Raw genomic sequence first — 58954 nt, 5'->3', positions numbered from 1 at the left:
GATTTAGGGAATCACCTTTCAGTCTAATGATGACTTCATATTGCTTAAACTCACGATTACCCTTTTTATTAGCATTCAGTATATATGATTTGTGATGAGATCACATTATTTCTTACAAAACCAGTTATTTTAACCTGATGAAAATCTTGATGAACTGTAAGGATGGGTCATTGTAATATTTTGGTAATTGAAATTTCATGTCAAATTTCCTGGCCAGCTGCCACATGAAGTGTTGTTTACCTTATTGCACCTTAACAGATAGTAGATCCTATGCTGTCATAGGTGACCTTCTTCTGTTGTTTAAAATTCAGTGGACACTGACAGGACTTTGAAAAGCCAGTGAGCATGCACAGATCCCTTCATCTGCAACAAGATAGTAAAGTTTGTCAGATGCTTTGGTGTCCTTCAGAGTGACAGAGCTGTCTGACTTCTTCTACGACAGGTGATTTGTTTCTACCTTCAGATGTATACTAGAGGCCTCTGCTGACTTAAATACAAGCCTCCTGTTTCCATCCAAGGTCAGGATTTGGGCTGAGCCGTGACATGCTACGGCCAGCGTGACTGTCCTGGCCAAGGACCTCCTGCAGCTTCAGCTTCAGAAACTCATCATTCAGACAACTTAACTCTGCAAATAAGTTCAGCAGGATGGTGAACTGTAGTATTTGCAACAGAAGCTACTCACACATTTTGTACGGCATGCAAAGGATTTTCCCATTTCAAACATATGTTTGTGTTCCCACCAGGAGGGGAATCCACAGCTGTGGGCTGGTAAAAGACTTCAGCTGTCACTTGCTTTATAAGGTCACTGTTATAAATAATTTGGAAGGAAAAAGTAGGTTAAGAACACTTCTTAAAATATTGATTTTAAGTCATAGCTATTGTGGTTTTATTATGTGTTAATTTGGGAAAGGAGCAGGTTTGAATACTCCAAGGCAAACAAGAGAAGATAATCTATGTTTTATGCATATGAACTGTAAACTGTAAAACATACCCTGCACCATTAAGAAGGGCAATCTTCCCGTGGGGTTTGCACTACTTACAGGCTTATACTGAGCAGTTTTTCTTGTTTTCACACATGTGAAATGAAATGCCTCACAGTTTTGAGTTTGCCTGTGCCTTCTTTTGATGGGGTGAGTGGATGTGCATGGTTTTATATGTCGAGGGTGTACAAAAAACATTCGGAAAGCAGGGCATTGAAATCCTCCATAATTTTCTCCAATGTCTGGGCTCGTGCCTTAGAAACACAGGTGCGCTTCTGTGATTTTTTTCTTCCCATCACCTCCTTCTTTGCAGCACTGTCTTTTCTTCCCTGATCTTTCTGGGAGCTTTTGATCATTCATCTTACCCAGTCGCCATAGTGTGTCAGCACTGCCATGGGATGGAGCAACTCTGTGGGCTGGCATGACAAACTGCTTCCCAAATTTACAGTGATAATAAGAGGGAAAAGAAACTTTCCTGAACATTTGAAAGCATTTTCTGTGAAATCTTGCAAGTGACATGCAGCAGGTCACACAGCAGTTAGTTCAGGACTGTTGTGTGGCTGCAGGTCCAGCAACCTCCAAGAAGTTTGTTGGAGATTGTTGTAAAGTCTTAATGTGAGAGCAATATAATGGATGTTGCAAAGCGTGCTAGGAGAAAAGGGAGAAGCCACTGATGTGCAAGACAAAGAGTAAAGCTATGTGAGGCATATGCAAGGACAGAAGCATGAAAGGATGATGTGTTGAATGGAAAGAATACAGAGGCCTGAACTGGAGAAACAGAAACAGGTCTCAGGGCATGGGTGGGGCAGACTGGGGTAAATGAGGACAAAATGAGAAAAGAAGCACAGAAACAGAAACATACCAGTCAAACCGTGTGAAAGAAAAAAGCAGAAGGTAGGCCAGTGCCAGAAGACAGCCTGTTGGGAAGCTAATGGGTAACAGCAGCAAAGGCATTGGGGCAGATGAGGTGAGAAGAGTGGGAGAGCCTGCAAGCAGCAGGACAGGCTGGCAGAGGGGATCCCCTCCATCCCTCAAGCAACAGGAAAACAACAGATTATGGTCTTCTGCTGGAACCAGAACCTTTCTTTGTTCAGTGGCTCAGAACTATTCCCTAAACCTGTAGCAGCCAGACATGCTGTGCCCAGCATGAGGAAAGCATTAGCTGTATTCTGTATAGGACCACGGAAAGGGTATCTCTGTCAATTAACAAATAAATTAGCAGGAAGGACAACCTTTCGTGCTCGGTAATCTACTTCAGCCATTTTAGCTTTAACTTTGGCGACAAAACATACTGTAATACCTAATCCACTGCCTCAATTTTGCAAATAGAGCTGTTTGGTATTGAGGGTAGCTGTTGTGCAAACTACAAGCCCAAGGGAATTGACTTGAGTTCAAACCAGTGTGGTGGGGGGATGGAAGGGAATTTTTAAAAAAGCAAGCAGAAAACCTGCATGTAACCCAGATTAAAAAGTGTCTGAGGCAATGGCACACAGGGCTGCTGTTCCTGGCTACTTCTCCTGTCAATTCATGGCTCATGGTGATTTGAAAGAGGAGCTGCAACTGAGCAAAACCAACAGGCAAGTTTTATAAGGTGACAAAGGTTTAGTTTTGCAATCTCACTGGCAATACAGCCTCAACTTGGCAAATCCTTTAAGTACGTGTTTAACTGGGAACAGGGGATTAATCCTGTTGATTGTAAGGAGGCTACCCACGCATGTAGAGTGTGGTGGTTATACCCTCAACTGAACTACACAGGGAAGTATGGCTCTAAATGAGGATGATTTACCAGAAACCCACTTTGGTCATGGGTTTTTTTATGCACCAAAGGTCTTTCAGACTTGATGTCCTTCTCCCCAATTTTTTAACGTGTAGGCTTCCCTCAAGAGCTGATCAGCTCTACCTACAACATTTCACACTTCAAGCAGTGAACCCCCATTCTCTCATAATTTCCATTGCCACTCCTTAGCGTGGTGTTTGTTTGGTTTTGTTGTTTTTGTTGGTGGTGGCATGAGTTGGCGTTTTGTTTTGGGTGTTCGCGGTTTTTTGGTTTGGTTTGGGTTTGTTTCAGCCAGCTCTCCCTCCAGGGCCCAGGGAGCCCCCAGCTTTTGGCAGCCCTGTGCCGCCATCCTGTGCCCGGCCTCGGCCCGGGTCTGCTGGTAGTGGCCCGTGCCGTCCCGTGTGTGCAACACCGTCTGTCCGGGCGGTGCCGTCGGTCCGGCTAGTGACGTTATCGCGGGTCCTCGGGCACGGAGCCCGTCCAGCATCATCGCTCACGCCCGCGATCGGCTGCGCTCCCCGGAGCCGCTGCTCAGCTGTCTGCCGTCGTATCCTCCCTGCAGGCTGCTTGCTCAAGCAGACGGGAAAGGGGCAGCTCGCGGGCCGCCCCCGGCTAAGGCTGCTCCCTTGTCCCCCCTCTGTCTGTTCCCGCAGCGCCCCGCTCCCCGCGAGGGTGCCGGGAATCCGTGGGCTGTCCCCCGCCCGCGCCGGAGCAGCCCTCCCGGGAGCTCCTTCTCTGGCGGGGCGGGGGGCGACCCTTTCCCCGTAGCCCAGCCCGGCCCGGAGCGGCGCGTCCCGCCCTCAGCCGCGCTCGCTCCCCCGCGCCGCCGCCCCCGTAAGTACCGGGCGGCGCGGCCCGTCGGGCGGCGCAGAGCGGCGGGGATGGGTCCCCGCGGCGGCCGCGGGCTGTACGTGGGGCGGAGGGCCGCCGCCCTGCTGGCCGCGCTGCTGCTGGCGCTGCTGGCCGCGCTGCTGGCGCTCGCCGCCCTCTACGGGCGCTGCCGGCAGGAGGCGCCGGCGCCGCCGCCCCCCTCGCCCCCAGCCCCCGGCCTCGCCGCCCCTCCGGGACCCGCTCCCGCTGGCGGCTCCGGCCGCCGCCTGCCTCGCCACCTCCTGCCGCTCCATTACGACCTGGAGCTGTGGCCGCGGGTGCGGCCCGGCCAGGCGGGGCCCTTCACCTTCAGCGGGCAGGTGAACATCACGGTGCGCTGCCGGCAGGACACGGACACGGCGGTGCTGCACAGCTCCGGGCTGCGGAGCCGCGGGGCCGCCGTGCGCGGTCCCTTGCCCGAGACGGGCGCCGCCGTGGAGGTGGCGGAGCTGCGGCAGGAGGCGGCGGGCGAGCTGGCGGTCCTGGAGCTGCGCGGCCGGCTGCGCGCCGGGCGCCGTTACGTGCTGCAGCTGGGCTTCGAGGGCCGGCTGGAGGAGGACCTCGACGGGCTCTTCCTCACCCGCTACACCGACCAGGAACGGAGCAGGTAGGCGGCGGCGGCCGCCCCGGGGACCCGGCGCTCCTCCGCCGAAGGTACCGGAGGTCCCCCGGCCCCGCGGCGGGGTCACCCGCGGCGTGGAGGCGTCGAACGCAGCTGCCGCGTCTCCGCAGACAGTATTTCGGGTGGTACCAGGGCTGGACGGAGCTTGCGGGAGCAGCTCGTTGCCTGGAGTGGCAGGAGAGTTGGATGGTTGCTTTGCACGGCGGGGCTGCCCGGGGCGGGATCAGCTGCTTTGCACAGTCGGCATCCTTTCCCCAGCTGTGCATCACGGGCTGTCAGAAACTCAGGTTAGTGCTCCACGATGGTCGGTTTTCTCTCCAGAGAGCACCAGCTAGGTTGCCTTGGCTTTTCTTCAGCAACCGACCTGATCCACGCCACCAGCTCGTGATGGCTTGCAAAGACCATGCTTAGATGGTTTGCAAAGACCTCTTTGTTTGTGGAGGCTGGTGAGGAGCTGCTGCTGTGGAGTTAGTCTGAGAGGGCTTCCTGAGGATCTGTCAAACAGGGGTCTGCCTTTGGCAGAGGAAAGAGTCTATCTCAACTGGTCAAACAACGTTTTCTGGACAATTTCAAGTCTTTCTATCTGTGCCTTTGACAGGCAGTGAGGGATCAGACGATACCTATGCCCAGTACCTGGGAGCCACAATCTGGCTCAGAGTCTTCGTCCTGGCCTCAAGCATGTCTGTGTAGCACAGGCAGCTCCTCACCTCCTCTGCCTGTACCTGTGGGGAGCATCCAAGATTTCAGATGTGGTTTTGGGTGTGAGTTTAGAGGTGTTGACCCCATGCAGTTTCAGAGGTATGGTGGAGTGGAATGGGTGGCAGCTTCATACGGCTGGACTTTGCAGGTGCTATTGCACATGAAGGTGTTAGGCTGTCATCAACCAATGATTTCCCTGGTGAGTGATATTAGGCTGCTTTCATTTTTATTTTATTTTGAACTGCAAAATCCGTACTGGAGCAGCGTGAGCTTATCAAGCAGTCAATCATCTAAAACCTATTTTCACTCTCAATGATTGCTTTTTTTTTTTTAATTGGAAATCTTCTCATGTTGAATTGCATTATAAACTTATGGATGTGAAACTTGCTAAAGAAAAGTGAAACTTCAGATTATGATTCAAATAGTTCCAGCAGAAGACAAGTTTCTCAAAATAGGTGTTTAAATGAAAGGCAGATAAATTGTTTATTTGAAAGTTATTTCATTTTTAACAATTAAGATATGGTGAATTGCTGAGGATTGGCAATCAATGAGTCAGCAGGAAAACTAGAGTTAAAATTCAAGTGTTCTTGGCTTCCAGCCTATCGATGAGACCACTAAAGTGAACTGTATCTTGGCAGTTCATAGACTTCTTGTGATACTCATGTGATACTCAGTTACCCACAAGTTACATGCAAGTCCCTGTATGAGTAGCCCTAATAAGAAACCACAAAATAAACTTAATAGTTTTTAATGACATGTAGGAGGACTGTGTGGTTTTTCTGCAACAATGAGTTGGCTTTTCAGCTGCCAGCTTTTGTGTAAATCTTTACCAATACCATTGTCTGCCACATCTGGAAAATTTAACTTATGCAGACTTTTTTTTTTTTTTTTAAGAGAAAAGAGATAAATTGGTTAGCCTTAGAGAAAAATGCAGTATGGTAATAAGTATTTTTAGGAAATATATTGTGTTTTTCTTCAGTTGCTCTTTCTTCATTCACTGATTATCATTCACAGGATTATTTGTGCAACTTTTGAGTTAAGGAAAATCTAGAACACTTTGCTCAATTTACATAATTAAAAAAATCCACCTAAGTAAGAAAAGAACAAACACTTAATTATTTAGTATTGTATCAGTGTGCTTTCTGATGCTGTATTGATTCAGTCAAGTCCTATCTAAGAAACACTGAATTAGACTATGACATTTTTTGTTTCAGACTGTGTAAAATTTAGAGGATCTGAGAAAAAGGTGTTGTCAGCTGTGCTGACACAGTAGAAAATAAGAAAAAAATGTTTTAAAATAATTAATGTGTATAGTTCTATTTCAAATTGTTTAAAGGATTTATGACAATTTTGTTCAATTTCATTCTTAGCTCATCGTGAAGCACTAATGAAATGTGAGACTGCAGTCTGGTTAAAGGGATGCCAACGCAGTTCAGACACTGAAATAAATCAAAGGAAATCTACTGATCGCAGATATAATGTATTGTTTTTGTTACTTGTTCCTGCCCACATTACTAATATTCTTGAATGGATTCTGCATATCTTTTCTGCTTTAAAAAGGCTTTTGCTGAATCGAGAGTATGCAACAGTATCTTGTTATTTTTTCCTTGACTAAGAACTGAACTATCGGTTTACCAGCCATTTCTTAATCTGATGGGTTCCAATTACACTGAAGGGGTTTTGCCTTCCTTTTTTTTGGAGGAGGTATATTATATTTTGAGGGATATAGGCTGTAAGCTCTAGGAAACTGCTAATGATGAAAAAAATTGTCTTCTAATGGATTATATAGATCAGGAGTGATTTAAAAACATTGAGTGTACTTCAGCTGTCAGTACAAAGCCTGTTACTATCCTGCAAGGAAACCACTGTCCCCAGCGGACTGTCATGTAGTTGTTCTAAAGTGACTTGTACCTGGATCTGGCAGAACTTTAAGGTCTGATTCCTGCATTGCCTTCTAAGTTCCGCATGAAACTTAAACAACCAGCTCTAACAGGCTATGTGCCTGTTTATCTGTGGTCATGAAGATTCCTGTGTTTCTCATATGCACTACAAGTCTTAGTGGATTTTGTAGTTTGTGCTTGTGCAACCGCTGGAGACCTCTTGTTTCAGAACAGTTTAAGCACAGAGGGGCAAGCTTTCGGTAGACAGCTAGACCCCAAAGAGAAGCAAAGTCCCTGAAATGTTTGTTCCACCTGAGCTTTGGCACTGGCTTTTTTCTTTGTCAGATATCTGCATTGCTCTGGGCAGGTTGGCAGAATTAGGTAGTTGACACAAAGTATTGTTCCTTGTCCTCTCCACGTTGGAGCTGGAGCACACTGGCAAGCTGGTGTGGAAAGGCAGTTCACAGGGACAGCTATTTTCAGAAGTGCTTAACCTCACCTCTGTGAAAAACTGGATAAACCAAAGCCCAAACTTCACTGAATTTCCAACATGGAAAGTGTTTGTTATCAGTTTGATCATTGATGGCTGCATGTGTTTTTACTGTTGTTGACTATTCGTACTACCCACCTGATCTGTTCTTACACATAAGAGAAAACTCTGCAAAACGGAAGCACTCGTTATGGATTGCTCACAGCCCGTGTCTGAAGTGTTTGCAGGAGCAAAGATAGTGAAAAAGGAGGATGCTCCCATTTCATCAGCACTAAGTGTTGGAAGGCTTTCCTGTTGAAATGGGGAATCTGTATTCTGCATATAGCTGGGAGGGTCAACGCCAGGATCTGAGTAGGCAGAAAGGTACAGAAACCACCTTTGCTCTTCTTCTTTAGCAGCACTGGCTCAAGCATATAATACAATGCAGGATGCTGGTTGTAACATCGTCCTGCATACAGGTCTTGCACTGCCGTGAATGAGCTCATGTAGGCTACTCCAGCATCCCCATGGGGTGTGCTGCAAAGTGCAGGCTGCATGCCACTGCTCATGTCAGTGTTTCAAAATCCTTTGAGAATTTTGCTTGGTAGCCGCTCTGCACATGTCCTATGCAACTTCCATAAAATACTTGACTGGATAGGGCTGGTATTAACAGGCATCCAAAAATGTAATCAAACACAATATTTGTCCTTACTTTTATCAGTTGCTTCTGCACCAGTTACTAGAATGAGGGCAAAGGGGATTAGAACAGCATTGATGCAGTTAATTGTGCCTCTGAGCAGAGGATCTGAAGTTCTTAGCTCTATTTTGCATGAATCTGTGGGTAAGACCATCAAAGGCACTGAACAGAAATCAGAGCAAATAACAGGTATGGCATTTTCTTGGGTTGCATGTTAGTACTGAGCACCGGTCACTTGAAAAGAGGACTGAGTGTTGGGGATGGTTGATGCACAGAACAGGATTCTGCTCACTGTAAAACTCCCTTACTTTAAGCCACCTCAGGGTTCGTTTTATTGCTTAATTCTTATATATTTTTGAAGTGGAAGAAATCAGATATAAAAGATGTTAACACAAAACCTCATTATGCTATCAATATTACAAATAATATTATTTTAATAAGACATTTTTAGAATAATAACCTTTTTTGCATCTACAGAAAACATTTCTTCTACAATGATGCTGGTTTTTAATCAGGTGAAACAGTGTCCACTGGGAATTCATATACTATATGACTCATTCTTTATTTTCCTTTTCATGTTTTTAGGCACTTGTGTAGAATAAATTGCCAAAAATTTAGGCTAAGAGATCCTATTATCTGTTTGTTTCTCATTATTTAGAAGTATTGTGGCTCTGATTTTGTTTCACCAGAGGAAGGAGGCATTACATGATACTTATGAAAAAAGAAAATGAAATCTGGGCACAAAACTGTAGGCTTAAGAAAGGAAATTATTTGTCTTCTTAGGCAATGTTAGGCTTTTTCAAAGATTAATTTCCTTTTGGGTAAATTTTTTCATGATTATGTTGCAGTGTGTAAAAAAGTTTGGTAGTACTTCTGTTCTTGCTAATTCCTTCACCTTTTTAAAAATAAAAAACAAGAAAAAAGCCCAAATAATGACTCATTCTGACAAATTATATGAGGTAATGTGTGTTTGAAACACCAGCTATTTGTGTAACATGCATGAAACATTCCCATTTTTCTTTTTTATTTGGAGACCTACTGAAAAATAACATTTAATCCATCCTCATATTTCTTTTGTATCATGATGCTTTTGCTGAATGTATGCTATTCTGTATTCTTGAACAAGAATTTCTTGTGGACAAATTTGCTTAGTATCTGCATCAGTTTCTGCTGGTACTGAGCCTCCTGAGTCAGTAATTGCACCGGTGCAGGGGAATTTGGGGTTGCTCAGTGTGTCCTAGAATGAGCGTGTGACTGATTGTACAACTGGATGCACAAAAGCATACTTTGCTGCTTGCGAGGAAGGAGATTGGAGTATTTTCAGTGATTGATTCCCTCAGTGAAGTGGCCTGTCACTTTTGCTGCTCCTGTGCAGCCCTGGCAGAGAGTTAAGTCCCTTTCTGTAGTTGGACAGGATAAAGGAGGGGAGGAGGTGGTACTTAGGTCTCAGGTGGAGCTTCACTCAGGGGAGTGGCACAGCACACACTTGACTCTGCAGTGAATCAGATCCATAAAGAAAATCTGCCTGCACTGACAGGCAAGAAGTTAAATACGTTGTGCAGCTCTCCCTCAAGCCATTCCTCATTTCAAAATAGATGTTGTGGTCCCAGTAGTCACTGTGCATCTACATGTGTTCAGCATGGTTTTTTTAAATGTCATAAGTTGTGTTATTGTACAGCATCAGATGTGTCTATTAAATGCAAAATGTACTGTGTTTTGAAAGTACAGTACTTTTACACAGCTGTCCTGCTGATATTAACTCAGTTGCACAGCATCAGCAATGAGGGTGACATAGTGTAGGAGAGCTGCTGATGCTTTCTGCACTGAGTTGATTAGGTCGGCTTTGAGCGGGGTTTGGTAGCACAGCTATTAAAATCGCGAGAGTCAAATATCTTTCAGAAGACAAGGAGTCCTGGAAGGCTGGCCTTCAGTGCTGGGTGGAAAGCATGGCTGAGTTTTGTCAATGGAATCAGGAAGCTAGTGGCTCTGTTCCTCAGGTTGAACTGCACACAGTGCAGTACGTCTTCTGCAAACTGATGTACGTATCAATGGATAGCTAAACTTTTCAGGTATGAGGAAAAGGGAATCTTAAAACACGCAACCTTAGGTTTTGGACATGGTTCAGTGCTACTGGTCACAATCAGGCACAGTCACGCTGTGCTTTTATGGTAGATCTGACTCATTACATAGTGTTACTTAATGTATGGATACTGTCCTGATGGTCTCTGGCCAGTTTAGGATGTTTCCATGCCAAGCGTAAGCCTTTGTGAACCTGGTGTGAATACACTGTTAGGGAACACCCCAACTACAGCTGGAAAATATTAGCCCTGAGATAGTTGCAAGGTTGCTGACACAAGAGATCACGGCATTTTTGTACGCCCGGCTGCTGGCAGCTGCTTTGCTTACAGCTATGGAGCTTTGTATGCACCTTTTTTCTAATTCCCAGTAAAGGTGTCCTGACTTGAACAGCTCAGATATAAAGCTCTTCCTTGAAACTTTGGCCTCGGGACAAGGTGATTTATCTTTTGATTCCGGCCAGTATGTGACAGAGATCTGCCCCAAGTGAGGCAAGGCTCCATAGCGTAAGGTAGAAAAATATGCTCTTAAAGGGCTTGCCAATGCACTGAGATGGACTGGTGCTGCTTTCACGGGAGTTCTTCTTTATGTGGTTTCATGGAAGTGTGCAAGTGTATGTGTGCATGATCACCTAATGGTTATTACAATTTTTTATTAAAATGTAGTGTTAAAATAAGAGTGCATGCATTAGAGGGAGAAATAGATGTGCAGAGAGATTCTAATTACAAAATTAATGTTGGGCATTGTATCACTTTCGAGCACTGGCTTGCTGGGTGCAAAACTTTAATCAACTCTGTCTTAATAAACAAACTAGAAGAGCTCAAATATTTTAAATATGATATTTGGAAAAGGTTTGTAAGGAAAAAAAACCCCAAAAACAAAACCAAAAAAACAACCAAACAAAAGGCCTAATTTTAAAAGACTGCTTTTCTCTAGAGGCATCCAATCTGAACAGTCCGTGGGCATGGGGCTTTAATCGTGGTTTTAAATACTAATCAAACCTTTTCCAAATTTGCATGTGATTTTTTTATTCTTCCTGATTTGGTGTTTCTGTGCACTATATAATGGTTTTGATCAGCTGTAGCATGCTGGATTAATCTTAACTTGTATTTTTAATACAGTATGTTGATTGCCTCCCAACTGGAACCAACATATGCTAGAACAGTTTATCCATGTTTTGATGAACCTGCCATGAAGGCCACATTTAATATCAGAATTGTCCATGACCCAAGCTATGTGGCTCTTTCCAACATGCCTGCTATTGGTAGGTAAACAGCAAGTAGACTTATGGGGTTTTTCCCCTTAAATTACTTTTTAAAAGGGTGTAATTTATCTGAACAGACTATACCAATAGTGTTCCGTTATCTGTGCACTAATGCCTTGAAAATGCACATAAAATCTGTACCTATGAGCTTAAAAATTTGGAGACATTTATTCATAATTAATGCTTCTGATGGCAGTAATTCCAAAGTTTTGTCAGTTGTGATGTCCTCTCCTCTGGTTGCTGGAGGCTGCAGAGGTTTGATTCCTGGAATTTACTGCTTCATCAGTGCGTCTGTTGTACTGTGTGACACCTTCCTAAAACAAAACATCAGCTCCAGTATCCAAAGCCTGTAATTGTGTTATTAAGGGATTCCTTTCATTCTAAGTAAATTTTAAGATGCATTTACAACATACAAAAAATTGTTTTACCAAGCAGAGACACTATAGCCTCCTGTGTAAATGCAGAATAAGAACGAGAGGACTGTGGGATGCATGTGGGATGCATGTGGGATATAAGATTCCAAACAAATTCTGTGAATTAGTATTCCTACTGAAATCAATTGGATCTCTTGACTCCTTCTTAATGTCTTTTTTGTTTTTCTGCAGTTCAGTGCCATGAGTTTTTATTTTTCGCCCAAATGATTTTTAGCCATAAAAAGGAAGGTTTATGGGATTTGCATAGAAACTAAGTAACTTGGGAGTTATAATAGATGGGATCTCTGTGAGCGTTGCTTGAAGCATTTTTTCCCCTGAGAATCTTGTCCATGTCTCTGTTATTTAGGAGGAAAGTATCTGATTAAGTATTTAGTAATTCTTGGGCACACATGACCTATGTCTGAATCATAACAGATCATACATTTTAGAGATATGTAGCATGGGATAAGTTGTCCACAGTTTGCCCACATCGTATTATAAATCTGATGTGGTTTGATATCCTTCCAAGACTTCAGTTAAGAAGCTCACAAGTGGATTTCTGGTGTTTGCATGGAAGGTCACGACTGATACGTGGCAGTAACAGGGATTCTGGCTGCCTGCCTTCTACCAGAAACATATGAAGTTAGTGCAGAAATACAACATGTTGAAGAGAGGTGTAAAAAAGAACGCAGAAACCACAAAGTTCCTTGTTTGTTATGGAAGAGCAATGGTTTGAATATTTCTTTGATATTTTTTCTAGATGTATCTGAAATGGCCGATGAAAATGGAAGCCTGTGGACTGTTACCACATTTAACACTTCACTGAAAATGTCAACTTACTTGACTGCTTTTGTGATCTGTGATTTTGATTATGTCACCAGAACTGAGCGGGGAAACGAGGTAAATATGAAGCTGCATAACACATTATAGCAGTTTACAACAGAACTTGGCTCTGTGGCGCATCGTGTGCTTTCAAAGATATCACAGACTTTTACTGTGTTTTCCATTCCAAAACTATTTGCTTATGTGGCAAGACTGCTAACATTTATCCTGTAGATATTTCTGCAGAGATATTTCCTTTAAGGCAATTAGTTTATTGTCCTGTCCTGGTCACTTCATACAATTCCACAAGTAGGTATGATCTCTGGATGTTAAAACTTTTGAGGCAGCGACTCTGCAGAAAGTACTAGTAGTAATTTAGGGTCTTCTTATCTTATTAGCTCTCTTAGTTGGAAAATATATCCATTTCCACTGCTGTGCCAAAACACTAAAGTTCAGTGCTTTGTTATTGAAGGCCCTTTGAGAAGGAGTGTCATGACATCAATGGGAGAGATACTGTGCTCCAAGCATTTTGTATTCTAGTGTTTTAACCTTTTACTCTGCAGTGGACACATATTTTAGCCTCCAGAAGTGACTGTTTTGTGTTCGAAGCTCCTACATCAGTGAGTATTCAGTTTTGCTTTTACACAACAGTGGACAAAGCTTGAGAGAAGCTGTAAAAAAATACACTCCATTGGCACCAGTTGTTTCACTTGCCTTCTTTTGTTGAAAATCAACAGGGAAAAAATGTAACAAGTTGTTCCAAAATAAATAGTAAACTCAAGCATAAAACCTTATGCTTGCTACCCTTAATAAATGAGAGCACGATGTTACCTTCATGGTTAGTTTGCTCTCATTCTACTGCAGAAAGGTGGGACAAGGTGTGAGGACAATGCAGAAGTGTCCTAGAAAGGCCAGTATTAGCTCATTGGACTTGGTATGTCATACTTGCATATATACCCTGTATCAAACATGTTGGATGCTTACAGCACTGACTGTGGTGCCTTCTTGTTGGGCTGATGTGTACTGACAGAAGCCAGCAAAGCAAAGCATTCAAACTAGCTTTTTTTCAGAGGGAAGAGGCACCACCACCCATCTTCTGTGAGACAGAGGGGCGAGGGTATTTCACCCCTTGGTTACAGACAGAGATGCTCAATTTATACCTCCAGAGTATTTGCTTGGGCATATTTGTTGTGTCTGTTTTGTCATTTCTGTTAAGTAATTTACAACCTGAAACACTGGTATTATAACCCAAAGTTTGTATTAAGATTAGGATTTTAAGTCTGCCCATTATGTTTATGTTTTGCAAAGTAAAGTGATCTGATATTGGACCCCTTCTGAAGCCTTGGCTGAAAAGAGGCTCAGAGGCTGAGGATAGTCTGTTGAGTGAATATGCTTTAATTTTTCGCTTTAAAATTAAATCCTGATGCTTCCTCAGCTGTACTGTTAGGCTTTGGCTGTTCAGCTCCTTGTGAGATGCAAGAAATGTGGGGGTTTTGAGCTGCTAGACACCTGAGGGGTCTCAAGTCCAGAGATACATGATGGAGACATAAACCTTTCCCCAGTCTACTTCATCACCTTGGGCAAGCAGCTGCTCTCTTCGGTACCATGACAATGCAAATGGGCACGGGAGGAGGAAGCTTTGCTTGCTGTTGCCATCTCTGTTACTCAGAGGTACAGATGTCAATTTGCTCAGGCGTCCTCTGCTTTCCGTAGCAGCAGTGGGAGGCCAGTGGTCTGTTGCAGCCTGTGAGAAAGCTGGAGAGATGTGTATGCATGGACAGCAAATGCTCTCTGAACATCCATTTCTCTTGAGAGCTGAAGGAAAGTTTGTCACCCAGACTTACTGGCTGGAATATGCTGGCTTAAGATATGCAGATCTAAATAGTTTTACAGCATTTCCTAGTTAATAAAAGAAAATCAGGAATATGTTTCTTCCAGCAGGGGATAGTTGGATTTAAGTCTTGGCCCTTTCAAAGTGCTGGAACTCTCCTAGATTTTAGGAGGATTAGGCCCTGTGCCACATTTTGTTTGGTTCCGCAAGACTTGTGTTGGCATTTTTTTTTCATTAAAAGCTTCATTGCATGATCTGGTGTGGACAGGCCCCATTTTCAAACAATGATTCTCAAAAGAGAAGCAAAGAAAATGAAAATATGAGGGTTGCCTAAAATAACACTTCCTTCTTTTATTGCAGATACGTATTTGGGCTCGGAAAGAGGCAGTTAAAAATGGGTATGTTGACTATGCTTTAAATATCACAGGCCCAATATTTTCATTTCTGGAAGACTTACTTAATGTCAGCTACCCTCTGCCAAAGACAGGTGAGATTACTTATTTTCTTAAATGCATCAGAAATGGCTGCCGATGGTATAACGTTCACAGAAGCAATGGGCTCTTTTACAGTAGTCTCTTTTTACAGCTTACCACACTGATGGAATAAAACCCCTAAGGTTTAACTCACTGAATTCGCCTTTCTGCATCATAGCTTTTATTAACCTGTAGCTCATCACTCTTTGCTTCACATCACTCTCGTTCTGTTAAAGCATCATTTCCTAATGATGGGGCAGATGGGGCTAAAAGGTGGTTAGAAAGGAGTTATTCAGTCACGTGGCTGTTTCTGGGGTGCACAGACCTGGTACAGGCAAGTCCCTAAGTCCTCCTAGCAAATCCTTGCTTGCGGTAACCCACGTCTCCCCAAAGCATTCCTTGCTTTCTTCAATATGGCCCTGTCTTACCTGTGAGCTGCCTGTATGTTCCTGCACATTCCTCCACAGAAAAACACTCATACAGGAAAACATTGCTTCTGCTTAAAATGGACTTCAGGTAAGTTGGTTACGTCAAGCTTCAGTCAAGAAAGAAGGGTGCCATCATGTGGTTCACTGCACAATTTGTCCGCTACTTGGACTTGGACTCCCAAGTGGGAACATGCTCTTCTATACAAGTTGATAGAATATTGAGAGCACAGAAGGCAATTCTTAGTTAAAATGAATTTTGACCTGCCCATGATCTTAGCGGATTGTAGGACTGTGGAGGAAGAATTTCCTTCCTTTCTTGACTAGATAATTTGGTGGTTCATCAAATCTGTATGGCAGAACTTGAAAGAAATAGATTTACATCTGTGTAAATGTGTTATCTCCCAGTGTATTTAGAATAACACTACACTTATGGAAAATGTAATATATGCAGTCATCACTTTTAAAATTCTGTTATCTTGGTAATCATACAAGCTACTTAAGGGCTGTAGACAATTCTGTTCAGCAGCAATGCCAATATGTTAATTAATTAGAACAAAAATATTACAAAACTGAAGTAGAAGAATGGCATCTTAGGCTTCCTGTTAGGTAAGATTTCAGTTTCACAGAATGCAGTAATACTGTTACAATCCCCACTGTAATGACATCTGGTACTGACCGCATTTCCCACTGACTTTCTTTGATGTTTTGCTTAAAAAAATCAATGCAATTAGGTCAACCAAGAACAGCTCCTTGTAAATGCTAGAGATTTCTATTGTGAACTCAAAATGTGAAGTGAAGAACAAACACATTTATTAGAAGTATTTAAATGTTTGTCTTCACCTTTTAAAAATGCAGTTATAAGTGAGTTCTCTTGCCCAAGGCTGGCTAGATGAATTAACTTTGCTGTAGGCCTGAGGCAATATGCCCTGCTGAGATACAGTCTAGCTTTGTTGGAGTTCAGCACCACGCACAGGTTAACAGGCTCATGGTCAGCTGGTTTGGAGTACAATCTTCTGTCTGGTTCCAAAATGCTCTATAAACCTTTTGCAAATTTTGCTCTTTGCTGCTGAGTTTAAACAGTATCTCTTTCTTTGAGATCCTTGATGTTCATCCATAGCCCTTCTCTGTTTTGTCCCGCTCTTGCTTTTGAACTGGAAAACTGCTCCCTGTGCATAAGGCAGAAGGGGAGTGCAGAGCAGCCATGCTATGGAAACTGAGACATGATGTTTCTAAGGCTCCTTTCAGATAAGAGCAGAAAGGATCCCCCTTCTCACAGAGCTGAATGAGCAAGATTGTGCGTGGGGTTTTTTTTTGTAGTTGCTAAGCTGAAGAAAGAGGTATGATCCTTCCCAAACACTTGAGAAACACATAGAGAGATCTCTGACAGCCATAAGTGAATGTATTGGTAGAATACAGTCATCATTTTTGTTCAAAACGTTTGTATGTACAAGATACAGTGCAGATCTGGGCTTCATGGGAATTTATTATGTGGCTCCCTGAAAGAGTGGCAGTCAGAGAGGAAAAGTATGACAAGAAGAAATTTTACAGGGCATTTGCAAGAGCATTGCCGTAATATAGCAAAGAACCAATAAAATGTATTATCCTTCAATTGCACACTGAACCAGTGTGAGCATTAAAATCATGTGAGCATTTTGCTTCCGAATTTCAAAGATACCTTTTTTTTTTCCTTCTCTATTTGAATCAATTTAGATCTGGTTGCACTGCCTGAGTTTGGAGCAGGTGCTATGGAAAACTGGGGGCTAATTACTTTCCAAGAATCATCATTGATGTACCTCCCAAGTGACGAATTCACAAGCAGAAAGGCAATGATTGCCATAATTGTGTCACATGAGCTAGGACACCAGGCATGTGGTAAAAAATTATGTACATTTTATTGTCTATGAGTGGTTTCCTTACAGTTGCTGATGATGCAGTCACTAATTAGTAGAAGAAATGTAGTGAATTAACAGTAGGGAGTGTGAGTACTAGAGGACTGAAAGATCATGTGTTCAGTTAATAAATCAATATTAAAAGCAGATACCATCATATTACAGATGGCATACTGACTGCACAAGACTCATTGACACAAAACCATAAATGGACTACTTATTTTTTTTCTTACTAGAAAATACTGTAGGATGTAGGGACGACACAGTTCTCTCTATATTCAACATACTTAGTACTTCAGTGGGAGAATTAATGGACTTCATAAGCATTATTCTGTAGTGGGAAAGCATATTATTGCGAAAGTAATGTATTTTTCTGTAAGAAACAGCCTATGGTATGACAGAGCAAAATCAATATGAACACACTTTGCACCGTAGCTGGACCTTTGTCCAGCTGTCACAGAGATTTTCAAATTTTTTCTTACTTGGTTTGGAATGATAATGCAGTTTCACTTTTTTCTTAACTATGTTTAATTTACTGTTGTTTGCTAGAGCAACAAGTGTTTGCACTTAGTTAACAAAATTAGTGAAAGAGTTTAACTTGGCTAGTGCACTTGTATGCCCTTCTGGCAAAGTCTGTAACTTTTCAGACCTTCAGATGAATGGAGTGTTTTTATTGCAGGCAAATAAAACAAATGTCAGTAATTTATTAAACTTTATTGTAAAACAAAGTTGTAGTTCAAGATTTCAAGAATTAACAAATAAAATAGAAATCTGCAATTGAATAGCTTTTTGTTAAATGTGAACTGCCAAATATGACTACATAGCAACTGTTGTGGAAGTTTTATTGCTTGCCAGGATAGGCATTTGCTGATTTTGGAAATTGTTGTTTCCCAAGTTCTGTTTATCAGCGCCCTAATTATTTCCTTTTGTTAAGAATGTGGAAAAATGTTTTTGTAATTGTTTGATGAATGTCCTACTTTTAATCATAGACCAATCTTTTAGATCTTTAAATTTTATTGGGAAGTGTTTAAAATTGGATAGAGTAGAAGAATGACATAAAACTCTGACATCTATAGTAACGGTATGAAATTGTAGGTGAAACAGTTAGAAATTAACTGCCCTGAACCTCTGACCTTTTCCAAGATGCATCTTTTTCTACTGAACTTTCACTATCTGAAGGAATATCTAGCATTTTATCCATTCGACATGTACACATTAAATAAAGTTACTTCAGCATAGGTATGTGTGCTGAACATGCAAAAGTGAAAACAGCAATTCGAAGAGATGTTAAGACATTTTTTTCTTTCTGTTTAAGTGGTTTGGAAATCTTGTTACAATGAACTGGTGGAATGATCTGTGGCTTAATGAGGGACTGACATCTTACTTTGAGTACCTGGGAGCAACCTTTGTTGAACCCAAGCTTTCACTGGTAAGTGCTAATGCTTATTGAATCATAGAATCATTTTCATGGGAAGAGACCCTCAAGAGCATCAAGTCCAACCATAACCTAAATCTAGCACTAAGCTATGTCCCTAAGAACCTCATCTACCTGTCTTTCAAACACCTCCAGGGATGGTGACTCAACCACTTCCCTGGGCAGCCTGTTCCACTGCTTCACAAGCCTTTCCATGAAGAAATTTTTCCTAATATCCAATCTGAACCTCCTCTGGTGCAACTAGAGGCCATTTCCTCTCATCCTGGAACTTGGCAAATGTGACGCCTGTCTACAAGAAGGACCTGAAGGAGGACCAGGGAATTATAGGCTTGCCAGTCTGACCTCAGTGCTGGGGGAGGTGATGGAGCAGGTCATCCTTAGTGCCATCATGAGGAAAACCAGGCGATCAGGCCCAGTCAGTATGGATTTATGAAATGCAGGCCCTCCTTGATCAACCTGATCTTCTTCTATGACAAGGTGACCTGCTTATTGGATGAGGGAAAGGCTGTGGATGTTGTGTACCTAGACTTTGGTATAGCCTTTGACACCACATCACATAGCATTCTCCTGGAGAAGCTGGCAGCTCATGGCCTGGATGGGTGTACTCTACGATGGATAAAGAACTGGCTGGATGGCCAGGCCCAAAGAGTTGTGGTGAATGGAGCCAAATCCAGTTGGTGGCCGGTCATGAGTGGTGTTCTCCAGGGCTCAGTATTGGGGCGAGTTCTGTTTAATCTCTTTATCAATGATCTGGACAAGGGGATTGAGTGCACACTCAGTAAGTTTGCAGATGACACCAAACTGGGTGGGACGGTTGATCTGCTGGAGGAAGGGCCTACAGAGGGATCTGGACCAGCTGGATCATTGGGCTGAGGCCAACTGTATGAAGTTCAACAAGGCCAAGTACCGAGTCCTGCACTTGGGTCACAACAACCCCAGGCAGCGCTACAGCCTTGGGGAAGAGTGGCTGGAAAGCTGCGTGGTGGAAAAGGATCTGGGGATGTTGGTCAACAGCTGGCTGAACATGAGCCAGCAGTGTGCCCAGGTGGCCAAAAAGGCCAACAGCATCCTGGCTTGTATCAGGAACAGTGTGGCCAGCAGGACTAGGGAAGTGATTGTGCCACTGTACTCGGCGCCGGTGAGGCTGCACCTCAAATACTTTGTTCAGTTTTGGGCTCTCATTACAAGAAAGACATTGAGATACTGAAGTAAGTAAGACAAAGTAGGAAAATTCCAGCATGCAGGAAGACAAGGAAGGTGCAGGAGATGTGATCTAATCAAGCCATGGCATTTGTAACTTAAGTCCCCTGGGAAAGCCCAGCTGGTCTGGATTCTTCTCTGGAGGGTTTCCATCTGCTGGGGGCTGTCATCAAACCCAGCTCTTCAACAGCTGGTGCACAGGACGGCTGGACAGCTGTGATTCTTCAGTGAGAAGGAGTTGGTGTTTTGCCCTAGATCTATCATTCAGCAAACACAGCTTTCTCTCCTGGCTTCTGTAGCTGATGGTTTGCCTCCCTGCTTGTCCAAGCTCTTTTCCAAGTACCCCCTACCCAGGTACCTTTACTGAGCAGTGAGTAAGTTGGGCCATTTTGAGTCCGTTTACCCCACTGGGTCCGTGGATATCTGGTGGTGGATAAGTCATATGTAATGCACATGGCTAATCAGACAGCAGGGTAAAACTCCTTCCTGTTCCACCCAAATGGAATAAACATAAATCCCACAGCATATCGGAGAATCCCATTCATCATTAAACTCTGAGACGAGAGAATAGGTGCTGCTAATTGTAGCCATGAGATGAGATGTGCTCACCTGTGTAATCATGGATGTCTGTGCACGGTGCCCTCAGCTTCTGAAAAAAGGATAAGCCTTTAGTCTGGGCAGGCCCGAAACTGCAGTGAATCCACTCTGCTTTTCATTTTGCTCAGATGAAATACCATTCATCACTTCCCTTCTTTAGTTCACCAAAGTACTTAATTACATGCTTGATTGGTAACTAATACAGGAATGTCAAACAAATTCTGTCAGAAGGTTTTTTAGGTCATGGGATATGCCAGCCCCCTGCTTCAAGCTTCAACAACAGCTCACTTTATTCTCTGTAAAGCTATATTTTAATATTATTGAAAAGCATAAAGGCACCAAATTTTAAATTAGAAAAAAGTCTTTGTCTCCTTTTTAATTTAAGCTTTTAGTTTAGAACGTTTCCCATGCTCTGTCACCCTCAAAGTGCTAAAGTATTTCCTGTGTTCAGGCAGAGCCTCCTGTCCCATGGCCTCTGATCCTGTCACTGGGCATCACTGGAAAGAACCTGGTTTCACTTTCTTTGTACCTTTCCTTTGGAGATCCCCTGAGCCTTCTCTTCTCCAGGCTGAACAGTCTCAGCTCTCTCAGCCTTTCCTTATGTGTGAGATACGCCAGTTCCTTCAACATCTTTTGCTGGAATCTCTCCAGTATGTCCATGTCTCCCTTGTTCTGGAGAGCCCAGAACTAGTAGTAGTACTCCAGATGTGGCCTCACCAGTGCTGACTAGCGGGAAGGATCACCTCCCTCAGCCTGCTGGCACAACTTCTCCTAAGGCAGCCCAGGTTACCATTAGCCTTCTTTGCTCTAAGAGCACGTTGTTGACTCATGCTTGATTTGGTGTCCAGCAGGACCTCCAGGTCCTTTTTTGCAAAGCTGCTTTCCAGCTGGGAAACCCTCAGCATGTACTCGTCTCTGGAGTTGTTCTTTCCCAGGTGCGGGACTTTGCACTTGCCCTGGCTGAACTTCAAGAGGTTCTTATCAGCCCATTTCTCCAGCCTGTCCAGGCCCCTCTGGTTGGCAGGATGACCATGTGGGGTAGCAGCCACTCCTCCAAGTTTTGTGTCATCTGCAAACCTGCTGAAGGTACACCCTACCTCATCGCCGAGATCGCTAATGAAGATGTTCAACAGAACTGGACCTAATATTTTCCCCTGGGGTACACTGCTAGTCACTGGCCTCCAACTAGACTTCACACCACCGATCACCACTCAATTACAAATTGAACCTCTAAGATTAAATTTACTGGCTGGTTACAGAGAGAGAAATAATTCAACAAATTTGATTGTATTAATTCAAAGCCTGTGCTCTTCTTGAAAAGTAGAAGTGCTCAAAGTGGCCTGCAGTGTTTTAGAAAAAAATGTATGTTTTTTTTTTTAATTTGGTTAGTTGGTTTTTGTTGGTTTGTTTGAGGGGTTTTGTTTCTTTTTGTTTTGGTTTGGTTTGGGGTTCTTTTGTTTTTCTTTACCTTTGTAACTATAGTATTTTCCATCCGGTCGTAGGAGAGGTACTCAGCTGGGGGAATGAATCATCATATAATAAAAAGAGAACTTCATTGATTTGCACCAAAGGATCTGTTTTCCCTCCATATTTGTCAGCGGGTGGCAGCAGAAATGCTGCATAGTTAAGCCTTGCTACTCTTAGTAGTTTTTAGGTTATTACTCAGTGTTGCAGCAGGAGAAACAGGATTTAGGAGAAAAATGCTGCCATATTAATGACATACAGACGTAAATGAGATACAAGTTTTCAATATTTGTTCATTTGCTGTTCAATATAGTTGACTTATTTTTTTGCTGAGGATTACACTGTCATTGTCTTTGCCAGGCTCAAGCCCCAATCATCTCAGATATAAAATTTTCACTGCCCTGATTAATAATGTTGTGTGTGGAAAATGTTATGATCGGATGTAAGGTCCCTTTTAGTTCATTGGAAAGTAGGATAGCGGGAAAAAGGATCGTTCTTTGTTTATTGACAGACTATTTCTGTTAGTGCTAATCCTATAATGACATTCTCTCCTGAGAATAATTATTTTCTCTTCAGCTCACGTAGATTTGTCTTTTTCTTGCAGGATAAAATCTTTTATGTTCATGTTGTACAACCTGTCTTAAGGGAAGACAATGAAATAGGAGTTCGATCACTGTCAGAGAGCGAAGACAAGATCAAAGAATCATTTGCTTTAATGTCTCTGTTTGACAGCATCACATACAACAAGGTTAAAAAATAAAAAATTCTTCCAGTTTCTTGTGTATTCTAAACCAACGGTAGGTTAAACTAAATAGGTTTGAGAGTAACAGTGGAATATTCTGTTGAATTACAATGCTTTTTTTAGGTAGTTTTATCTTTCAATATTGGTTTCTGCTGCACAGACAAATATATTTGATGTTGCAAATCTATTTGGCTATGAAAGAAACAGTGAAGACATATTAAAGCTCCTTGAAATATGAAGCACAGAAGTAGCCTGACTAACTTATCTGGAATAAAATTTGAAAAAATATTGCCATAATGGTTGCAATAATAATTCACATTTTCTCGTAACTTTTTTTTCTGCTCCAGGGGGCTTCTATTACCTGGATGCTTTCCTGTTTCCTGTCTGAGAAGTTGTTTATCAGAGCACTCACAGTAAGTTTGAAAAACTAACATCTTCCATCTTGATTTATGATCTTGAAAATTACAGTTGCACAAATTACTGTTTGTCTTACTGGTGCTTTTCATTTAACCCTCATGAATTCTGATGGTTCTGTTTGTTTCTATACAGTTGTATCTGGAAGAATTTTCCTTCTCAAACGCTAACCAAGATGATCTCTGGACCCACATACAGATGGTACTCATTTTGTCTCTAGTATTCTTGCTCTGGTATTTGGCACAGTTCAAATTTAGGGTATATAAAGTTTGTAGAGGACTGCACTGGAATTTGGCTATCCCTAGTGCAGTCTTTCCCTTGCATAACATTTGCTATGCTTGCTCTTTCGGCTCATGTCTTCACAAGTGTTTATTTGGCTGCTTTACTGCACCTGAGATCAGTGGAAACACGTACAAGGGGTAGAGAAATGAGATGGGAAATTAGGGCCAAGTGGAGTTTTGGGTTTCATGGAGGTTGCCTAAGCCTACATGAAATGGCATAGTCTATTATTCTGGAGCCTAATTTTTGCCAGGTCACTGTGTGTGATGCTCTGGGCTTGACGATCCAAGATGCTGATATGTCACAGACCCAGCAAAGTCTATACCCAGGGCAGTAACTCAGCATTTCACCCTTTGCTGATTTTGGCAGAAATCTGAATAAGATAACAGATGATAATAATAGGTTTATTTTTTAAAATTCCACTTTTCTATTCCTCTAAAAAAAGACTTGCATTGTGTTGCAGACTCAGTCGTAGGTTAAGAACAAGAGTGCCACAATTTCAGATATGCAAGGCTGTCTTCTGGCAGCTTTATTTGAGTGAAATTAACAGATTAAGTCTGTCATAGTCATACAGATGTGTAAGTATGTTAACACTAAAAGAGAATGGTTAGCAGTAAGGTTATAAGAATGAGAAATGTAATCTCAATATTTCATAATTCCTTAAAAGGCTTATGCTGTGTTTGTATTAATGTCAGTAATGGCCTTTTCACTTTGTTATATTGATTTTTTGCATGAATCAAAGGCCAGCAAACTGCTTATAAGGAGTTACATTTTCTCTAACATGTTAGAACAACCCCGAGAGTGTTAATGAAGCAATATCAGAAAGTACCCTGTTTATCGTAAGTAATAATAATGATAATTGCTGTCTCTCTTGCAGGTTGTAGATGCACAGGATGAAGTTCAGTTGCCAGCATCTGTAAAACAAATAATGGATTCCTGGACATGTCAAAACGGGTTTCCAGTTTTAACATTAAATCTAACCACTGGCACAATCAGTCAGGAACAATTTCTTAATAAAAAAAATGAAAACAGTACTGATTCTTACAAGTATGTTTGGCTTATGTTTTTGTTACATGTTTATGCCCTGGTTTCTTCCAGGAAGTTCTTCCATTAGGACATTATGTTTTGACCATCTGATTTTTAAAATTCATGTTTTTTCATGTCATGGACTGTCAAGTAAAATCTGTTTGACACTGGAGTTTGCACTCGTTCTGCCAGCCACCCGTTTTGCCAAAAGGTTGCTTTCCTCTGGACTAGTGACTTTTCCAGGCACATAATGGCTTTGTAAGGACAGGCATAGGCCATGAGAGGGTTGCAGGGCAGGAGTTTTTCCTGGAAATTGATTTCCTCATCCCTCAGTTGCACGGACTGGCAACCTGGATGAACCATGCTGTAGCTTCTTTCCAGTGCACATATTCCCAGTCTCTTCTGCTTGGCAAGGGCAAACGAGTTGCATTTAAGTACTTCTATAAATGACCCCTTCTCAGAAAATGCTGAGTACCTGACATGCAGCTCTAAGTTCCTGACAGTGAGCACTGCCAAGTACCTGGTGCTTTTGCAAGCTGTGCTACTTATTCAGATGCCTAAAAACAGTGGTAGAAGGATCTGTCTTTGGTCACCCACTCTGGAAACTCATGGCTAGAGTTTGAAATGTCATTAAATTCAGCAGCTCTCATGAGTGTTGAGATACATGGGCAGGGCCCATGAGGTGAGTTCTCACACAGGGAAGAAGCATAAAGGAGGGCAAAGCCCAAGGAGGTTTTCCCTGGATGCTATTGCTGGTCATACAAACAGCCAAAAGAGAAGTTTTGATGAGAACCACAGAGTTTCCTTTGCTTCCAAGCTCCAGGAAGTGCAGAGAATTTGTCCATTCAGTGTCTTTGGTGAGATCAGATAAGGAGTTTTAAGTTACAAATGTTGAGTCCTTTACTGCAGTCTCAGCAAGAGGCAATAGCATGTGAATTTAAGCAAATCCAGGAGAGATATTACAGAATTTTTCATTTTTGTGAGCAACTTTAGGGATTTGTAGCTTTCATCTGTTTTTGACAGAAGGTTTACATTCCCTCAGAAAGGAAATTACAGTTGTCGGAATTAGAATTGTATTGCTTGCCTGGAGCCTTTTTTTTAGTAGATACCTTCTGAGAAGGACTTTTGTGTTCTCCAGAAATAGGGTTAAGTGTAATAAGTGAGGAGAACAAAATTAATGCCTGAAGAAGGAAAGCCAGAGTACAAAGATACAGTGGTATTCAAATACTTCCCACTGAACAGTAGTCTAGATATGAGTGACTATTCAAATCCATGTTAAAACTCCCTTGTCTTTGCTGAACCTAAGTGATGATACAGCAAAAGTACCATCTGCTGAGGTTTTGTGTACCAGAGAGGAGAGGAGGTAGATGGAGATTCTTTCAAGAGCTCACTCATCTGCAATCTAGTTTAGCATCAGCTGTCAGATGTTGGGTTTTTGTATTTGTTTGGTTTAGTTCTCTTTTTTTAAGCATAAGAACTAATTATATTATGTCTTTGTATGTTTGTTTGTTTGTTTGTTAAGTAACACATGGATTATTCCTGTTTCTTGGATGAGAAATGGATCATCCCAACCCTTAATGTGGCTAGATAAAAGCAGCAGTAAGTAATGTATTTGTTCACACATGCTAAAAACAGCTGATAAAAACCCAGCTAACACTTCTATAAACAGAATTTGAATTGAATAGGGAGATAAAACTTAATTACAGAAATGCCTATATTTATTGTGCTAATTTTATGTTACAACAGCAATAAATTTTCAAATAGGTTAATATACTGGTTTTTTCTATGTCGCATCAAACTTCAGCATATTTTTTTAATAATATGGCAGAATGCATATTAGGAATAGAGATTTCCAGAATAATATCGATTTTTTCATTTTGAACACAAATCCAAACTCCTAGCTCTTCATGCTTCTGTATTATTCTTACCCCAGCAGATCCCACTGGTCTTAATGACAGTTTTTGAGTAAAGTAGGATCTCAGCTGTGGTATATCAGAAGATGATCAAGCTCAAGTAGTAGATATGAAGGCTGAAAAAGATTAAAACTGGCAGTGTAAAGTGACCCAGCATTGTCACACATGGATAACTGTAAAAAATGGAAAAATAATATTTTCAATACTGTGTGATTTAATTTGTTTATTCAAATTAAATACAAAAATTATCTTCCAAAAAGAGTAAAATTTTAAAAAGTTTTAAAGACTTATAATAGAAAAATGTATGTATGGGTGTCTCCATGGAATGAAAAATGCAGTTCTTTCTCATCTTGGTGCTTTCCAACAAACTGTGGCCTTTCAGTACTTAAAAGGGACTATAAGAAGGATGGGGATGGAATTTTTAGCAGGCCCTGTTATGACAGGACAAGGAGTGATGGTTTTACACTAAAGAATGGGAGATTCAGGCTAGACATCAGGAAGAAATTTTGTACAATGAGAATGGTGAAACACTGGCCCAGGTTGCCCAGAGAGGTGGTTGACGCCCAGTCTCTGGGGACATTCCAGGCCAGGCTGGACGGGGCTCTGAGCATCCTGATGTAGTTGAAGATGCCCCTGCTCATTGCAGGGGGGTTGGACTAGATGAGCTTTGAAGGTCCCTTCCAACCCAAACTATTCTATGATTCTATGATATTTTGAGAAAGAAGAAATGTAATAATTAAAATGGGGTGATTATTCTGTTTGGCAAGTCAACCCTGAACTCCATCAGGTTTTGAATCTGTTACAAGGAGATGCAGAGACTGATGTGTTTGTGGAATGCTTAAGAGCAAAACTACAATATCTTGTGTGTGCATCCCAGCTCTCCACCCTCTGTTTGCAGTGGTTAGAAGGTACTTTCCCACTTTTTGAGGCAGTAAGCTTGAGTGATCATTTCATAGTATATGGACAAGTAAATAAGCAAAGAGTGGATGTTTACTCCTCTGAATGCTTTAGGTTTAAAGTTAAAGAAACCAGTGACTGCTAAGGTGAAAAATGAGAAACTTTGAAGAAAAGAATTGTTAGGCAGGACTTGCTTGGAATGATTAGTGTCATGTGCTAATTTTTTTATTACTAAAGTGATAACAGATCCATTAATTCACCCATTACATGACTTAAGAGTGACAGAAGTTATGAGAAAACCCCAACATGTTGCATCTGCCAGTAGGGACTACGATAAAGTAGAAATTCAGGATTAAAACATGTTCCACTTGTATTTGAAAGCCATGTATCAAACTTAGCAGACACTGTTCAGTCAAAGAACTTGCATTCATGTTTTAAGATGAAAAAATAGTCCTTTTTGACTTTTCAAATCAAAGGAACCAAATGGTTTCTTACAAAGGTAGAAATGTTAAAGGTAGTTTTCAGTTACTATTTTGTTCCTGTCAGGTGGAAGAGGCTTCTGGTGGAGAACTGTTAATGCAGTCATTCAGAGGTATTCATGAGCATGGTTTTGGTAGATGAAAATGAGGGATTTGGTACAAAGCACAGTTTTAACTTCAACTTCAGAATAGTTGATGCAGTGGCATAATGAGGAAACATCTCAAAACCAATTTTGTGTATGTGTGTTTTTGCTGCAAAGATATCTTCAGGAACTAATTTACGTTACTTCTGAACAGGCTAAATGAAACTCCAGGCTACAAGCTGGGCTGCTACCAGTAGCCAAGCGTGTTCATTCAGTGCTGCACTGTACAGGGTTAAAAGCCTGTCCTGATGGTTTAGGATTCCTCAGGCAGTGTCTACATACTTAAATTCTGCCCATAAAATTGTGTAGATCAGTGTCCCTGAGCGATCTATGTCTGTGTAGCAAAAAAAGACGCACTAGGAAGAGGATGCTGTTATGGTAGATCATTTCACTCAGCCTGGGGAGTGGAGTTTTGCTGTTTTAGCTGGATCTCAAAATGCTCTTGATGATGAGCAGAGCATTGAACCGATATGCCATTATCCGGGAAGTACTGCTAGTGCCGCATTCTGCCCATCCATGCTGTTTTTAAATGGTTAAGCCAGTATCTGTCCTGTACCACTTTTCTCTCTCATTTACCTTTTGAAGATGACTGACGATGAACCCTATAGTACCTACTCTGTCAAAACACATTGAAGTCTCAGTCTTCTGTTCAGAGTGGAGCAGTGCTGGGCCTAGGCTACTCACTAATATTGACTTATTGTCTTAAGAGAGTTTACCATCTTCTTAAATCAGGGTGATCGTAGCCAATTAAAGCAGCATGTGAATCCTTTTCTGATGAGGCAGCTCAGAGCCTTCAAGGCTGCACTGGCTCCTTCAGATGTGCTGTCGGTCATCAGGAGCAAGCGATCAGACAAGCACACATAAAGGAGGTAGCAGTGAGATTAAATGGAACTGCAGAAAGAGGCCTTTAGTGAGTGAGGTAACTCAGAGGGACTACAGGACATTTATTTAAAATAAAATTTTTGTTCACTTGTTTTTTGCATAGACTTAGCTGGTTTGATTTCCTTGATCTGTGTTGATGTGAATACTGGTAGACGGTCAGTTCTTCGGTAAGGTACTGAGCGATGTGTTTGGGGCAGCAGACATGCTGGGGTCTATGTCCTGCAGCAGGCAGGTGAGAGTGTTGCCCCTCATCCAGACTGTTTATTCTTGGGTAACCTTTCTTAACTCTCCCAGCTGCCTATGAGCTAAAGGGTAGGAGCGAAGTGGGTCTTCACCTTCCCCTTTGCCATCTCAAGGTGCTCAGTACCTGAGGGGTCAGTTGCTTTTTGAAGTTCTTCTGCTGTGCAGAGCAGAGATCACAAATGCACAGAGTTTTGTGGGAGATTCTTTTTGAGTCCAACCTCAAAACTGTCTCAGATCTCAGAGGAGCACTGAGTCCAGTGTTTATAAATGCAAGAGAATTTAGGAGCGCACAGAAAATAAAATGATACATTTTAATGTCACTTTACAGAAGTGTTTCCTGAAATGCAAGTGTCGGAGTCAGACTATGACTGGATCCTGCTAAATGTAAATTTAAGTGGCTACTACAGAGTGAACTATGATCAATTAAACTTAAAAAGATTAGCACGCTTGCTTGAAAATGATCCAAAGGTAACATAATATTTGTTTTCTCAAGCTTATAAACAGATTCTTTCCATTTATCTCTTCTTGCAGTTTTTTACTAGTAATCACATTGATGAAAACCTGGAATAATGAGAAATTCAGGTATCACATAAGAAGAAATGATCCACTGTTTCATCGCTAAAGTCACTGGCAACCTTCCATAGCGGAATACGAACAGGCCCAAATAGTTTCACATAAGCATGAAAAATAATTTCACATGAGATGGCATTCTGTCTTCAAAGTTGTCTTAACAACTTGTAGTTCTTCCCTTCTCTTAAATTTGGCACGAAGAGTTATTGGTATAGATGTGTGACTGAGCTTTATCTGCTGTTAGGTAAACACGGAGAAGGAAAGCTGGGAGAGAGCTTTTTATTTCCCATTTCCTCAAAGCACAATGTTTCTGCCAGTGAAATTAAAAAAAAAAATCATCTGACATGGGTTTTTTGCTTCTTCTTGCTTTTCTTTTTTGAGAAAGATTTTTCTTAGAAGTTCCAGTCAGTTCTACTTGGGCTCTTTAAGTCCTGTACATACACTACACTCAGAGTAGATCTCATATCACCTCTGACTTAGCACAGCTTGGGCTGAAGGTGAAAGCAGTACAGAGCAGCCTATACTTGTGGCTGTATATGGGTCTGCATAGTATTTAATGCTGCCTAACCCCAGAGTGAGCCGGAGGCTCCAGTAGTAATGTGATCTCATTGGTTTTGGTAACAATGGTGAGAAAGTTTAAGCTTTCAGCGTAATAGTTATCAGAGCGGTCAGATGACTTCTCCAGGAGGTCTGTACATGAGGCCGATCAGAGCACGCAGTGTGGTTAAACCTTTATTACAGAACACTGGCTTCTTTTCTGCTAGAGTTTTTTCTTTCACAGCAAATCTAAGTCAGCAGGAAAATAGGTGTGTGCTGACATGGGACTATTTTTCAGCACCGGTCAGTGGGAAGGTTTGCTGGAGCAGCAGCCAAGCTGAAGGGGCATGGAAGCAGGGAGGAGATGGGGAGGGATGAGGAGTCCTCACGAGAGCATGAGCTGTGGTCAGGGGCTCACCCACAGCTCTGCCTCGGTCATTTAATTCATGATAGAACCAGACACCCTGCTCTGGACTAATCTGAGTATGTATTCTGAACTGAAGCCTTGAAAAGAAAAAAAAGTACCAAAATTATGTAACTAGGATATTTTTAGGAAATGTAGCATTTCCATATTTTAATTTTCATTACAGCATGTAAGTAAGAGGGATCTTGAAATTCCATGCTTAATGAACTGTAGCTGTATATTTTTATATATAAATATATTATGTAGCTATATATTTATATAGATAAACTTCCCTAAAAGCACATACATAATTTCAGCTTAAAATGCAGCATCCATTTTATGATGTTTTATAGAAGATTTTGGCTTTGAAAAAAAGTGTTAGGGACTTGTCTTATCTTTCTGAAACATAATAAAGCTTTTTCAGACTCCAAATGACATGTTTAGACCTATTAACACTACATGAATCCTTTCTGCAGGCTATTCCTGCTGTCAGCAGGATCCAGCTGATAGATGATGTTTTTGCACTGACAGAGTAAGTATGTTTCTGTATGTCATAGAAAATGATTAAACTACATAACTGCAGTAAACATTGCTACTTCTGCTTTGGTTATTCCTACCCATATGTGCCCTGTAAGAACAACAGCTGTTTTGGTAAAATGGTGGGGGAGTTAAGTATTTAATCCATTCATCTGTCAGTGCTGAGTGATTTCTTTCAAAATTTCTTTTTAATTTTTATTCCAGGTCTTAGGAAACCTTTTAAATAATGGCACTGTCTTGAGTTTTTTTCAGGGAGTGACCTATATCTGTTGTAACAGAAAAAAAGATTCTGAATGAACATTCTGAATTTTCCCTGATTTATTCTGAACTATCTCAGCCATGCTGAAATAAGAGCTATGTATCACTCTTAACACCTCTTTCATTTCCCTTGCTCATGGATGACTTGGTTGTTCATGTCTGTGGTGCTAGAGAGGTCACCAGTACTGTAGGGAGCTGAAGAAGCAATAAATATGTCTGTGCCTCAAACGTACCAGAGATCCCAAGAACATCAGACACCTATGATGTGGGAGCTCAGGGCAAAGGTGGCCCAAGCATATTCAACCCTGTGAAAGTAGCTCTGAGAAGAAGAAGTAAAAATGCCCATTCCCCCTCTCATACAAATGTCCTTTCTCATAAGAGAGCTCAAACCTAGTATGTAATAAGGAATATAACTGTGCTTCTATGGAAGTACACTAGAAATGCTCCTGTTCTGGAGGAGAGGAGCTTGAATTGGAATTTTATCAGGAAAGAATGAATTCCTTACGAATTCCACAGTGAGGCACATAAGTGCCTTGCTGAGGTTGCTAATTCCAAGGATAGCATGCATGTGAACTAAATTGTTTGATTTTTACAATAATGTATATTCCACAAAAGAACCTGTAATGAAAATATGTTGTTTAGCAAGAAAAATACAAATGTATTGTAGCTCTTAACACAGCTCTTTTACTTGCTTTTGATTTAGTGAAACTGAAGCATGCTGTAAATGTGCCTCTATTGTATCCTACAGACACTAGCAGAATACAGTCTGCATAATGCCATGCTTACTGCCACGATTGTTCTATAACTTTGACAGTGGCACTTAAAGGCACCACTGTTTTGTATTTATTTTATTATTCCAACATAATTTCTAGGTCACTTTCCATGCAATATCCTGACGTTTTATTGTCAGTTTCATAAATAAACAGAAATTCGTGGTAGGTAATTAATGTGAATAGGTACGCTCAAGCATGAGGTTTTGTCTTGAAACAGATTTGGATACATTCAGATTGAAACAGCACTTGAACTAACAAAGTACCTTGCCAAAGAAGATGAACTCTTCGTATGGAATGTGGTTTTGTCAAACCTAGTACCTAAGAATTTGGAAAGTACTCTGAAGAACTATGAATTATATCCACTTTTAAAGGTATCACCTTTTTTTTTTTAGTTATTATAGCAAAGATGCTAGACTATTTAAATAAGTCAGAATAAAATGAATATAGTGAAGACTATGATGGGTCACAGTTCTTGTCATGCTCTTTGCATGATTTCGTCAAGCTTTTTTTGTTGTTTTTTAAATAGGAGGAGGTACTTATGTTTAAAATATGTGAGAACTTTTCCATCTTTTTCTCTGAGAATGAGCATTTGTTTTCTTTCATAATGAGTTCTAAGGTCCTAGTGATGTGAAGTGGTAAATTCCATGTTTGAATGGATGTACAGATGTATTGAATTTTAGACCAAATTTATATACTTTGTTTTAATGTGCTGTATTGTCGAGAAATTAATAGCAGTAAATTTTTAGGATAAATCTAAGTAAAGAACAATACAGTAAAAGAAAAACTTGCATCTAAATTAAAGTAATTTTTCTTTCCCTTCTTTTAAAAGAAATACCTTTTAAAGCGAATGTTGCCAATATACCATTATTATGCAGGTTTTATTCATCAAGATGTTGATGCTTTGGAAGATGACTATTTTGCTCAGTAAGTATTCTGCTTTAATTTGACTGTAACTGAATTGTGATTTTCACTGTCCTATAAATGTGGGTTAGTTATGATGACACCTCCAATGAAACTGCAGTATCACAATAGCTTGGCATATTTTCAGTCCATTTAGTGGGCTACCAGCTTTTGTTTATGCGAAAACAGGCTCAACAGGCCGCTGCTATTAATAGTTGGGGAAAAACTGAACAGCAGTGAACGTCAAATGTGATTTATGAATCAACCACTAGAACTTTAGAATAGTTCATTTTGCAAGGCTACTGAAGCCACAGTCTTGAGTATCAGAATGATTTGGACTAGATGCAACCAGTCTCTTAAACTACCAAGAATGATATAAAACAAACAAAAAACTATAGTAGGTTGGTCATCTCACTAATGTTTGTGAACCGTGATGTCAGGAACCCATTACTGGTAGTTCATTTTATTATTTTCATTAAACCTTAACTGTTTTTAGTAGAGGTTCTCCTGGCTTAATGACATCATGTGCTGAAACTGTGCTGGTCAAGCACAGTTCAAGTACTCCAAATGTGGAATACATATCTTTTATTCTTGCTATTTTGGCTTCCTTTCAAGAGTGTATTTGGAAAAACTTTTTGGAACAGCATGCTGGCTGGGCCTCCAGGACTGTTTGAACCTGTCATCTGAGCTGTATGCTAAGTGGATGGATGACCCTGAGTACAAGTAAGAATGATAACATGTTCTTAGAGGTGTGCATGCCTAAGGGAGATGAAAAGTTAAAAGGCTCTGACATGGGGGAGGCAGAATGAGAAATACTCCTGTCTGCTGCTCTTCTTTCTCGATAGAAAGATAGAACTTAAGCCTAACCGTGCCCGCCCCCCCCTAACCTATCCTCTTCCCCAGATCCCAGCTTTAGGATGATTTCATAATTATTGCTTTTCACATGGACTTTAGAGGCTGGAGGATGCAGATTTTTGTCATGAAGAGCAGAATCTGTTTAGCTACATAACAGATGAACCTCAGATGAGGGCTAATATCCCATATTGTCCAGTCTCTTTGCTGCAGTACAGCCTTAAGGTTATCCTGTATACCAACTCAGTTTCTAAGCTTCTTTTAGCAATACCAAGTGAAATGGTGTTTGTATGATACAAACATCTGCCCATGGTGAGCCCATCAAATTGCCTTGCATGGGCTGTATTTGCGTAAAGAGGTGCTGGGAACAGCTCTCAGTTCTTATGCTGATATTGGAGCCTGGCAGTCAGGTTCCTCCTGGTCTGTGAGGATGGAGTTTGGGCTCTACCAGGAGCAGACTTCCTGTATTTGAGTATTGCATTGTTAAAGAAAATTTCCGATGTATTGAAATTCTTATTTTCTTCTCCTCCCTCTTTTCTTTTTATGCTTTTCTATGCAATAGTTAAATAGTATTGGCAATGGTGAGTGAATATTTAAAATTTATTATAATTTTTATTTGTTGGAATAAATATTTTGTTGTTACTGGTATCTCTGTTGATGTATGTAGTTGGTTAAGTTAACTGAACTTGTACTTTTATGTTTGTGGGTTTTTTTAAAATAGCTTCATAGTGATCATCCTCATAAAAACCAAATTGTTCTTCTCAGCTAAACCGAGAAGTTTAAATAGCCCAAATACATTCTGTTATGTTCCAGAGAGATATTCTTACTATCCCGTACTAAAAACAACAATGCTATGCTGAATTCTCAGGTGGTTTTCAAACCAATCACCTATCTTCTCCTATTAATAATATTTGAAATAGGTTTTTTTCCTGGTGGAATACTACATAACTTATCTGAGTTAAAGAGCTGAAAAGTCTGTGAAATATATTAGCTGATCTGTTTTTGAATTAAATGGAGAAGATTAATTTTGCTGTCCTTCCTGGCAGTGAGATAAGTTCAAAGGGACTTCTCAGCCTTACCCTTCACAAAACTATAAGTGTGGAAAAAATGTAACTATGAATTTTATTAAGTGAAAAAAATGATTAGGTTTTAAGGCAAAAAAAACCCAACATGGGAGATAGGACACTTCTTAGGTTTCAAATGACAGTTCACAGTTCCCGTTCAGTTAAAGAGGAGGCTTTTCATATGCTGGATAGAAAAGGGCACAATAAACTTTTGACTCATAGTTCACAGATCCCTTTAAATGTCTTTATGTTCTCCATTCTGAGAGCAAAATTCCTAACAGCACACTATAGCTGTTCCGCCACAGGTGGAACCCAGTAGGATTCTCACATCCGTGGAAGGGAGTAATGCTTTTCCCTGTCAGATCAACTTTCAGTTGAACATTTCCAAACAGTTCCTGGCAGAACTTAACTGGACTTGATATGGTGCATTTTTATCTATTCCATGGAGATAAGAGGCCAAGAGCCATGATTTCCAGCCAGTTTCTCAGTTTAACTCTTTTTAAATTATAGGAGTGGAGCTCACTAAATTAATGTAATCCGTGTGATGCTGTTACTGGCTTGTCTTCTTTTGAGAAAAGGAAGTGAGTCTAGAGGGAGAGACAATTTCAGTTATTTACTAAAGGTAAATAACCGTATACTGCTGTTGCCCTCAAAAGTTGAGAAATCACTATGTCACTTCTGCATTGGTTCCAGGAAAATTTTGTAAAATAATCCACCCTTCTTCCCAGCAGCTTTTTGCATCTTCCCTAAGATCCAGAAATGAGACAATCCTGGCAGTCCAGTAATATCAAGCCACACAACCACTCCCAGAAAAAAAATATCAAGACTAATAAACCCCACTTCCCAATCTAATATAACCTCAAGCTCCAAAGTCCCACTGGACCACAGTGGACTTCCTCTGTGAACTACACAACACAAAACACTTCAGGGCCGCCATAGATGTCACCAGCCAGTAGACCATTGTCCCATGCTGCCTGCCTTCGGCACCAAACATCAGAGCTGCAGCCAAATGGCACACAGAGCTTGTCTATTTGCTCTTCACCCAGAACAACTTTACACTCAGTAACCAACATTTTCTTGAAACTATTGGAACAGCTGCAGTAGCAAAATAAATAGCTGTATTTTAGCCAAAGCAGCTTTACCATGTTATCACCCTACTGTGGCCTCTTCCTGCAACATTATGAAATGATTATTAAACAAATTACTGGACACTGTAACTCATATAAGACCTGTCGTAAATGGATTCCTCTCAGGACTATTCTTTACCTTGACATAACCATTCAACCTCAGTAAGTATCATTCTTGGTGGCACATCCCTTTATGTTCCAGAAGATATCCAGGTAAAAGAATAGAAATTATTTTTTGCAGTAAATAAAGAACATGTCCACACTTTCTGTATGATGCCAGTGAAATCCTCCCCCCCCCCCCCAAGACTATCAAAATACCTGCATCTTGCATTTTTACTTCTTAACAAGTGATGTCTGTCACGCAAAACACCTGACTCTATCCCCCATTCCCACTAGTCCTTCTGAGTTTCCAGAGTTTATAGCTTGTCTCTACATTTTGAAGATTACTGTCATGTAGCTTTCCTCCTGACTAATATTGTCTCTCTTTCTGCTGGTATCATTCCCGTTTTCTCTAGGATAATCTATCGAAACTCAGAGGAATTTTTCTGAAATTATATTTAAATTTGGATTTGCTGCTTTCAGTTTGAGGCCTGAAGAATGGCTTTTGTGACCAGAGATTTCTCTGTTTTTCCAAGTCTATCTGGTGGAAGACAGTTTTTATAACTCTGCTTACAATCTTGGTCTTATGTAACGCTAAGCAGATAAACAGTATCATTGGGAAGTTAAATGTTTCATTTGTAGCGATGAGACCCATTGTCCTACAGAGAATTAATCCAAAATACCATTAATTTAAACTGTTTTCAGATAGCCTGAATAGTAGAATACATTGCTGTCACTGGAAAGTGTTGACAATGTCTTAATGTCAGGAATACATCATTGACACAGGAGAAATTTTATGTTCAGCCTTCGCACATGGAGTATTACAGTGATAATGTCTGCATTTAGTTTCTGTTTTTAAATTCATCACCACGTTGAGGACCCTCCCCTGGGGTGGGAGTAATAGGATGTTGCGTGGACAAATGTCCCTTCTGTTTTCATTTGTGCTGCACATGGCTCCTCCCACTGTATACATTCACTGAAGAAACTTCGAAAGGGCTTGTCTGGGATGATGCTTACATGCAGCCGCACACTCTTTAATGGTGTGATCCACGTCCTTGGCTCTGATGTGAAACAATGGCATTGACACTGTATGTACACAAAATAGCTTGGTCCAATTGTTCTAAAAGATGGTTTTGGTTTGCCTTTAAACTGCATGCTTTTAAAATGTTTAAATCATGAATAAAGCAAACAAATTTTCTAGCTTTATTTAGATTGCTATTTTATATTTCCTTTCTCGTACCTCTTTTAACTGTAAATAAGCATCTGTTTTCAGTTACATGTTAACTGTTGGTTTTGACTTTACAACTATACAATACCTTTAAATCATATTTTGCTTTGCAGAATTCCCTTTTTAATTAGAAGAACGGTCTGCTGCTATGGCGTTGCAGTGGGAAGTGATAAGGAATGGAATTTTGCATGGGAAATGTATAACCATTCTGACACCGCAGAGGAAGATAAAGACATCCTGCTCTCTGCTATGAGCTGTGCCAGAGACTCATGGTTACTTTACAGGTGACCTTGATCAAAGTATATATTTGTGTATATAGATCATAATCATAAGAACACAAATACAGTACTGCGCAAACCTGGGGGAGGTTTGCCTGCCCCAGAAGCATACGTCTTATAGACCACTGGAAGAATCTTAATAGTTTTCTTATGGAGAAAGTTTGATAAACAGGAACACAAATGATCCTTCTGCTGGTACAACATCCCAGGTGCTGGTAATCATTTGCAAAGGGATTTCCCAAGCTGGTAACTACTGTGTCATGTCAAACACTGGGCTTGTCTTCTGTCAATATATCTAGTGACCTTTTTGAACTAAAATTATACCTTCAGGCTTTTTAGAAGACTATGGCAACACATCCCCTACTATAATTACATGTACGGAAACGTGCTTCGTTTTTGCTTTAAGTGTATTTCATGTAGTTTTTTTAACTTGGAAATCATTTGCTGCCCTTACTCTCTGCACTGTAACAAAAAAATAATTATCATAATTTGCTTTGACATTTCCCCCTACCATTTATGATTTTATGCAGTTTTCCCAAACTTCTTCTCCCCTGCTTATTTTGTTTCCAAACTAAAGTGTCATAGTCTTTTTAGCCTCTGTGTGGAAGCCAAATCATCCAGGTTAAGGGCAAAACTGAAAACAGACTTACTAGCAAGCTGTTCACCATTTGAAGCCAGGCTCACACTGCAAAGTATTTTTTTTTAATTTCCAGTTTAATAAAAGCATAGAATCATAGAATATCCTGAGTTGGAAGGGATCCATGAAGATCGTTGAGTCTAACTACTGATTCCATGTGCGGCAATCTAAAAGTTAAGCCATATATCTAAGAGTGTTGTCCAAACTTTTCCTGAACACAGTTTGGAATACTGTGTTTATCATCTTTCACTGACATACATATAAAATCTTTTCACTTTATCAGCAAATACATGCTGAAGGTGAATTCTTTAATTTGTCATGTCCACATTACCTAAAGGATTTGTCAAAGAACAGAAATTTGCCAGTAATAGCCTAAAGAATGATCATCCAAGAATTGGCAGGTGCTGAAAGGGTCCGAAGCTCTGAAAGTAGCAGAGATGGTTTTCCTGCCAGCCACCTGCTCTTGTGATAGAGGTCATTTGAGAAGGTAGACTAAATATGCCTGAGAAGAAAGAAAGATGGGTTCCAAAGAGATTTCCAATCAGCTGTGCTGATTTTCTACCTACCTTATGGTCCTTTATTGACTTTGTCATTGGCACAGGCCAGCACTGGTCCCTGACAAGTTCAGAGAGTCGTGATGATCTCCTTCTTCCCTGTGTCTTAGTAGTTCATAAGCCAATCCATTTCTCTAAATGCCACCCTGGAAGTCTTTTGGAGTAAGGAATGTCAATCTGGGCTTTTTCTGGCCTTCAGTATGTTTTGTCTGTTCTGTTAAGTGTGGTGGTGGCAGCATGCAAATGGGAAAAACCCAGCTCATCTGCTCCACCCATAAAACAGCTGCCTGCAAGACCCTATGAGAAGTCTTTAACTCTTAAAAGCAGGAGTATGCAAGGTGATAGATTGAGGCAACAAAGAGAATAGTTACTTTCTTTTTCAGAATATTCAGGCACTCACTGCCACTGACATAATTGGCAGGTAGTTCCTTAAATACTTCTGAAATCATGCCTTAACCCCACAAAAGCATCCAAGACCCTGTTATTTGGTCTTGTTATAGGGAACCCTATGAACAGGTCACCTTTGCATAATAGAGTGTGTGCTGGTTTGACTGAAAATGGGCTAATTTTCTCCATGCAGTTAGAAACATTTCTGTAGCTAGGACAGTCATTGTTTGAATTTAGTTTTAGCACAAGAGATAACACCCCAGTGCAGAGTTAATGTTTTTAATTGCTCTGGTCTGATAGCGAAGGACATTCTGAGCACTCTGCCCACAGGTGTGAGGCATCAAGGAAGGGGGGCATGGATGGAGCAGAGCTTGACTGACACCCAGACTGATCGATAACAGTATTCTATGCCAGTAGTGTCATGCTTCATATTTAACGAGAGTCAGAATCTTTCGGTTTCTCTCTTGTCTTCTTTGTTCGCTCTCTGTTGCAGCTGGGACCTGTTTGGGGGAGTTCGTTTGGGAGTTTCTTTAGTTCGGCCTTTTGCCATCTTGCCATTTTGTAGAGGCCTCTGAGCCTTTCTGCCTTTTTCCTGTTTTCTCCTTCTCTGGGATCAGCTGTTAGGACCAGGTGCTGTTTCCTGGGACTGGCTGCTTGGTATGGATGGAGTTTGTGAGGAATTGCATTGAGTATCTCTTATTTTATATTCTATTTCTATTATATATATATATACTAGTAGTGTATTCGTATTTTGTTATTTTATTAAACTGTGTTTATCTCAGTCAAAGTTTCTCTCTTCCCTTTTGATTCTCTCCCCTGTTTGGGGGCGGTGGGGGAGTGAGCAAGTGTCTGTCATGGTTATATTGCTAGCTCAGGTTAAACCACGAGAGAGTGTCTCACTGCTGGCTTACTCTCTAGGCTCCGTCTGTCACAGCAAAGTGAGTCGCCAGAAACTGAGGAGGAATTTACATTTTCACAGGGTTATCTGGTAGGAATGACTGTCTTTCTGTAACCCAGATGAGAAAAGCACGTATATCCACCTGATGTGCTACATCCTCATTTTACTGAGAACTGGAGAGTCAGTGTGCAAGAACAGAGGTTTTCACCAATGTAAAGTTGCAAACCAAGCTGAATGCACAGCTCAGAGTGACACCAGCTTCGGTATATTATATATAATATAATGTTGAGACAGGAATTTTCCCAAACTAGATGATATTTCTAGATCATAATTGTTACACAGCAAGTGACAGGTACAATTATTACTTTCTTTTCTAACAGATACTTGCAATATGGACTCAGCAATACATTATTTTCTTCCAATTATACTTCAAACGTCATCTTATATGTAGTGACAAAGGATATTGGGCACCGTATAGCCTGGGAATTTGTTACAGAAAATTGGCCACTTTTAAGTGAAAGGTATGGTAAGCAACCAGCTTTGGGTTCCCTTTATTTTTGTTGCTCTTTGGCTTCTTCCTACGTCTTTATGTTTGAGCTGTAAAATCCAGGTGCACATTTTCCTTCTAGAGATGGCTTTTTTTGTGATGACTGATGCAATTCTTTAAGTGTGCAGAGCAGGGTTTACAGGGGATTCAACTCTGATCAGGGCTTAATGTGAAAGAAGAGCTCCTGTCAGACACAGAATGCTTTAAAAATTAGTCTGTGACTGTTTTGGAGCTTTTAAGAGTTAAATTTCCTGGAAAATCTGACTCTAGAAATGGCTTTATCCACTAGTATTTCATGAGCATGGGTGTAAAATGCTGGATTAAGATTATAATCTCTTTTCCAAAGAGCTAGGGGATTGGGGCATACAGGTTTACAAGCATTTGCAAGGAGAAACTACAGCGTTAATCCCTGACTGAAGTCCTAACCCATCTCCAGCCTACCTGCACTGGTGCAGGTAAACTGCAGGTGAGCTTGGGCTACCTATCTGGAGCACAGCAAGCTCTTGGATGTCTGTTTGAAGGCTCTAGCGCTCCTTGGCAATGGTGAAAAGCAGCAGGGCTGTGGCACAGTACATTCCTGCTGCCTTTGGTGGCAGAGGAGCCCATCGGGAGCCATTTGTGGCAGCATAACCAAGACCAGCCATCTGGGAGCATTAGAGAGTGTATCTGTATCGCTAACACTAGAAAAGGCAAGTTGTAGCAGATTTGTGTCGCACTAACTTGTTCCCTTGCAGGACTTTTCTGTATTCCATACTGATGAGCAATTTGCTGGGAAAATGACCCTTTATTTTCAAACTAAAAGCATAGTGTGGGCATTAATTTGTATGCCATCCTCAAGATAGCCACATAAATACCAAGTTGTTAGACTCATTATTGGTTAGCCTCTCTAGCTCAGTTTAGCTGTATAAGCTCACAAAGATTACCTGTTTTAAGCAAAGAATTCATGTTACCAAAGTAGAAATATCAGATCTTACTTGGAAATGAAAATTAAGGGTACCAAATGTGCTTCATCATGCTCAAATGTCTAAGTTGAACACTACTGATATCTCTTTAAAGAGAAAAAGAGCACATAATTGCAAACTTGATCTTAGTTGGTATTTCAAACATGGAAATAATAACTAAATAGTGACCGTATTTCCAAATGAGGTGAAATTTAGTATATTTCCTGACATGCTAATGGAAGGATCTCTATCTTAATTTTACAGGTATGGGAAGGAATTATTACATGATGTATTAAAAGTCATGGGAAGATTTGTCAATACAGATGTACAGATACAAGAGGTAAATCAGAGAAGCAGTTAGTTTCAATTTTATTGCCAGTTTGTAAATACAGATTTTTAAATATTTTGCTTGGTTGGTGGGGGGTTTTTGTTTATTTTTGTTTGGGTTGGTTGGGGTTTTTTTTGTTTGTTTTTTGTTTTGGGTTGGGTTTTTTTAAGAAATCATAGAACATATTGTATAATGTTGCTGTGCTGAGACATCGAGGAAAAAATGTCACTTCCTCATCTGCAAAATGAGCATATGAATATGCACCCACAGCCTTGCAGTCTGTGTGAGCAGTTGGTCTGAAGCACGGCATGAAAGTGAGCTTTTGTGCAGGGGTGGACATTGTCCTGCTCTGTATGGTTGCAGGCTAAGAGGTCACCTGCCCATGCACTGAACAGGTGGCCTATACACGTGATATAGTTGTTTCCTTTTGACTGCGCGGCAGCCCAGATGAACCCAAGAACAACACTTTCTCATTGGGCTGCTGTATATCTGGAAAAAGGGGATGGCTTTTGGGAAACCTGCTGAAGAGTGGAAATCTTTGGGGGTGGCTGTAGGCTGCTTTACTTCTTTTCCCACAACAATCTGTGTTAGTGCCTCTTGACAAATTGTTAACTGTCACTGCCAATTTCATTCTCTTTTCTTGTTCTTTTGCCTCCAGTCCAAGTCTCCTCAGATTCCTTCCCAAATTATTATTTTCTTTCCTCAACAGCTCACCTTTTATGCTGTCTGCATGTGATCCACATTTCCACACCAGCTCAGAACTGCTAGTATATGTCATTCCGAGAAAAAATTTGCTTCCCTTTTTTGCTGTTGATTGATGCAAGCATACAGCAAGTAACTGAGAAGGGATGCTTAATGAGGAGAGCAATTCAGAGAGTTAGCTCCTAAAATCAAATAAATCTCTATTCAGCATTCACGAACTATAAGTTTTTCACCTTTTTTTTTAGGGATAAGATAACTTCCTGCAATGGCAAAAGCAATAGCCCAGTGCCAGCCTTTAATTTAAACTTCAGGTTTGGAACTGAGTCCCAATAAATATTATCAAAGCTTGTCTCATTTTCCTCTTTAAAATCTGTGTGTAGAGATCACTTTTGTCATGATGTCTTCAGGAAATGTACCAAAAGTTGAGCTGCTGGCATCTTAGGTCGCTGTTTGCCATGCTAATATCTATCTCATTTCATGTTCATTTTCCACTCTCCCCATGTATTTCTTTGCTATTCTTCAGTCCTCTCTTGTCTTCTGCTTATTAGACTAATTGTAAAGACATCTTGCTCTGTGGTTGTAGAACAGGCAGCACAAGAGAATTCTGCTACCTGACTAGCTCTTGACACTGTGTGGTACCACCAGTACTAGTGAGGCTGGCTGCATTTGAAAGGATTTTCAGGATGGCAGAAGGGCATATTCCTGTTGTGCAAGGAGATTTCCCACCTCACTGTTAATCAGTAAGCTTGCCCCATTTCCTCCTTAGTCTCTGCCATCTTCCCCTTTTCTATGCACTTCTGTCAGGTACACAGCTGCTTGCTGCAAGTGAAGGGATGTGAACTAAGCTGATGTGTTTATTCCATCAGTTGCAGGTTTTTTACAACGCTACGCTGGAAGAGGATGAGAGAGTGGCTACTACTCTACTGCTGGAGTTTACAAAAGTTGAAAATATGGAAAGGAGAGAACTATTTATCAAAGTTGCCAACTGGTTACAGAAAAATGTAGATGATTGACTTGAAAAACAATTTCTAGTATATTTTAGAGTGTGATCCACCAGTATTTTGATATTCATTTTAAGATGTAATTAAAGATAAAGCATATTTTTATGAGTTCTGTCATTTCCTTCCCAACTGGAAAGTCAAGCTAAAATAATTCAAAAAGAAAAGAAAGATTCAGCTAAAGAAATGAGAGATATGTTTTCATATTGTATCTAAGTAATCTCCTACTGGATGAGTTGTTAGTAGGGATGTGTTACTAATAATAATCTAACATATAAATATGATCCTAAGTCCTTTTTTTAAATTTTTTTTTTTCCAGAATATCAGAATGAAAGGTGTGGCACAAGTTTGTAGCAAAAACACATGAGGAAGCTGGAAAAGTTTTATATTCTGTTTTGCTTATGATTTGTACTATGACCTTGGAAAGTCATTTAATCTGTCTCTCTCTACCTCTATGTTTGTAAATTGTGAAGAGGACAACAACTTAGAACAACACCATGAAACAAACTTAAGAGTGGCTTCAGAGCCGTAGGGAGGAAAGGACTAAAGAAACCTCAAACTATAATTGCAATAAATTAATGTCTTGCCATTCAAAATTTATTTTTCCTTAGCAGATCTGTACTTAATGTGTCTAAAATCACATTTGCGTTTGATTAGGAATGTGATTTTGAAGAGACTCTCCCAGTTATCTCCTTTTAGCATGCTTCAACTCCTGCGACAGTCTTGGAGTATGTGAACTGGATTATTTTTGGATTAAATTTATCTAGGAGATGATGAGCTCCTGTTATGCAATGGATAGACACCACCATCTGATGATTATTTTGTCCATGTCACTAGAATGCAACTAGTCTAAACTAATCCCTCTACAACATCACTGAGTGTTTCCATTCTTATTCCACTGAGCTGCTTGCTGAGGTAGACATAGGGTTAATTGTCTTGCTTATGCAGCATTTTGGAAGTGACAGACAGGCAGAATTCAGTCCATTAGTATTAGCAAAGCTTGTACTTGAAGAAGTATGGGATCAGCAGTCCATGCAATTTATTTATATGTGGGGTAAGAGCATTATGACCAAAAAGTACTGTACTGGTGCTCAGGTCAATAATGTTATGTGGGAATGCAGAAAACCCAAGAATTTAGAGTCCTGCACTGTGAGGAGGCAATTAATAAAACCTAGACTTGTTGTGGCAGTTGCACTTTCCCCCCCCCACACGCCCTGAGAACTGGTGTGGGAGTCGCACATCCCCCTCTCAGAACTGGGGCCTTCAATGGGGCAGCTAATGGCTCTTTGTGGAGACCCAGAGTCGGTGGACAGGGTCATCAACAGAGGAGGGGCCAAGAGCGCCCACAGCCCAGAGAAGCCAAGAAGCTTCTGGAATGCCCACAGCCAGATCTAATCAGACTATAAACGGGGTTCCCGCTGGAGACCTCCTTTGTGTGGTCTCCTCGGAGCTGCAGGTCTGCCATGCTGCCGGAGTCCCTCCCCTTAGACGGAGAAGCCATCTAAGGTAACCTCCCAGGATGGGGAGCGCCTCACCTCTGCGTGTGGGTGAGTGATAAATTACCGAATACATGCTTTAATAAGTCCTCGCCTCGTAGGCGAGTGTAATTCCTTGTCTGGGACAGACGAGTGTAAATTCCTTGCCTGGTAGGCAAGTGTAAATTCCTCATCTGGGACAGACGAGTGTAAGTCCTGGCCGCAGTAGGCTGGTGTTTATCTCTTACGGGCAAAACGGGGCAGAGAGGGCTCTGGTTTGTTTTCTTGTGAGTGCATGTATGCACGCTGTGGATCCTCATTCTTATTTCACTGCGCCCCAAATAATTTCCTGACCTAATATCCGAACCTGTATCTTATGTTATCGGAGTGCTAGTCCACCTAAACTTATATTTGGGATGCCTCCGTGACACTTGTTAATGCAAAGAATTTTCACTGGGACCCTCTAAACACATTTAAGGAAAACATTGCCTTATTGACTGCAATGAATCTCGTCTGTTTCCTGTGGCTGCAAAGAAAATTTCTAACTATTTTGAGACTATTTGACAATCCCTTCAGTGTATGGGAATTACCAGCTGATGCAGCCAGGTTTGTGGTGGAATCATTTGACCTCTTTAGATTTTGATCCAGTGAAGGGTAGTGCCAAAAAAATTGTGTGCCTTCTTGACAGTCTTCATCAAGTTGATTCAGAAAGCAGTTGAAGTCGTTGAGGCAATGATGAGTCAGAGGGGTTTTTCATGAGCATTTCCTGTGACTCCCACTAGTTAATCACTGTCTCTGTGTGACTCATTGGATAGGCTAAGCAAAGCTCAAGAAAGTCATTGTTGAAGGATTTACGGACTAAACTTCCGTAACAACATTAAACACCTAAGCCCAGTAGGTACAAACCATTTCCTTCCAAACATGAGTAACCACTCTTTCTTGTTATTCTTTTGTTATCTTTTTCTTCTTTCTACTCAACAAAAATCTTAGTTAGAAATGCCAATATGTAAACAATTGCTAAAACAATTTAAAATATGAAGTTATTTTCAAATGACGACTGCCAGTTAATGTGTGCCTCTTGGCTGATATTTTGTATTGCAGAACAGCCGCACAGTTTTCATGGTAGAGGCAGACAGTGAAGGTGATTGCTAGGCAGGCTGCCTGAGTAGGAGCAGATCTGAATTTCTCTTGCTTCCAGTCCACACTTTTGCACTTGGTGGCATGTCACACTGACAGCTGTACAATGGCAGCTCTTTGTGCTGTTGAGTGCAAGTTGGACACAGAAGTTTGGAGAGTGACAGCTGGGAGATGCAGCAAAGGAAGGAGAGGTCTATGGGAGGAATCCAGGGCAAGTGGGAAAGCTGCTTTATTGCGAAGGGAGTTGTGGTGAAAGGAAGTTCATTGAAAATGAGTATGAGGACATGGATGGGACTTTAGGAAATGAGCTTTTACAGTACTTAGATAGACCGTGTATTGTAATGGGGCATGTAATTGTGAAGACGTGTGTGTATGAAGCAATTTCCAGTGAGAGGAGGTGTGTCATTGGCAGACGGGATGCATTTAGCAGACCCTGAGGGGGAAAAAAAGGTAGATATGATGGGAAAAGACCTTTTGCCTTAGGTCCTGCTCTCTGCCCTGATAGTGTATAAGTCAAAATGTTACACTGGTTCTGTCTTTACAGCATGCGTGTGTGACAGAGCAGGAGACTAAGGGGAGATGGCAAGGACTGGGAAGAGACTGTGTAGTGGAAGGAATGAGAGAGAATTAGGAACTCAGGAAAAGGTGGAGTGGTTACCCATGGTTGGAAGGAAATGGTTTAGACCTACTGGGCTTCGGGGTAAAATGTTATGGGAAGTTTAGTCCAGAATAGCTGGGAAGGGAGGATGAAAAGAGGTGAGAGAACCAGCAGTCCAAAGACAAGACAGGATGAGAAAGCAAATGAAGGAAGCTGCAACAGCAAGGAAAAATCCAATGGGAATGTGGAGAAAAGGGTAAAGAAGGAGAGTTTCAGGCTTCTCTTCAGCACATTGCTTGCCCTTCTTTCCCCAAAGAAACTCAACCTGAGGTATTGGCAGATGATCAACCTGAGTTGGCAGATGCTATTGCAACGCCGCTCTCCAACATCTTTGGAAGGTCTTGGAGAACAGGAGGGGTGCCTGAGGACTAGAGGAAAGTCAATGTCACTCCAGTCTTCCAAAAAGGCAAGAAGGATGATCCAGGAAACTACAGGCCAGGCAGCCTCACCTCCATCCCTGGAAAGGTGATGGAACAGCTCATTTTGGATGTCAACTCCAAGCATGTGGAGGAAAAGAAGGTTATCAGGAGTAGTCAGCATGGGTTCACCGAAGGGAAATCATGTTTGACCAACCTGATAGCCTTCTATGATGGTATGACTGGCTGGGTAGATGAGGGAAGAGCAGTGGATGCTGTCTACCTTGACTTCAGCAAGGCTTTTGACACTGTCTCTCACAACCTCTTCATAGGCAAGCTCAGTAAGTGTGGGCTGGATGAATGCATGGTGGGATGGATCATGAACTGGTTGGATGGCAGAGCTCAGAGTGTTGTGATCAACAGTGCAGGGTCTGGTTGGAGGCCTGTAGTTAGTGGGGTTCCCCAGGGGTCAATGTTAGGTCCAGTCCTGTTCAACCTGTTAATCAATGACCTGGATGAAGAGACTGAGTGCACCCTCAGCAAGTTTGCTGATTATACCAAACTGGGAGGAAGGGCTGACACACCAGAAGGCTGTGCTGCCACTCAGTGAGATCTGGACAGGCTGGAGGACTTGGTAGAGAAGAACCTGATGTAGTTCAACAAGGACAAGTGTAGGGTCCTGCACCTGGGGAGGAATTACCCCAGAGACCAGTACAGGTTAGGGGTTGACCTGCTGGAAAGCAGCATTGCAGAGAAGGACTTGGGAGTTCTGGTTGACAACAGGTGGACCATGAGTAAACAATGTGCCCTTGTGGCCAAGAAGGCCAACAGTATCCTGGGGTGCATTAAGAAGAGTGTGACCAGCAGGTCAAAGGAGGTTCTCCTCCCCCTCTACTCTGCCCTGGTGAGGCCGCATCTGAAGTACTGTGTCCAGTTCCCGGCTCCCCAGTTTAAGAAGGACAAGGAATTACTGGAGGGAGTCTAGCAGGGGGCTACGAAGATGACTAGGGGCCTAGAGCACCTTTCCTATGAAGAGAGACTGAGAGAGTTGAGTCTGTTCAGCCTGGAGAGGAGAAGGCTGAGAGGGCATCTCATCAATGTTTATATCTCAAGGGTGGATGTCAAGAGGATGGGACCAGACTCTTTTCAGTGAGGCTCAATGGTAGGATGAGGGGCAATGGGCACAGACTGAAGCATATAAGGTTCCATCTGAATACGAGGAGAAACTTTTTTACTTTGAGGGTGCCAGAGCACTGGAACAGGCTGCCCAGAGAGGTTGTGGAGTCTCCTTTTCTGGAGACATTCAAAACCCACCTGGACACATTCCTGTGCGATCTGCTCTGGGTGAACCTGCTTTAGCAGGTGGGTTGGACTAGATGATCTCCAGAGGTCCCTTCCAACCCTAACAGTTCTGTGATTCTGTATTTTGAAGGATTATGTTGTATTCTTTTGGATTCTGTGTTGTTCATCCAGAATAGGGCTGTTAGCCCCTCAGGTGTGTCAGCACTGGTCATCTGCTGTTCCTCACCAGTGTCCCTGTCCTGGCATAAGTTGCCCACAGGCCTCAGTTGCCTTGGAGCTGTCCTTCCTCTGGCATCAAGCATCTTCTCCCAAGTCAGCATCTCCAGCTGAGTCCACAACATCTTCCATGTGTCTCCTCCAGTTTGTTTCTTTTGTTTTCTCCTGTCCCCCTACTGCTCTTCCTTAAATATGTTGGAGCAGGGATGCCATGTATTACCCTGATGGGCTGCAATTTTGGTGTGCAATGGGCTGGTTTTTTTTCAATTTCTGAGCTGGCTGGACACAGCTGTTAGGGCACAGGGCAGTTCCTCGCCCACCAGCAACCCCCACTGCCTAAACCCTGACAGCGCTGATCAACACAGTCCCATAGTCCCCATTGCAGCTGCCAGCACCAGCTGCCCCACAAGCACACAGCTTCCAGCTTTCCTCCAGATGCCAGGGCTCGCACTAAGAAATCCTGTGTCACCACTTTATCCCCTTGCTGCCATGCGCTCTCCTTGCCAGTTTCTCCATTACTGCAAGCCAGGCTATTCCCAGTAGGAAGAGGGACTTCTGAGCTGTTTAAGTCAAGGTCCAAGAGCACCAGCCTACTAGTCCTCTGCAGCTCCTGGCACAGCTGCCCTGCTGCCCCACTCTGCCCATACCTCCTTTCCTCCCTGGTTCCCTGAGGAGCCTCCCAGGCAGGTGAGGGGAAAGTATCCTGTTTTGGGGCCTGGGTGGGCAGGGTGTGAACATGGATGGCAAAACGGACTTGACTTTGGGAAACCAATTTGATTTACTGCCGATTTAAATAGACTCAGACAGTGAGAAACAAACCCAAAACTTAAAACACCACCTTCTCCCCATCCTCCCTCTTTCCCAGGCTCATCTTCGCTCCCACCTCTTCCACCTCGTCCCCTCTAGCAGCCCAGTGGGAAGGAGGAATGGGAGCCGAGGTCAGTCCATAACGGCTCCTCTCTGCCACTCAGGCTGCCCCAGCGTGGAGTAACCCCCTGTTCCTCCAGGGAGCATCCACCTGCTCCACCGTGGTCCTCCCCAGGACTGCAGGGGACTCTCTGCATCACCTCCTCACCGACCGTGGTGCTCGCACCGGTGTTTCTCGCTTCGTGGCTTTTTCGTTTTTCCCCCTCACTCCTCTGCTCGACTGGCACCTCTGCCCTTTCTCCATGAGGCTTCCCCAGAGGAGCCGCCAGCTCGGCGTCCTGCAGCCGACCAGAAGCGCCGCGACCGGCACCGGGCGGCGCTCAGCCCCCGCCCGCGGAGCTCCGCGCCGCTGCCAGCGCCCGGACAAGCCGGTACAGAGGGGGACATGATGCTTGAAGAGGGAACATCATTGTAACCTATATGCGACCGCCGCGACAGGGAGGGAGGAACAGCGAGGACGGCGAGTGTGGGGGTAGGGAGGCGAGCAGCCGCCCATAACTGGAGGAGGAGGGGACGGGACCCCGCCTGGGGGACGCCCAGCTCCGGCGGCAGCAGCGAACCCCGGAGGGTGTGGGGAGGTGGGACCCACCCCTGCTGCCGAGGCGGCCCTCCTGAAGCCGGTCAAGAAAATGATGATGCCACATGTCTGGCGTCGGGGGCCGTAACAAAGCGGTGGGCAGGGGGAAACCGCTGCTGCTGCCGCTCCTTTGCCTGTGCGGAGGGCACGGCGCTACATGAGCCAGGAGGCGGCCTGTCAGCAGCGGCAGTGCCGGGCTGGGCGACAGGGAGGATGGAGAACTACGTTTCGTTCTCTCCTTGTGCCTCAAACAAGCCTTTCACAGCCTCTTCCTGCCGGCTCAGCCACTAAAACCATCTCCCTGCCTTTCATGTGCTGCCTCCCTGTCAGTTCCCTTCCCACCCCGACTGTTGCTGGTTTGAACATCCAGGGAGCAGAAGAGGCAAAAACACCTGATAAACCTGGCAGTTTAGAAAAAAATTAGGATGGGGGGAGGAGGAAGAGTGGGATACGAATTATAAAATGGGAGGAACACCACTAAGACCTCACTCCGTGTTAACGTTTTAACAACAAAATCGTAGAGCCCCAAGAAACGATTTCTTAATGGGAGAAGAACGTTACAGACTAATTTTTGACACAGAAAAATGCATTTTTTTTCTCTTCATCTGCCCTGTTTGTACTGGCTGCAGGATGCTACTGAGCACACTGTGCAGCAGAGTGCACTAAAGTGTACAGGGAGCAATCAGCTCGACATTGGATTACTGCCAGGACAATTAAAAGAAATTTAATGAATCTGTAACCATTTCTCTGCTTTTCTTTCTCCCTCCCTCCAGTAGTAGGGACTTTTGTATCATATCTCCTGAGGCATATTTAAGCTCACATGCTCATGGTGGGGAAGACTTGTCCCTTTAGGAACCGTTAGGTGTTTCGGCACCAGGATCAATCTCTAAATGTCACCTAAAACTTGAATCTACATGTACATCCTCACTTGTAGCCTAACACCCACTCAGTAATAACTATTCTGATTAGATTGCAGGCTGCATGTTATCACGTATGTAATGATAAACAAATATCATAACTCATGCACAAACAGTTCAGAAAAAGTTCAGATACACCCATGTAAGTATTCGCAAAATGGAAAAAAAGGTGATATTAAGCATAAGGTGGTTTAATTGTCAATTTTGTGTTTATAGAGCTAATAATTCCTAGTTTCTCCATTATGTAGAATATGGAGAGATTAGAAGAAGAGTGGAAAAATGTAGGAGAATAAAACAGGTTGTAGGTTTTTGTTTGTGTCTTACTGTTGTATGAGTACCTTGGAGACCGTGATTTCCCATTCTCCCCCCCGCCTCCCTGTCCCTTCCGGGACTTCTGGTTTATTTTTCATGACAAGGAAAACAGTCTGTGGAACAAAATGAAGGTATGTATAGCAGCAATTAAATCATCTAGCTAAGGTTTGCTGCTAGGATGTTACATCGGCTTTTGGTTTTAAAAGTGTTTGGAGGGAAATAAAATAACATGGTAAATAATAAATTTACCTGCTCTCAGGCTGGGTTGTGAAATACCTCAGAGAATTGATGGATACAGCTGATGAAGATAAAAAGACGCTTTGGACTATTTGTCTAAGCACAACAGGAGAATTTATAAGACTTGACAGTTTTGGATGTTTTTTAGGATTTAGTTGTGTTCTAGGAAAGAGTGATGAAACCCATAAGTGACTGCAGCATGCTGGGAATCAGCATCTGGAGGTATCAGGAGGAGCCTGAGCTGTCTTCACTAATGCAACAACCAAACCTGAAAGGCAGCGAGCTGAACCATGAGATTGCATTGTCACTTCAGCTATCGGGGAACATGTTTTTTTGATGACTTTTGGCTGTTGGAGATCGTAAACAGAATCCAGAACATTTGTCTAAAGTGGTAAAATATTCCTACATCCATGTCCTAAAAAAGAAAAAATCTTCATTTTTGTAAAATGCAGAAGTTACTAGAGGGTTTTTCTGTTTACTTACGCTTAAGAAAAAAAGCTCTAAGAAATACATTTGCTCTGTGAACATACAAAAGATGCAAGTAATAAATGAGGACTCTCATCCCAGTTTATCTCATTTCTCTATTTCCACTCTTTGTGCTAAGTACTATTTAAAAGCCATAATAAAGACAGGAAGTGTGAGGTCCTTTAAGACAGTTACCTGGCATGGTCCTTAGCCTGCTTCTCTGAGGAGCACTATTTTGATTATTTGTCTTCTGTTTCAGTCACTGTGGGGCTGATGTCATACTTCCACTATCAGAGGAATTGTGCAGCAGTAAACCCGTGCTGTGCCAGCCCCTTCCTTGGGTAAGTGCAATTTAAAATTCTGGAGAACCTCCTTTCTCACTTACTGATTACTCTGAGCCGAATATACCCCCTTCAGAACTGCAGGTTTTCAGAAGGTAAGTCTGGCAGATCTCTTCTGCCTATTGCATGACGACTAGAAGATGCACATGATTTTATAATTATTTCTCACAGTTCAGCTACACATTTCCTCACTTCCAGATACAACAGAAAGGCTCTTGGTTTGGAAGTGAAAACTCATGAAGACCTGTTTTATTTTACTGGGGGAGGGCAAGACTGGCTCCTCCAGACTCCTGTCACAGAGTTGGCCATTGCTCTCTCATCAGTTTTCTGGGAAAACAGCTGAATCACGAGAGATGAGACCTGTTTCTTTATCTGGTCTGTGTTTCCCAGCTGGCTTCAAGGCCAACTTCTGACCACACATGCACATCTAGGGCTATGAGAGAAGACACAGACTAGTTGGTAAGCGGCCTTTCACATCTTTACAGCTCAGTCCATAGCTGATCATGAGGAAGATTAATTTATTCTTAATTTGGCTAGCACCAGGTGTCCTATAGTGATCTCAAGATGAATATGTGAATGTGCCACAAATCTGACTGCTGGTTTCTAAGCCCAGACATCTCTTCAGAGCTAAGGAAGATTGGACTATTGCAATGAGTTTGTCTAATCCATGTGGGCATAAGGGGACTAAAGCCATACAGACGGCATTTTGTCTTGCCCTGGTGAAGGTGATGAACATACTTAACAGATCTCAGCCAGAAATTCTCCAGTGGCATGAACAAATACAACTTGAGAACAACATGCCTTCACTCTGGCAAGCCCTGCAGAGATACTAGCTTTAGGCTGCTGAGATCAAGCACCCTCAGGTATCTGGAGTGCAGTTCACCACTTTTCACACCGGCTGAAATATTTAGCAGTGCAGTCTGCAAGATTGTAAATAGGAATATTAAATTCTTGGAAGTGCAGATACAGGAAAACATTTCTCTTATGAAAATCATAAACAAATGCAGTCCTTCCAAATCCCAACATCTTCTGAAACTGTTTTCTGAGCAGAAACATCTGTTTCTTGGATAAGACCAAGCCTCTTTTAATATAACACAGCCTCTGATTTTTTTCCTCCCTTAATCTGTTTTTAGCCGTGTCAGCTGTGCCAAGGGTTTGAGCTGAAATTGCCTGTTTTCAGCTATATGCTATGGCGTGGGATGTTGAGATGTGGATGATCACCTCCAGGAAGTTCCTGCTGTTTTCAAAAGCTGTGGGAGAACATAGGTATTGATGGCAGAAGTGTGCAATTGATGGTTGTCACCAGAGCTGAATTTTTTGTAGAAGAGACTAGGGTTCAGTGCATTGCCCCTGGATTATCACTACAGCCAGACCAAAAACATTAGATGAAAAAAATCTGTGTCAGGACCAAGAATATTTTCCTTTGGATAATTAGGTTCTGCAGACTTGAGAGTGGATGTCTGAGTCTCACAGTCTCCTTCATTCCCCTAGGCCCCTTTGGAACACGCTGTAGAGGATATTCAGTCCTGTGAGTCTCACCAATTTCTGAATCTTGCACAGTTTCCTAGCCACACTTTGCCTCATTTTTGAGTATCTTTCCTGGAGATTAAAATTTAAAACTTTGTCTTTACAATGTACATGGAGACAGGAAGTTCTACATTTTCTGTGCAGGACATTTTCACCAAGGTGCAAGGGCATTTGAAACATATTTGGAATAAGATGCTTGTTCCTTTTGTGCTGATTCTTCAAAAGTGTCTTCTGATTTTGAGTACTTGGCTCCAGATAACTGCTAGAACTTACTTTCCAAAGGAGTCAAATATTTACACTACCGGAGGACATGTGGGAATTCTGTGTGTCTACGCTGGTAGCTGCAGTTGGCTGTTCTGCTCCTGAACCCTGCACACTGTAATACATCAGGCACAGATGATGGTCATGCATACTCATAAAGTGCTTTAACAATGCTAGATGCACAGTTGGACACAAGATGAGATGTAGGATATAAATCCTTATTGGGAGTCCAACCTGAGTGAAAATGAAGAACAATACTCAATTTCTCTGGAGCAGTGGCCTTCATTCTTGTTTTAGTTGTAGTGCCTGAGCAAATTTCCAGTAGGAAAGCAGGCTCCCCCATAGAGCAAATATTAATTGCCTGGTAATAGCTTTCCTTTTCTAATTCTAAAGAGATGCTCAAGTGCCAGGTCTAAGACCATTGCTGCAGAGCATCCTGTTGTTAACAGTGTCACCATCCTAGTCACTCTTCAGGTCACTGAAGCGGAGAAAGGGAAAGCCCTTCTGTAACAGGCTGAAGGCTGTTCTTTTCACGTCTCACAAAAGCGTCCCCTCCTGTTACTACAAGGTCTCTTCCTTCTCATTGCTATTCCCACTTTGACTGTTGCCCTGCAGAGAGGGTCTGCAGCAGAGGGAACTAAGAACCCGGACAGCTCTCCTGCTTCCCTCAGAGAAGTGCTGGCCCTTTGGCAGTCGTGAAAGGAAGATCTTCTCTGGAACAGGGTTTGGGCAACAATCCTAAAGTGCAGGTAACCTGGCAGACACCACGGCACTACCTTTCAGAAGCAATGGGAGAGACTGGGTGGCACCTGGGGAAGGGTTGGAGCAACTCCAAAAAAGCTTAGGTATTTCTGCTGGTGTTTGGGGTTAAAGTCTGAGGCACTGGAACTGCATGTATTGCATGACAAGCTATAAGTTTCACAGGATGGCTAAGAAGAAGTAGCTAACATCCATCCTGAACAGCTGCCACCACAATCCCTGTGTGACGGGGTGAGGTGATGGATGGCATTTGTAGGACAGACTCACAGAACCCACAGTCCTCCCTGAGTGCTTTGTTAGCTGAGTGAGAGATGCATTTTTTTCCTATTAAACCTAAAAGCTACACATTCTATTTGTACACAAAATCTTTCGCAAAGCTAACGACTGAGATCTAAAAGCCAAGAAGTTTTTTTCTAGTCCTTTGGTTGAAGTCCTCAGGAAGAAAATTGTGACTCTGCAGGGAACAGCCGAGTTGCTGTGGTCACAGTTCTGACACACGCTCTGGATGCCTATGAATAACGTCAAAGAACATTCCAGGTCCTTCCTGCTCCCCCAGAACCCCACTTGCTCCTCCCCGCGGCCGCTTTTTTTTTTTTTTTTTGGGAGCCGTGCAGAAAGAACTGCAGCTTGGACAAGGGTGTCACCTGCTGGTAAGCGAAATGACTGCTCCTGCCTGCTGTTGTCTCCACCTGCTCTGCACATCGCCGGCTGCTCTTACCTGTTCTGTGGGAACGCCGCTTCTCACCTTTACATAAGAGGTGACGATGCGGTGAAGCTGTGCCAGTAACATTCTCAGAGTTGACAGCATTTCTTTCGACCTCTGTGTTATTCAAACACTTGAGATTTTCTGAGATTTGCTTAGCGAGTATTAAGAGTGGCTTTGGTGATACAGCTTTTGCATATGTTAGTTGTATTAATACAGTTTTAACATCGAGGCTGATGCTGAGCCACATTTTGTTCTGCATTTGCAGTTGTTTAGGAATATATAAAAGCCTAGTATGGGTATCACCTGCTCACCTTAAAACCTTCACTTAAAATTCTGTGGATCTCACACTTCTGTGTATGTCTAATACATATGTACGTATGTATTTCACAAGGGTGGCAACATGAGCTATGATATGGAAGAAAACACCAAGAAAAGCAATTCTGCCCAGGAAACATCTGGAGAAGGAAATCTCTCTCCTGCTAAGGATTGCTCAATAACACAAAAAACCACGGTATGACTTCTCCAGTACCATTTTATTATCAAGATACTTACACTTGCCTTCAATTTCTTCCATAATTACAAAAATAAAAAGCTGGACTGAATAGGGAAATATCAATAATAACAACACTGAAATGAGTCAAGTTTGCAGTGCAGTGATTTAGAGGGCTAAGAGCACTTATGAGGTCAAGTGAAATAGTAAGTAGGGAAATAGGAGAGTAGTCTTAGAGAGAGAACTATCTCTGTAGCTTACTGTTTGTTTCCAACTTGAAATTGCATAATTGATGATCACGGACAATGATGATGCTGAAGCATATTTTCTGCACTGAAAATCTACCCCAGACTCAAAAGCAGAAACGTCTGAATAATATAGGTACACAAGATTGCCCTGTAGGTTTTCAGGAGGATGCAACTGAAGATGCACAGCATTAACCACCTTGTAAGTGCACTCAAGCACATGGATATTTCTAAATCACTGTATCAGCAGATTAGACTGAACTGCCACTGTTTTCCCCACGAGAAGCAATGAAGGGACTCACTTGTTTGTGAAAAATCACTTTGGACTCCGAAAGAAATGACACCCCCCAGGGAAGCTGAAGGTTGGTGAGTCAGGTCCATTTACCTAAGAGGAGAAAAGATGAATTTGTATGTACATTTGTGCCTTTGCATAATGAATAACAAGTGTATGTTCAATGTCAACAGTTGTTGTCTGAAGAGAAGTTGTTTGACACAATGCCCATGTATGTTTACATTGGCTTTAGACATGACTGTCAACACACATGGGCTATGTAGAATGGCAATACACAGAGCCGACGCTTTAACCTTCAAAACTATTTGGCAGTTTTAGCTAATTGCAAACAATTCCATAAAATAGGCAAGAAAATGCTCCCTCCTATTTCTCAAAAACTGTGCTCAGTTTAGCTGCTTTGTTTTGTCTGTGCTTTTTTCATACTCTTTACTCGTGCAAATGCTTCCTTCCTGCACTAGTTGCTTCTCCAGACATTTCTCTTGCCCTCAGATTGTTTGAACAAAGATGGGTTCTAGGCATCTGAGGGAACAGTGAAGATAAGGGTGAATCCAGCTGAGATGCTTATAATCAAAGTACTTGCTTTTACACTATGGATGAAGGTGAAGAAAATATTACATGATTGTGCCTCCCACAAGACAACTTTCAGACTCTGTGCCACTGTACCAGAGTTGTGTATTCAGTGCCACTGTTGTTCCCTCTCCTGTCAGGATGCACAGTTGGTCAAAGGAATACTCAACAGTTAGACAAGCAACCATTTTAAACAATGTGCTCTTAATTTAAGTTGCATTTTGCTTCGTTTTCCTATCTGTGTGGTTTTAATCGATCAAGAATATTAACTTTAATATCATTTGGAAGCCAGTGAGGACACCTGGAAGCTAATAAGTATTTTTCCAATTGTACTAATTATAAACTTTGTGCTATTTTTTTTATAGCAACAACTCGATAAACAATTAAAATGCTTAGCCTTTCAAAATCCAGGACCTCAGGTAGCTGACTTCAATCCTGAAACCAGAAAGCTGAAAAAGAAAGCATTCATGTCACAGATGAAACAAGCTTTTTGTTATAATCCCAAGTAAGACGTGCTAATTTATTACATATTTTACTTTAAAAAAAGTCTAGTATGCTGTTTACTAAATACAAATGAAATAAACAAAAGCATTAATATTTTGCAGAGAGATTTCTTATTACACATGAGAGCTGTGCAGGGAAAACAATTTTTTTCTGTGTGACTTAAGAGAATTTTGATTTACTTCTTCGGCATACCTTCGTTTTTAATAACAGTGGCTGTTGCAATTAGAATATAATGCTGATATTTCATTATGCTGTGAGGTTGTTAAAGAGGAAATATTTGTTCCTGAACAGATGTTTTCCACACTTGTTTGGTATTAGTCTTCGAAAATGTTAAAGCATTCTCTGAGAATCACTTTTTCTTCTTTTTCGCAGAACTACAAAGAAGTATGACAAAGATGGCAGGCTGCTCTGTAATAACATCGATTTGTGTGATTGCCTGGAAAAGAACTGCCTGGGTTGCTTCTATCCTTGCCCCAAATGCAATTCAAACAAATGTGGACCACAATGCCGCTGCAATAGAAAATGGGTTTATGACACAATTAAGACTGAAGATGGGAATGTGATCAGTATGTTTCCATTTTCTGTTCCTGACTGATTTTGTTCTGATAGCTTTTGCACCTGAGCAAAGTTCTTCTTTCTTCACATTTTATTAAAGTGAATCTTGGCTTTATGAATTGTTTCTAGTGAAGTGCCTGGCAGTGGTGCTTGTGCTTCTTTATTGCTGCCTACCTAGCAGACTTTAACCTTCCATATTAACTAAAAAGTTTGTATTTCATTCTTCCTCATCCTTGTGAGCTCTACTGAGGCATCTGGTCCTCTCTAAATCTTGACTTTCTAAAACTGAAGGTGTCTGGATTGCTGTGGGATGACAATTTTCTTACTCTGGGAAGCCAAACCACATTACTTGTTATGGTTTTTTTCTTGCTCATTTCCCTGCTTGTTCATTTACTCAGAGGTGTGATAGAGCTCTTTCTTTTGCGAATGCTTGTCCAAGTGTCTTTTCCTCTGATGCATTCATGTCTTGTACAGATGAGGCAGGAGTCATTTGAGATAACACTGTTCTTTGAAACTAGGTCACCGCATTTCATGTCCCTCTGTATATAAAGCACGGAAGAGTGGAAACAACTCTGCAATTCTTTCTTGCTGCCCAGGCTACAAGAC

The 58954-nt window shown here is 41.8% G+C and overlaps 2 protein-coding genes across 3 annotated transcripts; both read left to right on the top strand.

Annotated features, from left to right (window-relative positions):
- Window positions 1–3638: 3638 nt before the first annotated feature.
- LVRN (laeverin) lies at window positions 3639–43537 on the top strand. The gene is made up of 20 exons (XM_065656659.1): window positions 3639–4234; window positions 11192–11334; window positions 12508–12647; window positions 14761–14887; window positions 17012–17166; window positions 18506–18619; window positions 22491–22634; window positions 22976–23041; window positions 23178–23243; window positions 24199–24368; window positions 25870–25946; window positions 29233–29372; window positions 30891–30946; window positions 32200–32353; window positions 32812–32906; window positions 33498–33605; window positions 37366–37536; window positions 40387–40527; window positions 41759–41834; window positions 43391–43537. The coding sequence occupies exons 1-20, from the start codon at window positions 3639–3641 to the stop codon at window positions 43535–43537; spliced, it is 2886 nt and encodes a 961-aa protein (XP_065512731.1).
- Window positions 43538–56095: 12558 nt separating this feature from the next.
- On the top strand, window positions 56096–58388 carry ARL14EPL (ADP ribosylation factor like GTPase 14 effector protein like). Of its 2 annotated transcripts, XM_065657603.1 has the most exons (5): window positions 56096–56206; window positions 56787–56792; window positions 57322–57441; window positions 57655–57794; window positions 58166–58388. In XM_065657603.1, exons 1-5 carry the CDS (start codon window positions 56096–56098, stop codon window positions 58386–58388), a joined length of 600 nt encoding a protein of 199 aa, XP_065513675.1. The 2 variants fall into 2 exon arrangements, with proteins under 2 accessions (XP_065513675.1, XP_065513676.1); XM_065657604.1 differs by lacking the exons at window positions 56787–56792; window positions 57322–57441.
- The last annotated feature ends 566 nt before the right edge of the window (window positions 58389–58954 follow it).

The sequence above is a fragment of the Caloenas nicobarica genome, chromosome Z (assembly GCF_036013445.1).
Source record: "Caloenas nicobarica isolate bCalNic1 chromosome Z, bCalNic1.hap1, whole genome shotgun sequence".
Classification (NCBI taxonomy): domain Eukaryota; kingdom Metazoa; phylum Chordata; class Aves; order Columbiformes; family Columbidae; genus Caloenas; species Caloenas nicobarica.
Note: the sequence above shows the minus strand (reverse complement) of the source record. Positions and strands in the feature narration are given on the sequence as shown.

Bases quoted from the DNA above. Each gene is read 5' to 3' on its own strand.
- ARL14EPL (XM_065657603.1), top strand. From the start codon at position 56,096: ATGAGCTATGATATGGAAGAAAACACCAAGAAAAGCAATTCTGCCCAG. The intron at 57,442-57,654 runs GTCAAAGGAATA...TTTTTTTTATAG, and splicing joins CCTGTCAGGATGCACAGTTG to CAACAACTCGATAAACAATT. The intron at 57,795-58,165 runs GTAAGACGTGCT...TCTTTTTCGCAG, and splicing joins GCTTTTTGTTATAATCCCAA to AACTACAAAGAAGTATGACA.
- LVRN (XM_065656659.1), top strand. From the start codon at position 3,639: ATGGGTCCCCGCGGCGGCCGCGGGCTGTACGTGGGGCGGAGGGCCGCC. The intron at 4,235-11,191 runs GTAGGCGGCGGC...TTTTTAATACAG, and splicing joins ACCGACCAGGAACGGAGCAG to TATGTTGATTGCCTCCCAAC. The intron at 11,335-12,507 runs GTAGGTAAACAG...TATTTTTTCTAG, and splicing joins TTCCAACATGCCTGCTATTG to ATGTATCTGAAATGGCCGAT.